Source organism: Nomascus leucogenys, chromosome 13, assembly GCF_006542625.1.
Source record: "Nomascus leucogenys isolate Asia chromosome 13, Asia_NLE_v1, whole genome shotgun sequence".
In the NCBI taxonomy this organism is placed as follows: Eukaryota; Metazoa; Chordata; class Mammalia; order Primates; family Hylobatidae; genus Nomascus; species Nomascus leucogenys.
Genome location: NC_044393.1, coordinates 43,469,882 through 43,541,970, shown reverse-complemented (window position 1 = coordinate 43,541,970; position 72,089 = coordinate 43,469,882). Strand labels below are relative to the sequence as shown.

The window sequence follows — 72,089 nt, the reverse complement described above, 5'->3', positions numbered from 1 at the left end:
CACTGTTATTGTTTTATGCAATCATAGTGCAATGGTCAAAACCAGGAATTTACCATGGATGCAATGCTAGTGACTGAACTCCAGGTTTTATCTGGATTCCCTCAGCTCTTCCGCTATGTCCTTCTCCTGTTCTCAGATGGAAGCCAGGATCCCACATTGCATTCACAGTCATGTCTCTGTAGTGTCCTCCCATCTGTGATGGTTCCTCTGTCTTTCTTAGTCTTTCATGACCTTGGCAATCTTGAAAAGTACTGGTCAGTTATTTTGTAGAAGGTCCCTCAATCTGGGTCTGTTGCACATTTGCTTTGTAACAAGCACCTGAATGCCCCTGACACAGGCTGTCCTCAGACCACGTTTTGGAAGCACTGCTTTCTACCTGGTTTTGGATCAAGCTTTTTCCAGGTTGATCCCCATATGGTTCATAAACATCGAAATTCCAAAATATAATCCATCCCCAGATTTGGGATCTCTTCACCTTTGGAGATAACCAAAAGCATGTGTTCTAAGCCTTGACATGTTTTGAACAATTCCAGTGAACTGTACCATGTACCATGGCTTTCTAAAGTGACTACTTTGCAAAGAGAGACACGCCTTGGAGATGTGACGGAATGATAGCTTTTTAAGGGATGGCAGAGGGACTGGAGAGCTTACTTAATTCTATCTCTCTTCATTTTACACAGAAGAAAACTGAGACCCATTATAGGGATATGATTTGCTCAAGGTCTCAGAACTGGTTGTTGGAAGAACCAGAAATAGAAACCAGGTTTACTCATTTTCAGCCTCGTGTTATCCGCCCCTCATCCACCCCCTGATTGTTGTTTATAAGCAGTCGCTTTATCACACCTAGCAGCAGTGATGAGCTCATACCCCTCCCTGGGCTGGCCCAAGGACACAAGCGGGCAGAGGGCTGAGGGTGGGGCTCCTCATGGAGGTGGGCGGGGGGCATGCTTTGCAGCCTGTGTCATCCCCCAGTGGCGCCGCTGCTCTTAGCCACACCTGCCATACTCAGCTCCGACCTTGCAGAGCTTGCCGCACGGCCCCACATTTTTAGACAGAGCTTTCTCCCAAGTTGCAGGAGCTTTTGTTACCCAGCACAGCAGTGGGGGCTGCTCATGGCGTGCAGAGTGACTCCAACAATGAGGAATGCGACAGGGTAAGTGTGGTAGCCTCCTGACCTGCGAACGAAGAACACGGAGGATGTGGAGGCTGGTTCTACAAAGTGCCTCAGGGTGACTGCTGTTCAGATGAACCAAACCATCAATGCACCCTTTATCTACTCTTCTCCATCACTCTTGCTCCCTGCCACCCCCTCACAGGGGAGCTGCCTATTCTGAGCACAGGAACCGCATCTGAGGGAACCCAAGCTAAGCCAGGAGGTGAGTGCCCGTTGCCTAACCACCTGGCTCTGTCCTGTTCAGCCAATTGTGGCTGTGCAGGAAGGTGGGCCCAGGGGTGCTAGATATTTTTTTTAGGATGGGGTGCGGTGGTCAAGTTTACTGAGGTATGATTTATCGGTAGGACAATTCACTCTTTTTAGTGTGCAGTTCTGTGAGTTTTCAGCAAATAAATACAATAGTTGTGTAGCCACCATCAAAATCAAGATATAGAGCAGTTCTGGCACTCCCACAAAATTCCTTCATGCTCGTTTTAAGCAACACCCTCCCCACCCCAGCTCCTGGCGGCCACTGACCTGCAGTTTAGCCTTTTCCAGTAAGTCATGGAAATGGAATCAGACAGTGGACAGTCTTTGGAGTCTAGCTTCTTTTCCATTGCATGAGGCATTTGAGATTCACTCATGTTGGTCGTACCAGTCATGTGTTCTTTTTATTACTGAGTGGTTCCATGGATGGACCAGTGCTTCTCTTCATTCACCTGTTGAAGAAGATTTGTGTTATTTTGGGGTAATTATGAATAAACCTGCTATAGACATTTAGGTGTGTATTTTTGTGTGAAGATAATTTTTCATTTCTCTAGGGTAGGGGAGGACATACAGTAAGTGCATGTTTAACTTTCTAAGAAGCTTCCAGGCTGCTTATGGATGCAGGTTCCAGTTGTTCTGTGCTTTTGTCAGCACTTGGTATTGTCAGCTTTACTGATTAAGTCATTCCAAGTGGTATCTCATCGTGATTTTAATTTGCATTTCCCTGATGACTAATGATGTTGAGCATCTTTGTTTGGGCATATTAGTTTCTTGTATATCTTTCTTTGGTAAAGTGCCTATTTGAAGTTTTTGGACATTAAAAAAAATGGGTGCTTGCTTTGATTTTTTATTTTTTTCAAGAGATTCTGGAAATTGAGATTTTTACATGAAATCATCTGATTTTTAAAAATAAAAACCAGATGAGTCTCGATGGCTTACACCTGTAATCCCAGCGCTTTGGGAGGCCAAGGCGGGCAGATCGCTTGAGGCCAGGGGTTTGAGCCAAGACTGGCCAACATGGTGAAACCCCATTTCTACTGAAAATACAAAAATCAGCAGGGTGTGGTGGCACAGGCCTGTAATCCCAGCTACTCAGGAGGCTGAGGCAGGAGAATTGCTTGAACCTGGGAGGCAGAGTTTGCAGTGAGCTGAGATCGCACCACTGCACTCCAGCCCGGGCGACAGAGTGAGACTCTGTCTCAAAAAAAAAAGAAAAATCAAAATGAGAACCAATCTAAGAGATTTAGAGAGAGCAGGTGGCTTCTCCAAGATAATGAAGCATTGGGTTTTCAATCCCAATTCTTCTGAATCTGAACCCAGTGTGCCTGCTGCTACCCCACGGAGGTTCACATAAACAAATCCAGAGCAAAATACTGAGCAGAAAGCCCCACTTATGGCCACATTCTGTGAGTTCTGCTTTATGGTCATACTGGTATCCCAGAGATGCCTGAATCCGAAACTTGCTCGCTGAGGGGCTGAGACAATTTTACTCTCATTAGGATTTACCCAGTAACGAGTCAGGTAAAGGTCTCACTCAGAAATAGACTAGGGTCAAATTCGTAGAGACAGAAGGTAGAACGGTGGTTGCCAGGGGCTGAGGGAGGGAGAAACGGGGAGTTGTTTCACTCATAGAGTTTCAGTTTTGCAAAATGAAAGGAGTTGTGGAGATGGATGGTGGTGATGACTGCACAACAATGTGTGTTAATGCCCTGGGCTGCACGGTTAAGAATGGTTCAGATGATGGCTTTTATATGTATTTTATCCCAATTAAAAAACAACAACAAAAAGAAATAGACTACAAAGAAACAAAATGCTGTTTTTCATCATTCTCACACCAATTAATCCCCAGAGCTGTCTTCTGATTTAAGACCACCACTGTGTCTTCATTTCAGGGACAGATGAACCCCGTCTTGATACAGCACCTCTGAATTTTATGCAATCCTCATGAGTGACCAAGGTTTCTTTAGAGCTTTTATGCTCACGAGTTACATTTTGCATTTGGAATCGAGGGTACACACAGTGCTATGCTATAAAGACACTAAATGCGAGTCTGCTATCTTTTGAATGTCAGAGAATCCCACGTAAACATGGTTAAAGAAATAGATGAACCCTTTAGGAAAAGGGTCTCAACAAAGCACTCTGCTCACCTATTCAGTGGGGAGGTGAGTCCAACGGCGGCGACAATGATTTTCATCGATGTGGTTCAAGGCTGTTGTGAGCAGATGCGTCAGATTCACGAGGGACTGCAGCCCCTGGTGGGGCTGGGTTCAAGCATTCTGAGGGCCCCGCCTGAAATCCACGCTCTCATTATCAAGGAAACCACGTGCATCCCTGGTCCTTCTTAAGAATCTGCGTTCAAGGTCGTTATGGATGCTCTGTGATTGTGAAGGCTCTTTCAGGCCCACCCTTCCCACGTGACGGGATGGTTTCACTGGGTCTCGTGTGCTCAAGGTGAGCTGGGTTTCTATAACCAGCAGTGACTGTTATTCACTGGGAAATGTTCAAAGCCTTAGGGCCAAAACCTGTTTCTTTCTCTATAACAAAGGGAAAGTCCCCAAGTCATCTGGGTAGATCATCTTAAAAGAGAGGACTCTTCTATTTTAGTTTTCCAAATAGTGAGGGATAAGTGGTCAAACAGGTAAACTCTCTGTCCCTCAGCAAAACAACAAACAAACAAGTGATAAAGCCCCCCTTGCCAGCATAGGGGGACTCTTGCAATGTTTACGGGTGGGTTTAATCTCCCTGGGCTGGGATAGACCTTCCTTCCGTTGCACTCCTAGAGGCTTCAATGTTATAGGATGGCACTTCTTCATATTTAATTACTTCTGTACAGCTTCCTACATTTTTGCTGTATTCACAAATCATTTACATTTTCATTCAATAGATTTTAAACCAATTTAAAAAATTTACTTAGCCGTAACCAGTGGCTTTCAAAGTTGAACATGTATCAGAATCACCTGGAGGTCTTGTTCAATGACATATGGCTGGATCTCCCGCTCAGGGTGCAGTAGGTCTGGGGAGGGGCTGAGAATTTGCATTTTATCAATTTCTCAGGTGATTCTGATGTTGCTAATTAGAGGGCTACAGTTTGACAAATACTTTTCTAAGCAATAATATCCCAGGAATCACGGATTTTATATGGCTTTTTGAAAAGGTGTGTGTTGGCTGGGGGTGGTGGCTCACGTTTGTAATTCCAGCCTTTGGGAGGCCGAGGTGAATGGATCGCCTGAGGTCAGGAGTTCAAGACCAGCCTGGCCAATGTGACAAACCCCATCTCTACTAAAAATACAAAAATTAGACAGGCATGGTTGTGGGAGCCTGTAATCCCAGCTACTCAGGAGGCTGAGGCAGGAGAATCACTTGAACCTGGGAGGCGGAGGTTGCAGTGAGCCGAGATTGCGCCACTGCACTCCAGCCTGGGAGACAGAGACCCTGTCTCAAAAAAAAAAAAAAAAAAAAAAAAAGTGTGTGTTTGTTAGACTGCAATTAGAAACACGGAGACATTGAGAAGTGGGCAATAATAAAGCCACTTTTCATGAAGTAGTGAGATCCCCTCCCTACAGTGGGTGCCCTTGCGAAGGAGACCTGAGCAGCATGGTGGCGCTGCCTGCTGGCTGTCACCTGCCCCCTGGTGTGGATGTGCCTACTGATAGAGCCAAGGGCTGACATCCTATCTGGCTCTGTCGAAGGCACAACTTGGGGCAATTCTTTACCCCTGTTTGTCCCCCAGTCTTCCCATATAAGCAGGGAGGTGATGACACTGACTGACATCTAAGGGTTCTGTTGCTCCATCCTGGGGCCTTTTTGAAGATGGTTGCCTGATGGAGGCAGCCTCCAGAAGAGAGGCTGGAATCCCCCTCTGCAGGGTGGCGGGTGCACTGTGATGTTTCATGTATCAGCACTTTCTGAACTGCACTTGACAAAAACCCACCTCAAACTGGCTTGAGCAAGAAAGGAAACTTATTAGCTCATGCCACTGAAAAATGTACGTCTGGATTCAGATTTGGCTGGATCCAGGGAATAAAAGGGTGCCATCTACTTGGTTTCGCAGTCGCTTTTGCTTTCACCTGCCTGCTCCATCCTCAGGCAGGTTCCTCCCAGGCAAAGGTAAAACAGTCACCAGTAGCTCCAGGCCTATGTCTTGCCAACTTAGCACCTTTTCTCAAGGGTTTCAGCAAAAGTCTCAGCACTGACTCTCACTGGACTATATTATGCACCCATCACTGAACCCATTACTCACTGGAGCAGATACAGATTCTGTGGATTGGCCCGACTTGGGTCTGGTTCCTGCTCCTGAAGTGGTGAGGCATCACCTACACCTAAGAGTTGAGGAGGCATGGCTCTCCAAAGCATGTTGTCAGGAGCTATTACTAGAGAACAAAAGTATGCTGGGAAGGAAAAAACCCACAGTGGTCCTCCCAGCTTCATCTGCATCAGTGGTGATCACAGTGTGTTCCCTGGTTAGAATGGGAAGCATCAACATGGCACGGGAGCTTTTAGAAATGCGATTCACGGCTGGGGGTGGTGGCTCACGCCTGTAATCCCAACACTTTGGGAGGCCAAGGTGGGAAGATAGCTCGAGGCCAGAAGTTTGAGACCAGCCTGGGCAACGGAACAAGACCCCGTCTCTACAAAAAATTTTAAAAGTAGCTGGTATGGTGGCCTGCATCTCTGGTCCCAGCTACTTGGGAGGCTGAGGCAGGAGGATTGCTTGAGCCCAGGTGTTCGAGGCTGGAGTGAGCCATGATTGTGCCATTACACTCTAGCCTGGGAGACAGAGTGAGACGTTATCTCTAAGAAAAAAAAAGAAAAAGGAACAAGAAAAAGAAATGCAATTCTCAGGCCCAGCTGTGCAGTCACTGATGTAAACCAGAGGCTCTCGACCCTGATTTCAATTTGAATCACCTGGGGTATTTTATGCCATCTAGACTCTATTCCCAACCAATTTTACCAAGGCAGGGAGGGGATGGGAATCCAGTCACTGGTGTTTTAAAAAAATGTTTCTCCAAGTAATTCTCATGGCAGCTAAGGTTGACAGAACCACTAGCTTAAACAAACTCTTGTTCGCTGCTACTTCTCACTTATGAAATGGCAGTAAATAAGACTGTGGACAGTTTTTCTGTTGAGAATGGTGGTGCATTAAAGGAGCTATTACTAGACTTGGGAGGTGGCAACTTGAGCTGAGGATGTGATGGTTTTTAGTTTTTTTAGTCACATTAAAATCAATATAGAACTGATAAACATTTCTTCTGAGTACCAGCTAAAGTTACCTTGTGTGCTATTAAGTATCCCTGGTGTAGGGGCAGGAGCACTGGATTTGAATCCAGAAGACTTGCAGTTGAAAGCCAAGTTCGGTGATAGCTTGGAGAAGCTGTGCAATCTCTCTTTATTTGCATGATGGGAAAGATCTCAGACACCTTTAAACCCCAAACAGAGAAACAGGTGATGGCTTCAGTGGAGATGATGAGTGGGTTGAAGGCAGCCGTTAAAGACAAGCACAAAAACCAAAAATACAAACAGGCAGTGGGATGGTTAGAATAGGATTACAGAATGTCTGTTGCTTTCTTTTCTTTTCTTTTTTTCTGGAGATGGGGTTTCACTCTGTTGCCCAGGCTGGAGTACAGTGGCACAACCTCAGTTCACTGCAACCTCAGCCTCCTGGGTTCAAGCAGTCCTCCTGCCTCAGCCTCCTGAATAGCTGGGAAGTACAGGTGCACACCAATACGCCCAGCTAATTTTTGTATTTTTAGTAAAGATGGGGTTTCGCCATGTTGGCCAGGCTGGTCTCAAACTCCTGATATCAAGTGATCCACCTGCCTCAGCCTCACAAAGTGCTGGGATTACAGGCATGCACCACCATGCCTGACCCACCAGAATATCTGTTGCTTTTGATGGGCTCAGTTTTGTGGAGAATTGCGAAAGTCTTTGTGGAGGAAGGATCTCGGAGGAAAGAGGAAGAAATGACATTGGCGAGCTGGCTAGGACTGAGGGTGCAGGATGGAGAGAGTATGCAGGAGTTGACTGAATCCTGAAAAAAGAGTTTTGGATTTGGCTTAATTCAGGCAGGAAGTCAGCCCCTGAAGCAGACGTGTGACAAACGAAGTGTGAAATGCAGGAGAGGCTCAGGGCAGAGATGACATTGGGAACCCAAGAAAGGGGCTGGGGAGCCCAGATGGCAGGCAGTGGAGCCTTTTCCTGGGTATTCCCACTGGGAAAAAAAAGGAAGGAAATAAGAGACTCAAGCGACTTTGAGGAGAGAGCGACTGTTTTAGTGTGGAGAGGCTGAAGACCAGCATTTCAAGCTTGGGGAGCTGGATGTGTGGGCGGTGGCGGGGTCAATAGAGGGGAACCTGTGGAATGGGATGATCTGGGGGGAAACACCTGTGCGAATGGCAGGGGATAATGTGTAAGAAGGACAGGGTGCTTGTCCCTCAGGGACTCTGGTCTAATGGAGTCTTTCCAGGGCTGAGCGCCAGAAAATAGACCCAGGCTCTGCCCCAGGTTTCCGGCCGACTGCACTTCACCATGTACCCTGTTGGACTCTGACCTCCTGTTCTCACACCGAGGCATTTTAGCCATGGTCAGTGTTTATTTAAGTTACTTCCCCTTGAGTTCACTGGCACAAAACACTGCCCGGTAGGCAAGTACTGCCTGTGCCCCATGGGGTCTGGGACAGTGCCCGCGGGTGTGCGTCCAGGGGCATCAGGAGTGCAATGTCCAGGCTCTCTGCTCTGTGCAGAGGCTCCTGCAGAGCCAGAGCGCAACAAGGGGGAAGGGGAATGTCTGGTTTACATTTTAATTTTAAAGATATTATTCAAATGCGGTACCATTTTTTCAGATCCGAACTCAATTTTGCCCATTTCATATTAAATTAGTCATCTCATAGTTTGCATTCTGTTTCATTGTTTGGAATTTTAAACACAAAAACTCCAAGTGGTCCCATGGATACAGAACTGAAATAACTCAAAGTTTGCATCTTCACCTCTCTAGGCACCCTGCTATCATTGTTTATTTGGAATCCACCATTCATGGTGAATCTGCGGCATCCCAGGGCTTGTCTTGTGATTGCACCTGAAGGAAAGGCAGCTCAGACAACACAGCCATAGAAACCCACTTTTGAAACAGCCTGTTGGGGTGGGGGGAGGGGGGAGGAACAGCATTAGGAGACATACCTAATGCTAAATGACGAGTTAATGGGTGCAGCAAAACAACATGGCACATGGATACATATGTAACAAACCTGCACATTGTGCACATGTACCCTAAAACCTAAAGTATAATAATAAAAAAAAATAAATAAATTAAAAAAAAAAAACAGCCTGAGTCCACCTGAGTCAGGTGCTGGCTGTAGAACTGAGAATTCTCTGAATTAACTTCTGAGTAGGATGCAATGTTTATTAAAGGATCTGTAATAAAAATATGCTATTTTGAAACTTACATTTATTTATATAAAATTATAACTTATCAGTAATCATCATGAATTATTTAGACCTTTGATCAACAAAATATTTTTTTTTAGAGAGGAAGATTTTATTCCTGATCTCTTTAAGAATTGCTGGACCATGATAATAAAAAGCAGAAAAGATTTATCAGGATTAGTATTATTGTTAACTTTTCTACAGACAATACCCCAATGACCTGCCCTTGGTAGATCACTGACTCGCAAGGTGGTTATGAGGATTAAATGAATTAAAACAATTAAAGCACTTGGAAGAGGGCTTGATATTAGCTATTACTGTTTTTTCTACAACACATAAATCCCACTGCTAAAGGAATCCACAGGTATTTGATGAGGGCTGCTCATGAGTCCCAAAAATCCTTACAGTAAGAAGGTGGAAATAGGCCAGGCACAGTGGCTCATGCCTGTAATCCCAGCACTTTGGGAGGCTGAGATGGGTGGATCACTTGAAGTCAGGAATTCAAGACCAGCCTGACCAACATGGTTAAACTCCTTCTCTACTAAAAATACAAAATTAGCCAGGCGTGGTTGTGCATGCCTGTAACCCCAGCTACTCAGGCATGAGCCACCGTGCCTGGAAAGTTTATTTTTATTGTTTGTATGGTATTGTATTGTATGACTATGCCTCCATTTATTTATCCACTCTACAGTTCATGAACATTGGAGTTGTTCCAGATTTGGGCTAATAGGAACACTATGTTAGTTGCCTTTCCTTGGTTACTAACAGGGTTGGGCATCCTTCATATGTCTGTTGGCTATTTGGATTCCCTTTTTTGAAACGCATATCAGGGTTTTGGGGGGCCCATTTTTCTATGTTTTGTTTATTCCTTACTGATTTATAGACATTCTCTATGTAGTTTGACCTCTTTGTCAGTTTTATGTGCCCCTAAAATTTTCTCCCACTCTGTGGCTTGCCTTCTTGCTCTCTTAATGTTGTCTTTTGATTAACAAAATTCTTACATTTAATGTACTCAAATTTATCAGTTTTGTTTAACCCTCTAAAAGCTTTTTTTTTTCTTGGTCTTTTCAACTTGGTTTTCACATATACTCCACCTGGAATTGAATTTTATATATGGTTTGAGGTAGGGGCCTCATTTCATGTTTTCCTTGTGGATACTCAATTGTCCCAGCCATATACATTTTTAAAATAGTTTTTTCTCTATCCTCTTTCAATTTTATCTTTGCCATAAATCAAGTGTCCATATACATCTGGATCTCTTTAAGAACACTTTATCCTATTCCATTAATCTATTATCTGTCCTTGAACAAACACTATGCTGCTTTAATTAATGTAGTGTTATTTTAAGTCTTGATACTGGGCAGAGCAAATCCACTGTCTTCTTTGTTCTTCAGGAATAGCTTAACTACTTTTGGTCCTTTCATCTCCATATACATGCTTTTTGGGATTTCAGTTGGGACTACAGTAAATCTATAGACCAAGTTCATGTAGGATTGGTATTTTTATGACATTGAGCCTTTCACTGCATGAATACGGTGTTGCTTCTCATTAATTTAGGTCATCCTTAATAAAAATTTACAGTTTTCTGCATAGAGGTCTTGAAATGTTTTGTTAGATTTATTCCTAGGTACTTGATATTCCTTTCAACACAAATGTAAATGATATATTTTTCTTTTAAATTAATATTCCAGCTGTTTGTTACTAACACAGAGAAATGTAGTCGATTGTTGTGTAATGAGTAGCCTTGTAAAACTCATAGTTTCTAATATCTTATTCTGTCAGTTTTCTATGTATTCAATCATTATCTTCAAAATAACAATAGTTTTGCTCTTTCCTTTTTAAATCTTTGTGCATTTTAGTATATTTTTCTTGTCTTACTCTATTGGCTGAAATCTCTACTCTAAATGTTGAAGGGAGGTGGTTACTATGGGCATCTTTGTCCTTATCATGATTTCCAGAGGAAAGTATTTAATATTTCATTATTAAGTTAGAGGTTTGCTGAAGATTTACTATAGGTAAACAATATCACATTAATAAGTCCCCTTCTTTTTCTAGTTTGTTAATAGTGTTTATTTTAAATAATAAATGAATGTTACACCTTATACTTGCTTTTTTGCATCTGTGAAACAATCACGTTTTTGCTTTATATTCTCAGTGTGATGAATTACATTGATTGATTTTTTTAACATTAAGCCAGCTTTGTGTCTTTGAGATAAACTAAATTTAGTAATGAAGTATCCTCCTATTTCATATCCCTGGATTCAGATGGCCTTTTTCTGTTGTTTAGAATTTTTGCATCTACAGTCATACATGATATTCATCTGTCATCTCCCTTCTACTATGAATTAAGGTTTCAAGTCTATGTTAGTCTCAAAAATGAGTTGAAGAATATACCTTCTTCCATTTTCTGAAAGACAGTCTAAAAGATTGGAGTTATTTCTCACTTAAATATTTTGTGAAATTTGTACATATGCAACTTCATTACCTAAAAAGGGCCATCTTCCAAATTACATTACAATTTACACAATTACATAAAATTTCAATTTTATGTAATAAGTTATAATCACGTAAAATGACAACCACATAATTAAAAAATTTAAAATTACAAATAGATAAAAATCACGTAAATTACAATTTTATAAAAACTACATAATACATTACAAAATTACATGACAAAACCTTCCTCAAAACAGGCTTTGGAGTCAGACTGTCTCTGTATGGATTTTGGCGCTGAGGACAGGCTGTGCAATCCTGTGCCAATCTCTTTACTCCTCTGACTTCCCAACGTCCTTATCTACCATGTGGGTTTGCTAATGGTCCCTCTACCTCCTTCAGATGTCAGGAGGAGTAAATGAAACAATGATATGTAAATCAATTCGCCCTGAGCTTGGTCTATAAAAGGTGTTTAATATTTGGTAACAACATTCATGATTATATGTTAATAATTTATTCACTCAAGTGTTTATTGAGCATCTATTGTGGGGCCAGGCATGCTGGATACTGGGAAAGCAACGGGAGGCAAAACTGGATGCAGCCTTTCATGCACCCGGAGCAAGGATTCAGCGTTTGTTCCCGCAGAAGCATGACCCACCCCCACTGAAATGAAATGGAGGCCGATGTTTACCAGGCCACCTCTGCGTACCTCTTTTGAGCTCTGCATACTGCTTTTGTGCCAGATGGGCAAGAATAAATGAAAGCAGCCATTTCTGCTAGGGAGCAATCAGAGCTTAATATTGAGCTTTTTGGAAACTGACTAGTAGCAGTCATAGGCAAGGGCCACTTCCTTGAGGAAATGAATGAAGACGTCTTGCTTTTCCTAAGCTAGGTTCCCCGTTTGTATTTCTTGACAAGGGCCAAATGTGTCATACAAAGGACTGTTTTCATTGTCCCTGTTTTTCACAGTTTCCTCCAAGCCCCACCAGCTTCTCTGCTGCTGTAGGGAGTTTACCAGGAAACAGGTGCACAAAAGGAAGAACTTGCTGAGGCCCTGACAAACTGGAAACTGAATCCAGGTGGCCAAGGTCTAATCCTCCCCTACACCAGGTAATTTCTCTCCCTTGCATCTGAGCTTGTGAAGTCAATAGTTCTCAGGTGGCCCATGGCTCCTCCAGTACTTCTGGAAATCTTTGCACCAGTGCCTTTTTTTTTTTTTTTTTTTTTTTTTGCCATACATGGCTTTGATTCTCTGCTACACATTTCTCAGATGGTTTTATGGGACCTCAGGAATAATAGCTATTTCTTGGCCTTGTGTGAGGACTCAGTGAGACATGTTAGGAATGCTGTGATGTCTGGTTGGCAGCGCAGAATAAGGGCTCATTTATTGGACTGGTTGTTGGGTCAGGTGGGGCAGTCTATCTGTAGATATACAGATACATAGATCAATGAACTTATAGATGGAGATACAGCTATAGATAGATGCACATGTACACATACATATAGTATATTCACATACATGTATTAATTCAACATTTTTTCTTTTTTGAGATAGAGTGTGAGTCTGTCACCCAGGCTGGAGTGCAGTGGTGCGATCTCGGCTCACTGCAACCTCTGCCTCCTGGGTTCAAGCGATTCTCATGCCTCAGTCTCCCTAGTAGCTGGAATTACAGATGTGTGCCACTACCATGCCTGGCAAAGTTTTTTTTTTTTTTTTTTTTTTTTTTTTGTATTTTTAGTAGAGACTGTTTCGCCATGTTGGCCAAGCTGGTTTTGAACTCCTGACCTCAGGTGATCTGCCCTCCTTGGCCTCCCAAAGTGCTGGGATTACAGGTGTGAGCCACTGTGTCTGGCCTAATTCAACACTTTAACAAATAATCTAGTGCCTACCATGTGCAATTCACTGTATTCATATCTACATGAGTGGATCAATTATTAGTCCTATCTGTGAAATCCAAAAAAAGAATCTAACATTTGAGTTTATATAAGAAGTGTTGGAAAAACTGTTTTCCCAAATGAGGTAAGTCCCAATGGGACTTTTAGGGTTGGGCTTCACAAGTTACCTGCTAATCATTGATCTCAATGTAGGCTAACCCCGGGCAGTGAGAGATGGCCATTCAAGGGCACCACTGCAGAAGACCTGGCATTCTGCCTCCTTGTGGAGTCAGACTTTGGCCCCCTGCAGTGTTTGCCATTGTGGGGGCATCAGATGCTGATGGGCAGAATGAATGTGGAGGAAGTTGGCTTCACTAGGGCAAGGAATGAATGGCCACCACTGCTTTTGTGCCAAAGGACTAAGCCTCCCTGGGAGAGTGGACAAGAACAGGCTGGAGGAGGGGTGCCCTTCATCATCTTGTGAGCATCTGGGCCAAGTTCAAGGCTGGTGCTCTCGTTCAGATAGATTTAGCTGGTGGTACAGAGATCCGTGAGCTTGCTTTTACAGGACTTTAATGATATATAAAAGCAGCACGAGGTGCTCCTGACTGTGGATTAATTTGGAGATGACTTTCTCTGTTGAAGAGTGGCAAGACTCTCGCAAGTTCTTAAAAATGCACTTGTTTGGTATGAGAATGAAAAGCAGTGGCTGAAGAACCAATCTTCAATGGGCAAGCCTTCTCTGGTAAGTTAAACAAATTCAGGCTGGGATTTAGAGGAATTCGTGCTCGTGTAAGGATTAGGGCATGCCAAAGTAAAAACTCCAGTATGAGAATGTATTACTGGGAGGCGATTTAGAAATACAGGTACTTGCGTTTATTTGACAGTTCTGGAGAAGTTACTGTCTGCTGCAAAGGTCGCCACTACAGATGCAAGAGGAAAGGGCCCTCATGATTTCTGTTTGATTGTGGCCCCCAAGACTAAATGGTGGAATGTAAGGATTACAAAAGCATGGAGGAAGGGAGGGAATTTTTGCAACTCATGAATAAGCTTGTAAATGGAAAAGCCTGTTTTACCCCTGAAAAAGGAATAAAAGACTTGAGTTTACGTGAGAAGTGTTAAAAAAATATTTCCCGTATACCCTTGCCTTCTGGTTAATTCCATTTTAAAATTGTAATTTAAAGCTAAATTAAAAGCAGGCCAATGTTGTGGAGGCATGGAATGGAATACAGGTACCTGGGCCCTACTTCCCAAGATCTGGATTTAGCCGGTCTGAGATAGATCCTAAATTCTGAATTTCTAACAAGCTCCCAGGTATGCTGATGCTGCTGGTCTGCACATCATACCTGGGGAGGCACTGAGTGAGAGGTTGCTAGTTTTCCATTTTTGAAGGTATTGAGCAGAGAATGGTTCTCAAATTTGGCTGCATTAGAGTCAACTGGGGAACTTTAAAAAAGCCCTAGTATTCTGACTGCATCCCAGATCAACAACAGCAGAAAGTCCCGTAAAAGCAAGCTCACGGATCTCTGCACCACCAGCTACATCCATCTGAACAAGAGCACCAGCACTGAACTTGGCCCAGATGCTCACAAGATAATGAAGGCCGTGGGGTTCAGGCATCTGTATTTTTAATAGCTTCCCACATAGTTCAATGTGTAGCTGAGTTGAAGAACTGCTGCTCTAGGAGGAAATTATTTGAGGCAACGGCAACCAAAGGTCTTAGTCGTCATGAGGTGTCAGAATCACTTTGGAGACCACGAATATTTTGTAACGCTTCCTGTCCCATCTTGAAATGAAATTCACAGATTGTATAAACTACTTACATGCATCATTAAAAAAAGTTCTTTCTGTAATATAAAGGAGAAACAAAAGAGAAGTTGAAAAAGGTAACTTTAAAAAAAAAAAAAAAAAAAAAAAAAAAAAAAAAAAAAAAAAAAAAAAAAAAAAAAAAAAAAAAAAAAAAAAAAAAAAAAAAAAAAAAAAAAAAAAAAAAAAAAAAAAAAAAAAAAAAGGTAACTTTTGGTAAACACACACACACGTGCGCACACACACACACACACACACATATTCGATAGGTAAATGCTTGGGCACAAGTTCTCTAAAAGATGTAATAAAGTATCCTGGTGTTTGTCTTGTAAGAATGTGATCCGAACAGCCCCAGAGCCAGGCCAAGCCTGGAGCACAGGACCAGTGACTCAGACACTACCGGCTTGGCGTCATGGTGCCGTGGTTTTCCATACTGGTGAAAAATGCTCAGTAAACTTCTGGGCACAACATTACACGTTGACTGACTCTGGGTTCCTGTATATTCCGCTCATACTAAACCAGGCGATAATGCTCTATGATTACGTGTCAGAGAGTTAGGGTCTAGGGTAGGTAATTAGCAACTGGTTGTTCACCGACATGCATTTCGGGCTGAATTTTGAGCATTTCAGAAATTCTAGCTTCCCTCTTCCTCCCCCAAATGCGAAGATGTCTCCACTATAATTGAGCAGTCACAAACGGCCCCCTCGAATGTCTCAGGGCTCCCCGTTGAACATTCATGTGGAATAAGGAGTGAAGGTGAGCTCACTGAAATGCACTCGATGCCAGTTCCACCTTCCACACCGGAGCAGCGTCCCGCAGACCAGGGCTGGTGGGCGAAACTGGTGGGCAGAATGGAGTGGGCTGGATAAAGGACTCCCACCCCAAATGGCCGCAGGGGCCCATTCAAGGCAGCTGAGAGAGAAGGGCTCCCGGCTTCCAGGCAAGCTTTACCCTCACTGAAAGTTCAGGTTCAGGGCCCAGTCCCCCAGCGTGCAAAGGGACCCTTATAAAGAGGTAAAGGAGCTTCCCTCAAATCCCCTGCACCCGCGCCCCCTCCCTCAAAGATAATCATGGGAAATATTTAGCGATCTCTAGTGCCCTCTAGTGGCAGACATTTGTCATGCCAGGCACCAAAAGACGGTTAATTTAATTTTTATTGTTTAAAAACATCACACAAGCCCACGCAGGTTCATACAGTAACAATCTCAAGCTTTCCTGCATTTCCTTTTATCATCCCGATCTTACTACACCCCTAGAGAACATTTCCATTCCTTTCCTATGCATTTACAAATGATATATATGTATATTATATATTCGTTTCTATATGTTACACAGAGATGTAGACATGTAGAAATATATATTATATGTGCAAATATGAAGTGTATGACTTATACATAAGCATAAAATATATTTTGTATGGCATATATGTGTATATATTTTATATTTACAAATGTAAAAATATTAAAAAACTTTATATAAATATATAAAAATATAATACATTTAATTATATACTTTATACAATGTTTATATAAAGTTTATGCTCATATTGATAATATATTTTTATGTACTATATAAAGTCTGAAAATATATTGTATAAGGTTTATTTTTATTTTTATTTATTTATTTTTGAGACAGGGTCTTGCTCTGTTGCCCAGGCTGGGGTGCAATGGCACAGTTCACTACAGCCCCGAACTCCTGGGCTCAAGGGATCCTCCCACCTGAGCCTCCGAAGTAGCTAGGACTACAGGTGCAAGTTGCCATGCCTGGCTAATTTTTTGTAGAGACAGAATCTCCCTGCGATGCTCAGGCTAGTCTCGAACTACTGGGTTCAAGCAATCCTCCTGTCTTGGCCTCCCAAAGTGCTGGAATTACAGGTGTGAGCCACACACCCAGCCTGAGGTTTTTAAACACAAAGTGGTCTGACTGTTTTACTGCTGCATGCTGTTGTGCAGTGCAGAAATAACCTGATTTGTTTGATTTTTCTCCCCTACAGATGGACATTTAGATGGCTTTCATTTATCTCCCATTACAAGAATACTTTGTACATATATGTGAGTTTTTCTATAAGAAACACTTCCAGCTTTTGATTTAAGTCAGAGACTCAAATCTGAAATGCAAAAACTTGTAAAACTGTGAAGTGTTAGAAATCATGCCGCCAAAGGAGTGAGGTGAAGGGAAATTTTATAAAATTGGGATGGAAGGAAAAGGCTGGACAGGAGTGGGATGGCATGGCTGAGAGGGAGATAGGAGGCTGGATATGGATGAAGGGTGGGAAGTGTGGGATGGCGGCTGAGAGGGAGATAGGAGGCTGGATATGGGTGAGGGGTGGGAAGTGTGGGATGGCATGGCTGAGAGGGAGATAGGAGGCTGGGTATGGGTGAGGGGTGGGAAGTGTGGGATGGTGTGGCTGAGAGGGAGATAGGAGGCTGGATATGGGTGAGGGGTAGGAATTGGGATCATTGTTTTCACCTACAGCTGTATTCAGGGCCTGGGGTTTTGTTTTTATATTTATTTAGAAAATAGATAAAACTTTTATCTGGTTCAAAATTCAATAACAGAAAGGTGTTGGATCTCATCTTCCTCATTCTTCTGTCTTCCAGCCGCACCGTTCTCCCCCGCAAAGCCAACCAAAGTAATCAGCGTCCTCTGTATACTTCCACAGATAGTTCATGCATAAGCAAAAAAAAAAAAAAAAAGTTTCTTTCTCTTTCTCATTTTTCCTTCAAAAACCACCAATAATTGTACCTGACATACATAGCCTGCCCCTTTTTCTCATTAAATAATGGGTGATTATGTCATTATGAAGAAACAGATTTCTTCATTCCCTTTGCCTGGCATTCCATTATGTGGAAGAGCTGTTATTTATTTAACCAGTCCCCACCTGAAGGACATCTTGGTTGGTTCCAATCTTTGCTATGACAACAGTGCCACAATGAGTAGCCTTGTACAACTGTCATTATGTGCATATGTGGGGACACATGTAGGATACAGTCCTGATAGTGGAATTACTGTCTCAGAGGGTTTTTTAAAAAGAACTGCAAGTTGCCGTCTGTGGAAGCCTTGCCAGTTTGTACCCTTGTGTGATCTGCTTCACCTCTACCAGCACTGGAGTCACTGAGTGTTATGTTATTTGCCAACTGGATAAGTGAAAAATGGTATCTCAGGGCACGTTATGGGACATGTTAAAGTATGAGTGCAGCCAAATATCTTTTCAAACACTGATGAGGGGCCATGGAGTTTTAGTGCCTTTCTTTAGAGGAATCTTGGGTGCTGGTCTTACTGACTCGGAGCCTCTTCCTCAGTCTGCATCGCCTTAGCTGACCCCAGTGCACTTTAGGGCATTACGTGGATTTGGGGTTTTCTCATCCTGCTCTCCTTTCTTTGGGAGTGGCCTTCAAGGCTGCCATCTTCCCATTCCCCTTGCTTCCCTCCTATCTCCATCTCAGCCACGCCATCCCACTCCTGTCCACAAGCCGGGTGCATGAGCCATTCCAGAGGGACTTCACCTCGCTTGAATGAACGTGGTAAGGGGCCTGGGTGTTGTGCTCCTCCCTCCATGGGCTCTGGTGCTCTGGCTCCAAGTCTATGACCCGCGATCCTCTCGCGTCCCATGTGCGTGAGGATAGCACCAGCAATTCTCAAACAGCCACTTGAGCTGGACGCCCCCAGACACGCCCTGCACTTTCCCAGCTTTACATCCTGGTCTGTGTTGCCCCCTCCATGTGTGATGCCCTCCTTGAGTCCGGCATGGGTGCATGGCTGCATGCTCCAGCAGGTCAACCCTCGGGCCCATGAACTTCCTCTACACACGCTCTTGTGGCACCAACTGTCTTCCTAGGTGGTGGCCACACCAGGAAACATTTCCCAGCCTCTCATTTCTCTTGAAAATTGTGTCATCAAATAGCAGCACATGTTAAACAGTTAAGAATAAAATTAACATGCGAAATTAACAGAAGAAAGGGAAGAAAGAGAAAATGCAATCTGCCCAAAGCTGTTCTTGACAATTTTTGGAGTGATTTAATATTATTTTAAGTTTCATGAAGAAAGTACCATTTTATTAATATTTGTATCTTGCTATTTCATAGTCACTGAAATTTAATATGTAAAAGTTACCACGGGGACGTTAAGCGGTAAAGAGTTGATGGTCTTCCCATCCACTAAGTGCATGGAACCAGAACAGAACAGGGGCCTGATTCCCACTGCCTGAGGCCAAATTTCCATCCATGCCAAACATGCTTTTCAGCATCTCCACCTTCAACTGCTATTATCTCTCTGCCCTAGCTTCTTCCAGCGCCCCAGGGAAAAAGCTCCATCACATTCTGGAGGGAAATAAAGAAATAGAACTAGAGACCTATTGGATTTCAGCCTTTGGTTGGTGGTTAATAACCTAGACAGCTCAGGCGTTTTCCAGGCTGGAGTGCAGTGGTGCCATCATAGCTTACTGCAGCCTCGAATGCCTGGGCTCAAGCAGTCCTCCTGCCTCAGCCTCCTAAGTTGCCTAGTTAATTTAAAAATATTTTGTAAAGACAGGGGCTTCACTATGTTGCCCAGGCTGGCCCCAAACTCCTAGCCTCAGGAGATCCTCCTGCTTTGGTATCCCAAAGTGTTAGGGTTATAGGCCTGAGCCACTGCACTTGGCCCAAGCATTTACTTAGAGAGGTGGGATGAACAAAGAGTTCCTGGAGGGAAGCTAGCTTTCATCTGTCTTCCTGCTGCCTGGAAGGTGCTGTTTATGAATTCAGGATTCATCTGTCCACATTGATGGTTTTCTTAGCTTGTGAGGTTACTGAAACACAATTATTATAGATAGAAAACTTTCCCCAATGGCCCCTTGAGACAGGTTGAATGATGTCATTTAATCTGTATAACCTTCCTCTGAAGTAGGCATGGTCACTCTCTCTTTTAATGATGAGAAAAACAGGAGAAGAGAAGTCCATAGGAGGATGGAAACTTGGCCCCGGGCACTGGGGCTCAGGACCCTGTTCTGTTCTGGTTCCATGCACTTAGTGGGTGGGAAGACCACTAACTCTTTACCACTTAGTGTCACTGTGGCAGCTTTTACACATTGAATTGCAGTGAATTCATATTCAATAGCAAGATAGAAATATTAATACAATTGCACTTTCTGCATAAAGCTTAAAATAATGTGAAGTCACTCAAAAAATGGTCAAGAACAGCTTTGGGGCAGATCCCTCCCTCCCTCCCTCCCTCCCTCCCTCCCTTCCTTCCTTCCTCCCTTCCTTCCTTCCTTCCTTCCTTGCTTCCTTCCCATGGAAAGATTGTTACAGGGAGGCCTATGGGATCCTGCCTAACTAGTTTTGGAGGCAAATGCTATGTGGGGGCTTGTAGGAGGCAGCGCTGTGCTTGCTGGAGTTAAGTTCTAACCTGAGTTGGGTTTGCATCCAGCGCTGGTTGGTCCAGGGAGGTCTCCAGCTGCTGCTTGGAAACCAACAAAAACAGTAGTGAGTTCCAGAAACGCTAGAGTAAGATGGTGACTTGGTGATAAAAAGTCTTTCTGGAGGAAAGGGAAAGCACTCCCATTTTATTATCTGTGAAATCTGGTGGCCAAAGAAACCACTTCCCATTGACTTGGGTGGGGAAGGCAGATACTTAGATTCATGTTCCCAAAGGAGAACATTATGCAATGGAAGATGTGGCTTCACAGTATATCCCACTGTGTCAGGACTCTGTGCTGCACATAGACTCTGATGTGAATGGCATTATTCCTCCCTGGGGTTGTGCAGTGCTCAGCCTGGGCAGCGGTATACTCTAGCCCTGGATAGGTTGATTTGTTTAAGGAAGGCTGCTTGCTAGCAGGTATACAGAGATAATGCATTTTATATGCAGAGTTAGTGTCTTTTAAAAAGAGAAAGCTGAAAAAGCCTGAAGACATAAAAAACAATCTATTCACTCCTGCACCTCTCCCTTCTGCAGACACAGAACTTCCTTGGCAGCTCTGATCTGGGGGCTTCCTGTAGGTGCAAAGAGCTGGTTCTTCAGACTCCATCCATGGAAGGAGGGAACACCAGTCACGGGAAGGTGGGCTCTGCACGGGGTTCCAGACGCAGCAAGACAGGGCCTGGCATAGGTAGGAAGGGGAAAAGGAGGCCTTAGTCAAAGGGCAGGGCAGCCTCAAAGTTGACCCCAAGGCTGGGACCAGGGGGTACTTCTGCTCCCTTCTGCACCCAGAGTCGGAAGAAACAGTTCATTCCTCTTAACCCTTTCATTGAATCCTCCCTGCAACTTGGCACCCCTGAAACCACATAGAGAAATCACTTCTGTTGTAAACCCTTTCTTGGTGGCCCCCTGTGGCAGAAATGACTTAAAGCCTCATCACTCACGGTAGTTGTGTTCTATAAAGCTGCCACGAGCACTGAACTAGTAGATGCTGAATCGTTGCTCCTAGGAGAAGCATAGAGTTAGATTCCTGCTGGCCTCTGGTCATGTTTTGTCAACTGATCCGTACGTAACCTCATTCTATGTATGTTTCTGTTGACAGATGCCTTGTTTGAGGTATAGTGTAAATCCATTAGCACTGAACTCAGGACCAGCAACGGTGTGACTCAGGCCTGAAGGAAGCTTTTCTAGCACATGGATTTCCTCTGTAAGGCACCTCACAGCCTCTCATGCCTGGGAACTCTAGCCAGCACTGCAGCACGATGCCTGGGGCCACTATAAATGTGAAATCACCAAAGAAACCCCACAAAAATGTGAAAATCATGGCACTAAATAGACCACAAAAAGGTTGCTTGTTTGCAGTATGAGAACTGGAACCAGAAGGTAGGATGTCATCTTGTTCATCCTTAGCACTAGATGACTCAAATTTCTCCCCACTCTGCCAGTGTCTTTGAGTGACCAGGAAATTGCTGGGAATATTGATTTTGGGACAACAAATAAGTTTTATCGAGTAGCTGGTAAAATTTGGAGTCCACAAATAATAAGGGTTGTTTGCATCTTGAGTTAATTGCCATTTAAAAACAATGTCCTTTTCCAGTTCGTTCATTCATCGTGGTCCAGGTCTCAAAAGTGATTCCTCCCAGGGGTCAGGTGGGCAGTGCCAGCGTCTGGTGGTGACTCAGGTGGAACAGAGGTCACTGGCCTTGTCCAAAGGAGGCTGCAGCTCCTCTCCTCCTTCAAGCTTGGCAGGGGTTGGGGCCCCATCATTTTTTCTTGGAAGGGGCCCATGGTGGCATGTGTGTGAGTGTGGCCAGGGATGTCTCTGGAAGAGGGGGTTGCAGACTGAGATCTTTTGTTTATTTGGAGGGTGAATTTGGGGCACTGAAGGGCACTGGGGGGTCTAGGGCTTCCTATGTCTTCCCTTAGTGCTACCTCTGGGACTCCATTTTGTCAGAGTTCCTGATATTTCGTGAGAAAGCTGGAAATCCAGGTTTTTTTTTTCTTTAAATCAGAAATGTCAGGATTTAAAAATATAAGCAGCTAACTATAAATTCAAAAATCCCTAACCATTGTGCAAGCCAAATGAAACAGGCATAATAAACATGAGCTGCTATGTTCCTAGGTGCCTGGTCAGCTGGGATACAGGTGAGGGGCTGACGGCAGGGGCAGGTGACCCCCTTGCCCACTGCCTGTCCATTCCATGTGTTGTTGCTTGGACCCATTAACATTGTCCGCCACATATTTCTGTTTGAAGAAAGTTCTGCTACTGTGGGCAAGTCTTGTCTATATTGAGAGCGGGGTGAGCTGCAGTCGGTTACAAAGTCTGCCTTCAGTGGGATATTATAAGGGTTCACATGAACTGAATTAACAACATTTTTATATCTGAGGCTACACAATCCTAAAGGAAATGTGACTTCTACAGAGAGAATGGAGATGTTCCTAGCACTTTCAAGTATATCGAGCGTTCCTCCAATAAGTGTATTTTTTTCATCTTGTGCATCTTGTGTATGAAAGCTTTCTGTGAGGTTATGTCCATGAAAACAAATGCCTTTTTTTCTTTTCCTAATAAAAGCAGAATAATGAAAGATAAGGATAAGGTTACACCATGGCTACAGTGGTTGTCAACAAGCCTTTTGAGATTGTCTTTTTCTGTTGAAATCGGTTAATGAATTGGAGTTTTCCACTGAGCTCACAGAAGGTAGCTTTTCAGATCTGGGAGCAGATAATCAGAGAGACACTTTTTCCATGCAGCATGTTGAAGGGCATCATTTGGTCTTGTGGCTACACCAACTGAGTCTGGTCCAGGACCAATCTTGCTAATTACCACAGGTGGACCTTTGGCCCAAGGAAGCAAACAAGGCATTGGGGCACTTCTCTGTGGCCGCCTTGGGACCCTTCAGAAGTGATGAGCTGCCAATCTGGAAGCCGCTTGGGTGATAATGATTCTCGAATGGGCTTTTATGTGGACGAGCAACATGACCTAAGGCACCAGGGACACCAGAAAGAACACTTTTCATGCAGCTTGAGATGTGAGTAGAGAGCAAAAGAGATTTCAAAAGATGAGCACCGCCGCTCTCTCGACATTATAAAGTGTCTCCTGAGTGACAACAGTGCATCCTTGTGCATGAATTGCACTTAAGCTTTGTATTTTTGGAAAATAACAATCTGTGTTTTCTGGTTACTATGGACCCAGTGTGGGCCTACAGGTTTTATGTGTGCAGGACCTCATTCATGTAACTCTTTCAGTGATTGGGAGAGGCAGGAGTGGTTCTTGCCCCCATTTTACAGGGGGGGAGACTGAGATCCCTGAGCTAGTGAAGGATCCATCTGGGACTCTTGAGCTCAAGTCTGTGGATACCAAAGCTTGTGCTTGTTGAGGATGAAGAGACGATAGAACTCGCAGTGGCTTGGATGTAGCAGGAACTCATTTCACTTATCTTTTCTTAAGACATGGCTGGTGGGAGTCGTCAGGCTGATAGAGCATCTGACGGGAAGTTCAAAGAATTTTAGCCTGGTTAGTAGTGTGTTTGGAATCACCTCGTAGGGTTTACCTTAAATCATGGAGATTGTTGCAAATTCATTATCTATGTAAAAAAAAAAAAAAAAAAAGCCCCTCAGTGATGCCAGGGGAGGGCCATTGTGGATTACTGCTTGATTAATCATGGCTGAGTAGGGAGAGTTGCTGTCATTTTCCTTTTTCTCTAGTTTCTGTGAAGCTCCTCACCTTCCTATCTCGGCCAGATGTCTTCATCAACCCCATCTCCTCCCAGCTCCTTGGGAAACTTACCACATCTATTTTCTTTTTGCTTTTGAACAGCCTTTTCCTGTCAACTGGACTCTTCTTATTTTCTTTTTCACCAATGTTGCAAAAGTTGAAAGAATTGTAGAGAAAATCACACACTTACCACCCAGATGCCACAACTGGCATTTGCTATATGTGCCGGATCACACATCTGGTCTTCTGTCCATTCTTCTAACCGCCCACCAAGACTTTAAAAAAATACATTTCAAAGCAGGTTGCAGACATTATACACTCGCTTCCTACACACTTCAGCCTGCATACCACTGACCAGATTTCAAGATTCATTTTTGTTTCTTTTTCTGTTAAGTAAAAATTTACAGTGAAATGCATAATTCTCACATGTAGCATTGGGCAAGTTTTCCCCATTAGCTTTTAATACATCTGCTAATCTCTTCTATTAAAAAATCAAGCCAAATCTGCCCTCACCTCAGGCCCATTCAGCTAATGCCCCGAATTGCTCCTCCTCATTTCCAATCAGACTTTTCGACAGCACTGTATCCGTTTCTTCTCTTCAGCCTCTCCCTGCACCCATCTGGCCCCTTCCCTACCCATCCTGCCATCTTCACGGAGGTTGCCAATTCCTTCTGTGTCACCAAATCCAGGGATATTTTCTAGTCATCACTCTCCTTAGCCCTCGGTGGCACCTCAAGCTCCTTTCCTCTGGACACAGTCCCTTGCCTGACTTGCAGGGTGTCACGTTCCCTGGGCTTTCCCCCCATCAGCCCCCTGGCCACTTTCTTTCTCTCATTTGAAGTCTCCTCTACCATTTTCTCCTCTGAAATTAAGTATTGGAATTGCTTAGGGCTCAGCAATTCCATACTTTTTTTCTGACTCCATATTTTCACCAACATGATCTCATCCTCTTCTGTGGTTTCAATTTCTGCCCCCACACACATGACCCTCACATTTGCATGCTGCCTGGCATCTCTCCTGGAGCTCTAGGCCTGTATTCCAGCTCAGTGCCCCTTCTTGGATGGTCCAGAAGCACCTAACATGTTCGTGTCCAAAACCTGACTCAATCTTTCCTCTTCACACTTGTTCTCTGTCTTAGTCCATTTTGTGTTGCTAGAATGGAACATCTGGGACGGGATAATTTATAAAGAAAAAAAGGTTTATTTGGCTCACGATTCTGATGGTTGGAAAGTTCATGATTGGGCCTCTGCATCTGGTGAGGGCCTCAGGCTGCTTCCACTCATGGTGAAAGGGGAACCCCGGCTCGCGGAGATCACTGGTGAGAGAGGAAGCAAGAGAGAGTCGGGAGGTGCCAGGCTTTTTTTAACAAGCAGCTCTTGCTGGAACTAATAGAGTGAGAACTCACTCACTCCCATGGGAGGGCATTATTCTGTTCATGGGAAATCTACCCCATGACCTAAACACCTCCCTCTAGTCCCCACTTCCCAGCATTGACACAATGGAATCAGACTTCGGCAGATTTGGTGGAAACAAACCATGTTCAAACCACAGCATCCTCCTCTAGGATTCCCCCAGCACAGGGAGTGGCGTTACCATTAACCCAGGGGGGATTGCTAGTCCCTCCTCCACTGCCAAATTGTATTGATTTTGCTTCTTACAATTATGTCTTGATGCCGCCTTCTGCTTCTCTCCACTGCCATAGTCAGGGTTCATATCTAGCTGGGCCTCCCACCCTCTTGACACCCTCCCAGCATGCATTCTCCACCCGGTAGCCAGACTTCTGTTCTCAAACCACTAGCCTGGTCCTGGTGCTCCCCTGCCTACACTCCCCAGAGGATTTCCAGTGTCTTCTGTCTCTGCAGGGATTGCAAGGATCTTCTGGGTCAGGCCCGTGCCCACCTCTTCACGCCCCTCTCCCTACCCCCCTACCCCACCACTCTCTGCTCTCCAACCTCACCAGCCCATCATGCCTTGGTTCCTCCCACTGCTGACCTCTGCCTATGCTCTTCCCTCTTCAGGAAGCCCTTGCCCCTCTCCTTGCCTGCCCAGGCCTCCCCATATGCACAACTTGCCCTGCAAATGCCTCCCTCATGTTATGTGTCCCATGACGCCACATGCCTCTCCTTTCAGATACTTAGCATGGCCACACTTTTACATTTCACTGTGAGCATCTTTGGTTAATGTCCTCTTCCTCATGGAAGCTTCATGACTGTATTTTTTTCCTTTGCCTTTGATCTTCAACACCTAGTGAAATGCCTGACACATATTAGACACACAACTGTTTGCTGACTGAATACATGAAATTTCATTCTTTACATTTTCCTAATTTTTTAATGGAAGGCAATTAATGTTAGCCAAGGTACCAAAATTGGAGAATTAGTGTAATAGCTGTGGTTCAGATTTTTAAAAATATTTTGATAAATCTGGGACATCTAGTTCCTTGAGCAGGAAACAAAGGCTCACTCATGTCACCTCAGGTTTTTAAAAAATTTGGACAGTGGTCATATCCTCTGTGGCTTACAGAGCAGGGGCAGGAGACCTGGAGCCTGGAGCCTGAAAATCATGTGGCTATTAAGGGTGAATGCCTCCTGGTCATGCTGTTATTCTTGTTTGCAGAATGGGGCAGTCACATGCCCCTGGGGTCTCCAGGACTTGTGAGAATGGGATAATATTTGTGTGTCTCTGCAAAATGGTAAAATCACATTAATCCACTGCGGAAGGGGCAATCACGTTTAGGATCAGGATTCCACCAAATTTTCCTGTCCTGTCTTGCAAAGGGCAGGAGGCCACCCCTTAGACCATAGTGGAAGGGGCTGCTGTATTGGGTCCTCCTGCTTTGGAGACTTGAGAACTGGGCTGAATCAGTGTCACTCTTATTATTATTCATGTTGCGATGATTGGTGTTTCAGTAGGACTGGCTCTCTGTAAGCTCCGGCCATCCCATCAGGCTTCAGTGGCCTGCAAGAGCTTGGCCATAATGCTCCAGCTGAAGGGTGCTTTGGTCCCTCGTCCCAGGGTGATGGGCAGCTTAGTGGGAATGCACCTCCATCTGAAAGCACAGGGAGCCGGTAACCCAGGGGATGGGCTCTCGAGAAACTGCCAACCCAATACTTCTGGGAATTGGCTTTCTCTTTTCCTTGTTGTGGAAACCTCACCAGCTGCTTCATGGGGGAGGTTAATTAATGCAATTAACAACAAATGCCTTAATTGCAGATGTTTAGAGAGACACTTTACTATTATTATTGTTATTATTGTTTTGTGTGCAACTCTCTGCACACTTGGATATCTCTTTATTAAAGCAAATAAAACCATAATTAGCTGCAGCCCAATTCAAACAGCAGCAGCAGCTTGGAGCAGGAAACCATAATTCAAGAACAAGAGGTGTTCTCAACAAATATTATGTTGTCTGCCTAGTAACTGGTTGTGTGCCAGGGTGCTGTGAGCCACTTCAGGAGAGCTCTTACCTGCTTTCTCTAAAGCCTGGACAGACGACGGGGGAGGCCGGGTTGAAGGAGACAGGCCGTGGGGAGCCAGGGCCATGCTGGCAGCCCCCTCAGAGAACAGGCCCTTGAACAAGCCCACGGGCCAGGGGAGCTTGTATTCCAGGAGGCTTTGATCAGAAGCTGGGAATTACACAGGAGCTGGGAGTTAAGGGAAAAGAAAAGGAAGACAGTTTACTGCTCTTAAATTGTGGTTTTGGAGGATTAGAAGAAAGGAACCAGAGATCAGGTCAGCATTTCAAGGCGAAACAATCGATAAAACACACATTCCGGGCCTTGACCATGGATCAAGGCCTTGACCATGAAGTCTTCAGCTGTGTTTCCTGATTGCACAGACGGCTTATAGTGTGAAGTTGTGTGCATCGATATGCTAATGACGGCCTCTTTAAGTGAAATTAATGCCCGGATTGTGTGCTTAGAGCAGCCCTTCATTATTCCCTGTGATATGAAGATGTGTTGGAGATTCTTCCCGGCCTCTCAGTGACACTCTTCATACAAAATTTATCTCTTTTATGGGTTTGAAGCTCTTTCAGATACATATCAAAGACCTTTCCATGCCTCTACCCTGCATAATATATTCTGCAACAGCTTATAATAAATCATCCTCCTTCCCTGACTGGTTAGCCGTGAGCAAACATGGCTATTGCTGGCACCGAAAGGATGTGAGATCCTCATATTTAATGCTTTGCCTCTTATGTTACTACTGTCTGTCCTTCCATCTTCCCTGGGGAGCCCCATAAAATAGCAAGGGGCTGCAATCACCCCCAGTGCTGTTCTGATTTTAAAGCCATTGTCTGGGTTGATGATATAGAAAATGTAACATGCTGTTCTTTCATGCTGAAAGAATCTTTCCCTCTTGTTTGCCTCATTTCCTGATTTCACAAGTAGACATGGCACAGGTGCCCACTGTATTTCCAAGGGACTTAGGTTGACAAGGACAACCATATTGGTGGTTGCTAATGAGCTGAGCATAGATGGGCTTTGTTGCATCTTGTTGAGGAGAGAAATCAAATAGAACAAAGGGAAAGATTGTCCAAAATGGTGGTCTCTGGGCTAGGAACTGCACCATGGCTGCTGGCTGCTAACACAGGAGGCGGATCCCACTCTAACATGGGTGACTTGGGAGAAAGCCTCCCTCAGAGAGGTTCCCTGTGTGGGCACAGAGGGATCAAGCTTTCCAACGCTTATGGGTCAATGGGGCTCTTGTGTTTGGTGTGAGTGGTGGAGTAGAAGGATAGGTAATTTTTTGTTAAAAAAGAAACAGAATTTGCTTTTGGTGTGGTTATTCCCAAAGGCCAATGTGTGTTAAAGGAAATGCACCCTGTGATGGATATGGCTAGCTGCACCCCCTTTCCTCACCCAAATCTGCTTGCTTTTTCTTCTGTAGAAATTTATAGCTGGAGAGATGGTTGCATAGAATAAATGGGACACTTTCCAGATTCCCTTGCAGCTATGACCACTGAGGTTGACCAAAGATTAAATAAAATTCCCAAAGTCATACAGCTAGAAAAATAACAGAGGTAATATTTGAACCCATATCTGTTTGATTCCAAAACTATGATCTTTATTGTCTCCTTTCATTCTCTTAGAGCATGGAGAATTTCAATCAGTTGGTTTTTAAAATTTCCAGAGAATAAAGAATACACATAACAAAAATGACTTATCTTAAATTTATAGTATTATTATTAACTGCAGATAATCTATTGAATAGGTAACATATATTACCATACATCAACAGATAAAAACATATCATTGGGACAATTACTGAATGGTTTCTCATAAATTATAAAAGTATTTCAATTAGCTTTATTGAGGTAAAATTTACATACAATAGAATCTGTAGACTTTTGGTGGATAGCTTGATTAATTTGGCAAATGTACACGGTCATGTAACCACCCTTACAATCAAGACGTAGGACATTTCCATTACTCCAAAAGCTCTCCAGGCTGCTGTGTATTCAACCCATCCTTGCAACTCCAGCACGTGGTACACACTGACCCGTTTTCTGGGACTATTGTTTTGCCTTTTCTAGAATCTCACATATATGAATTAACTCTTGCTTTCCAATTATTATACTGGTGCAGTTTTTATTAGAAGGCTGTTTTGGAGTAGAAAGTTTGGAGTTTTCCTTTATAGCACTGCAGATTGAAGTCATGTAGACCAAGTGGCTATTGCTTTACAGACTCAGTCAAGTGTTCTTTTCCCTATTGCAGAGGGAATGGGATTTACATTGTAAGCAGCCCTATAAAAATGGCCATGCACTTCCTCAGAGCCACTCTGCCAGTTACCCAAACTGAGCCACCAGAATTTACTGATGACACTTGTGAGTAGGTGAACTCTTTATGCACTTAAAGAGGAATGTTTAATATTTGTGTAGAATATTGGAAATGTCCAAGTCAGAGCAGGTTAATTGGATGCATGCAGTAGTTGGGAGGGGGGCTGAGGATGCTTCCAAGCTCTGAAGGCTCTTCCAGAAGTCCCATGACTTGCTCAAAGTCTGAGGCCCCCTGCTAAGTCAGCAAATGTTTTGTCCAAGTGTAGATCTGAAAAAATGCAGCATTGTCTGTCTGCAGTTCTCACCAGAGCCAGACCTGCAAAGTCAGGCACCTCTGCGGTCAGCTGTGTTGGGTATTATTCTTGGAGTCCTATGGACAGCACCAGAGTCTTGACTACAAAAGCCAGTCGTGGCTGGACTCCCTCAGATGCTTCCCTACATCTGCCTCACATTGACTTATAACCCTTGAGTAGGTAGGGCTAAGAAAACAACTTCTGTTTCAGGATATTTTAGTTTGGATTTCCCCAGAAGCAGACCCTGAGACAAAGATTTGAGTGACCATCTGGATAAACATCCTCAGGGGATGGGGCAGTGCAACAGGGAAGGGAAACCAGTTACACTGGCAACTGGAGGACAGTTCCTTTAGGAAACTCTGGGAGATGGTGGCGAGCTCTCAAAGAAGAGGCCAGGAAGCTGAAGTCCTTGTGCTCCCAATCCCTGTCTGTGGCTGGGTGAGGGCTGCGTCCAGAAGCGTGGGATCGCCAGGACTCCTGGCTCACCCTGCGAGCTTGTGGTCAGTGCATTCGAGAGTACACAGGAAGCAGCCTTTGATGTGCAAGGGTAGCACTGAGGGGCTTGGGCAGGGCACCTGCAGGGACTGCTACGCAGACCATACCAGGTTCCCTTCTTCATGCACTGTCTAAACCATGCCTACCCTCCCTGCACCTGCCATACACACTGTGTTTCTCATCAGTTTGCACTGGGCCATGTCTCTTTAGTATCTTACCATTATTGCCTTTTCTAGAAGACTTCTAGGATCTGCCTAGATAACTCCTCCTCAGCCATCAGATCTCATCTAAGCACCTTTTTCTCAGAAATGCTTGCCCTGGCATCCTGGTGAGCGCAAGTTCCCCTGCCACATGCTGAGGGGGCGTTGGTGGACAGGGCTGCCCAGTGCTCCTCAAGAGGCTTTACAGCAGAAAACCACATTTTCCAGACTCCCATGGGGCTGGGCTTCTGGACGTCATTGGGAAGTTCCTTTGTAGCACAAGTGGAGTGAAGCCTGCCTTCTGATTTTTCCACTTTGTGCTTTCTGCATTCCTGTGCATTTCTGGCAAGCAGACCTGGAGATGTGGGGTTGTTCTGTGGTTCCTTTCCAGCAGTCAAGTTTTGTAGTGTCAAGAGATCAACGGAGGGAAGGTCACTCATTATTTTGCCCTTGTGTGTCTATCTGGTGTGCTGTGGTTTAGACCAATAGTTGAGATGATAATGGTTTCCTTACTGATCTTTGGATCACAGAGAAGGTGGTGTGTTCCCAGAGCCTCTCGATTCTCTGTCTCCCTGATGGTTCCCATGGTTGGTGGTTGTCCTTGAGGAACAGGCCCATGGTATTGCTGAGAGTAACTGGAAGTCTAGCCTAGAGTCTGCTCCTTCTGCTCTTCCAAAGATTTTGTAAGCACTCAGCCCACCAATTAAATACTCTCTGCTACAAAATAAGATGTGATGGCTTATGTCTCCTAAAATTGAACTTCAGTGGATATATCTAATTGCACCAATACTTCTTTTTATTTTGTTTTATTTTTAAAATTAACACATAATAATTGTACACATTTATGGGTACAATATGATGTTTTAATACATGCATACCTTGTGTAATGATTAAATCAGGGTAATTAGCATATCTGTCACTTCATGCATGTATAATTTCTTTGTGGTGAGAACAATTGGAAACCTCTCTTCTAGCTATTTTGAAATATACATTATATTATTGTTAACTATAGTTGCCCTACTGTATATTTTAAATTTTATTTTTATTTTCCACATACTTCTACTTGGAAGCAGTTTTATATTTATTTGTGGGAGTATATAAAATAGGGGTCTTCAATTCAGAAGGTGCCATGACGATGGGCTTATATCAGCTTTAGCTAGTATAATAACTTAGGGCAATGGTTCTCAAACAGGGGTGACCTTGTCCCCCAGGAGACATTTGAGAATGTCTGGAGACTTGGGTCATCAAAACTGAGAAAGGTGCTTTTGGCATTGAGTGGGTAGAGGACGGGGACACTGCTCAGCATCCTATGGTGCACAGGACAGCACCGACAGTAACGAGTTACCCAGCCCAAACTGTCAATGGTGCTGAGGTTAAGAAACTCGGATTTATGGACTTCTTTCTTTTTTTTGAGACAGGATTTCACTCCCATAGCTCAGTCTGGAATGCAGTGGCGCGATCTTGGCTCACTGTGCTTGGGTGATCCTCCCAACTCAGCCTCCCAAGTAGCTGAGACTACAGGTGCACACCATCACACCCAGCTAATTTTCTGTATTTGTAGTAGAGATGAGGTTTAGCCCTGTTGCCCAAGCTGGTCTCAAGCTCCTGTGCTCAAGTGATCTGCCTGCCTTGGACTCTCAAAGTGCTAGGATTGGGCTGGGCGAGGTGGCTCATGCCTGTAATCCCAGCACTTTGGGAGGCCGAGGCAGGTGGATCACCTGAGATCAGGGGTTTAATATCAGCCTGGCTAACTTGGTGAAACCCTGTCTCTACTAAAAATACAAAAAATTAGCCAGGTGTGGTGGCAGGTGCCTGTAAGCCAGCTACTGGGGAGGCTGAGGCAGGAGAATCACTTGAACCCGGGAGGCAGAGGTTGCAGTGGGCCAAGATCACACCATTGCACTCTATCACTTTTGGGCAACAAGAGTGAAACTCCATCTCAAAGAAAAAAAAAAAGTGCTAGGATTACAGGCATGAGCCACCATACCTGGCTGGTTTTCTGAAACTATATCAGATAGTGTACAGAGAGCAGAGAGCTTGGTGAAATGCACAAGCACAACCCAGACTACTCCAGGAATCATCCTGATGCTGCCATCCCATGCCTTTAAGGACTAGATGCCAGAAGCCCTCCTGGGCAGGGGCGTGATTATTGATCCTTACTGTGCAGAGAAGGACGTGGAGGTATGCTTGTCTTGACACAAGCTTGGGTCTGTTCTAGTCCATGCTTTCCTGGACTCCCACACCCTTCCTTGTGCAGGACGTCTGTTTGGAAAAAAATCACTAATAATCTGATTGAATGACTTGTAAGTTCTAGCAAGTAATAGAATGGCATTTGTCTCTTTTATCCAAATTGGTAATGTTTTGAAAGATTTAATGACTTTAGGTAGTCATTTTGTCTAGTCATATTTCTGTGTGGGGAGGTGTTATATATTTATGACACATAGGCTATTTATTTAATTTTTAAATAATTCAACAATATATTATCATCATAGAAAGCATCAGAAAATAAAGAAGTACACAGAGAAAAAAGTGAAAATGCCATTTGAACCCCTCTCCCTCTTCACTTTCAACCCCACCACCCTTCCCAAAGGTACCCGCAATTACATTCTGGTGTATATTCTAGATATTTGGTGTGCATATATTTTCTATGTGTTTACATGCACAAACATGCATGTAGAAAAGGCATGGTCTTGTTTTCAGGATTTGTGTAATCCTTGTGATCGTATGTATTATTTTGCAACTTCCTTTCTCCATCTCCCCTCCCACACTTTCTTTTTCTTTTAGCTTGATGTGTCTTGAAGAACTTTATACCTGGGAATGTCTGGCTTCACCTCATTCTATTGGCTGCTGCGTAGTGTGGCTTGGGACAGATATGCTGCATTCAAGCAACTACAGAGTGGTGATCACAAGCTCTCAACCTGCTGTCAGCCTGCTGGGGTTGAAATTGTGGCTTCACTACTTTGTACATATGTGACCTTGGACACTTTACTTAGCTTCCCTGTTGCGTGTTTTTCTCATTTGTGGCCTGGTTCTTCATCTGTTAAAAAAAATGTGAGCTTGTAGAAGTCATCCAACAGATTAACAAGATGTGCTTATACTGTAGACACCATCTACCACATTTTCCCCAGGTCTTGACATGAGAATGGATGCAGTTTGAATTGCATTGAAACCTTACTTCTTCTTTTCTAAAATTTTCTTTTCCCTAGCAAAACAATTCTAAGCAGATGTAGTTGAAACCCAGGTTTTGAAAATTCTGAGCTTAAGAAATTATATCTTATACAGTTTCCTAGAAATTTTTCCTTCATGACCTGCTGGCTACAGGCAGGATATCAGTTGATTCCAATGATTCTTTATTTCACCTTGGCATGTCTTTTATCAGAAATCATATGGAAACTTTTTAATTTATGGGCTTTTATTGCAATCCTCAATTCACCCTGAGTAGTCTATTATGAAGTGTTCTAGAGGTTCTTATTGTCCCTTATCAGAGAATTGTATCTCGGTGCAATTCATCTGTAGTCATTCTTCACAAAGAAAATCTTTCATATTACCTTTCTTTCATCATATAACGACAACTCTTGAATACATCATTATTCCACAATGAGCTTATAAATTATTATCATTAGGCAATTTTTCATATAATCTGATTTTATAAACTGTTTCTTTCTATTATCATTAGAGGGGAACCAGTAAATGCATCTGTCTGTTTTGATCCACCATGATAACAGTAATAGAAAAACTAAGTAAGGACATCTTACTGAGTCGCAAACATACTGGATTTGTAATGACTTCAGACCAGGATATTCATGTGCAAATGGCCCAGCACCATGGCCCTCTCTTATGAGTCACAGTGCCACCCATAGCGGCATCTTAATTGGTAATGCTGAGCTATCCAGATGTCTTAAACTGAATTTTTTTCCCCACAGAAATGAGTTTTTGTTTTTATTTTTTCTTTTTTGTTTTGATACAGGGTCTTGCTCTGTCACCCAGTCTGGAGTGCAGTGGTGTGATTAAGGCTTACTTGAACTCCTGGGCTCAAGCAATCCTCCCACCTCAGCCTCCAGAATAGCTGGGACTATAAGCGTGGATCATCACCCCTGGCTAATTTTTTGATTTTTTATAGAGACGAGGTTTCACCATGTTGCCCAGGCAAGTCTTGAACTCCAGGGCTCAAATAATCCTCCACCTCAGCCTCCTAACGTGCTGGGATTACAGGCGTGAGCCACTGTGCCTGATTCCAGATTTGCATCTTAAAGGGCTGTTCCATTGAAGTAAGTTTTAAAAATGTAAAATAAAATATTTTTAAATGAAGAAAAAGCCAAAGTAGATTACAAAGTAGAATATGTGATTTGCTATGTGTAATGGTAACCCAAGAAAGACCCTTCACCTGTGACCTACCTACCTCCCTGAAACCTACTTACCTGTTCTTAGAGAATGCATATTTTTTTCATATAGAAGTAGGGAGGTACATTTTTCACATATGGCTTTTAAATCAGCATTGTCCAACAGAGCTTACTGTTCTGATGATGTGCATATTTATCCTCTGTTCTGTTCAGTATGGTAGTGGTGGCTGCATGTAACATTGAGCTTGTGAAATGTGGCTACTGCTACTGAAGAACTGAATTTTAAATTTCATTTAACTTTAACACTTAAATAGTTTCACGTGGCTAGTGGCTATTATCTTGGATAGTGCAGTTTTAGGTTGTCCTTAGTTGTAGTATGTATATTCTGTGTTACTGCTTGTTTCCGATAGTATGGATAATTGAGAATTGACTACCCTTCCCCCCCACAATCCAATTAATCCTTTAGGTGAGTAGGACACGTAACATTCATTAGGAAGACAACAATTTTCTTTTTTGAGATGGGATCTCACTTTGTCTTCCAGGCTGGAGTGCAGTGATGTGATCTCAGCTCATTGCAACCTCTGCCTCCCAGGCTCGAGCAATCCTCCCACCTCAGCCTCCTGAGTATCTGGGACCACAGGTGCACGCCACTGTACCTGGCTAACTTTTTTTTTGTATTTTTTGTAGAGATAGGGTCTCATTATGTTGCCCAGGGTGATCTTGAACTCCTGAGCTAAAGCGATCCACCCGCCTTGGCTTCCCAAAGTGCTGGGATTACAAGTGTGAGCCACGATGCCCAGCCAGGAAGACAACAATATCAACAATAACCAGCCTTCTCAGGGTTCTGGTTGTGTTCTCACACATTGCCTGGGTTAACTAATCAAATTTTCCCACCATTTATGAGGGAGGTAGTACTTTTATGTTCATTTTGCAGTTAGGGAATGAAAGAAGCACAGAGAGGTTAAGTGACTTGCCTAAGGCCACACAGCTAGTGGCTGTCCAGCTGCCCTCTTTCATATCCCATCTATGTGTGGGTTTGGCTTTCGATTCTGCTGCATTTACAAATGTGTCTACTCCTGTACTGCTTCACATAGTTTTATTAATATTTACTAACATTTTATATTAAGTTCTGATAACTGCAGGCAAGTCTCCCTCTGGGTTCTTTTTCAAATTAGTCTTTATCCATTCCAGAGCCTTTGCTTGTTTATATTAGGGCCTCACAACTTTGGTACCATTGGTACTTGGGTCTAGATTATTCTTTGTGGTAGGGTCTGTCCTGTGTGCGCTAGATGATGAATAGCATCTCTGGTCTCTACACCTAGACTTCAGACATTGCTAAATGTCCACTGGGGCCAAAAATCACCCTTTGTTATAAACTATAATTCTGTATGAATTATAGAGTCAGTGTATCAAATTTCAAAAACAATTTGGTTTGAGTGTTGATTGAAACCCTGTCAAATTCATAAATTAGTTTTGGGAAGAATCACTATCATTATAATATTGAGTCTTCTCAAACATGGACCCGTTTCACCTCAACATCTTCTCCATCTCATTTCATGTCTTTTAATAACATTTTATAATTTTCCTCATGAAAGTTGTGTGCATCTTTTGTTAAATTTATTCCTGGGCGTCTTGTAGTGTTTTGCTATGATAAAGAGATTTTTTTCTTTTCTGATTCCAAGAATTGGTCATTACTGGTGTAAAAGAACATTGGTAATTTTTAGTGTGTCTTGCATATGAAAATCTTCTTGAACTCTTTTATTAATTCTAATAGTCTGTCTGCACATCTTCTAGAATTTTTTATGTAGATAATTATATTGTCTGCAAAATAATCACAATGTTGACCCATTGTTTAACATTCTTATACCTTTAACTTCTTTTCCTCATCTCATTGCATTGACTAAGACCTCCAAGAAAATGCTGAATTTTTGCAGGGACAGAGGGACACTCTCATTTTGCAAGCAAAGAAACAAAGACTTGGGCCTGTCCAAGGTCATTCAGTGAATTAGAACACAGTCAAGGCTAGATTCTAAGGTTTACAAACTTCTTTTTCCTTTATTCCTTCTTGCTGCTTTTGTTTTTTTTTGGTTAATTTAGTTAACATAAAAACAATTTGCTGTCAGACCCTTTTCATTTTAAATGTATTAAAGCCGTAAAAGAAAGTTACTTACAGTCTTTTATGACCTGCAGAGTATGATGCATCAGCACACTGATATTGACACAAAACCTCTGTTATTCTTTCATTACAAAAGCATGTCAACTCTTTAATATCTACTAGTCTGCAAGTATGTTTCCCCTTGGGAAATGCCTGCAGTAGTGTCTTTCTGTTAGTGAGAGATATTAAGAGGATCTGAGTCCTACAATAACAATAGCTATGTTTGATGGATCCCTTAAAATGAAGCAGGTACTGTGATAGATACTTTACAAGTATGCCCTCACTATGTCTTTATAACAATACTCTAAGGTGTATATTATTATCTCTGTTTTACAGATGAGGAAACTGAGCTTCAGGGTATTAAGTAATTTGCCGACGGCCTCTTGTTTCTAAGTTTGCTGAGCCTGGACTCAGACCTGGGTTGGACACCAAAGTAACTGGCCTACTTGCTATAGATTTTGGTTGCCGTTAGGTGTACACATGTAAAATTAATATTGGATGAATTCAAATTCAGTTTGATGGGTCTAGGAATTAATTCTTTTCACTGCTTTAGCTTAAGCAAATGAAGTTATCTCCTAGCATTACTTCCACATAAATACATACAAAGTAGTAATATATTTGATTTAGTAAGTGCCTCCAATATGCTGGGCACATCATGCATATTATCTCTTATCTGCCTAACAAATTTGAAAGGAAAGCCTTGTTAGTACCACTTTAGGGATCAAGAGACTGGGGTTCATAGAGATTTAGTAACAGGTAATAAGGAGCACAGCTAGGTTGCACACTGCTTTTTGCACCACGTCAGGCCCACCAGTTGGCTTGTGAGCCCAAAGCTGTGTTTTGGTCACACTAGATTCACAGTTGGAAAAATATAGTCCAGCAGCTGCATTTTAAAGAATCATTTCCATCATTATGCAGTATGTGGAACCCAAGAGAGGCTTCTATAAACATGAGTACATGTTCCCAGACAAAGGAGATAATATCGATGACAAACAGCCATTATCTAGAACATCTGTTAGGCTGTTTCTCCTGGTTTTAAATAATGCATGGCATGCTCTAATTCAGGTGTACTCTGAAAACCCAGCAGCTTCTCCCATGATTTCTGTGATCTCTGGGCATGATGAATGAGAATATCTGTTGATCATGGAGTACACCACTTAATCAAGCACTTTGGCTGCAGATCAAATTTTCTATATTTTTAACTATAATTATAGCTATAACCAACACTACTTATCTTGCTTTACAATTTACATAGTGATTCCACATACAGTGTCTCATAAGCATTTAATCCCCAAAATGGCTTTGCTCGGCAGTCATTAATATTGTCCTCACAATAGTGTTTTTGAGATTGCCCGCATGTGTCAACAAAGAGACATCCAAGAGATATTGTTCTTTGAGAAGAATGGATTTTTACAATATGGTTTAATGTGGTACCGTTTTAGTTTAATTGCATTCAGAAGAGAACATATATTAAGCAGTTAGTTGATATCTCTGGGGGTAAGAGTTTCAGAAAAGCTTCTTCATTCTATTTTACATATGCCTGAATTCCTTTTATTAGTTTTTAAATTTAAATTTTATAAATGCAAATGGTTTCCTTAAATATATATTTTACACAAATACAAAGTCATACAGGGATATTGTTTAAAAAATCGTACAGTCCCATAAGGCTGGTAATAAGAGAGATATTCTACCTTGTCTCCTCCCTCACCCCCACCAGTATTAGAAGGCAACAACTCTGAACTCTTTTTTTTTTTGAGACGGAGTCTCGCTCTGTCGCCCAGGCTGGAGTGTGGTGGTGCAATCTCAGCTCACTGCAAGCTCTGCCTCCGAGGTTCACACCATTCTCCTGCCTCAGCCTCTGCGAGTAGCTGGGACTACAGGCGCCCGCCACCATGCCCGGCTAATTTTTTTTTGTATTTTTGGTAGAGACGGGGTTTCACCGTGGTCTCTATTTCCTGACCTCGTGATCTGCCCTTATAGAGCACCATTTTAGGGATTAGGAGACTGGGGTTCATAGAGATTTAGTAACAGCTAATGAAGAGCAGAGCCAGGTTTGAAATTTATTACTCCATCTTAAATTGAGTGGTTTTACTGTTATTTGTTATTGTTTGGTTTTAGATATTATATATTGACTTCCTGCTGTGGAAGATGAGGATTCAGACCCCTTCTGTACCTTCCTTCCATCCCTCATCATTCCACTGTGGTCACATCATTAGTCAATGTGAGATATGCACATTATTATGACCCTAGGTCAGTACCACTTGCAGCCAAGCGACACCATGTGCTGTGTAGACTTACATTTCTATTCATGTACAACTTCTTCTCCAAAGTTGGTAATAGTCTCTTTTTAAAAAACTTTTGCTTGTTATTAAAAGAAAATCACTCATTCATTTTCAAGCTTTCTGCTGGGATCCTGTTTCTTCTCAAGATGATGCAGGGCAGGGAAGGTTCAAAATTGAGACTTAGCATGAGCGGGTTCTTTGCTTCACCCAGGGAAGAATTCAAGGTCAGTGGTGAGAGAAATCAACTTTTAACAAGCAGTGCCTGGCCCATAGGCAGTGTGCCTGGCATCAGCAGTGTACGCTGGCAACTGTATTTATACCCACTTTGAATCACATGCTAATTAAGAGGTGGGTTATTGAGAAGTTTCTGGAAAAGAGGAGGGAAGTTTCAGGAACCATTTAAGTTAACTTCCAGGCTGTTGCCATGGCCTGTTGCCATGGCGTTTACAAGCTGTCGTGGCACTAGTGGAAGTGTCTTCGTGGTAATGAGCAGTTAGGCCAACTGGAGGTTGATTTCATTGCTGTCTGCTGGTTTTGGGTGGCTTCTTCCCTGCATCCTGTTGTGACTAGATCCTGCTTCCATCAGCGGGGTTGTGACTCAAAAATAAGTCCTGACAGTCTCCTGCCTCAAGGACATTCAACTATTTTGGGAGCAGTTTCATCATCTTGATGACACCCCTCCTGGATATCCCCATCCTCTCGTCCCAAGATTGCAGGCCTCTCTCCCGACCTGCTCGGCCACCCTGGAAGCTCCCTGAACCATCATCTGGTTCTTTCTGCTTTTCTTTTGGGATGAATCTCACCTCAAAAGAATGTTTTCTGGATCCCACATCTTTCTTTCTTGATTTACTGCCTCCACCCCTGCAATTTCCTTGCCTCTTTTCAATTTCTGCTCCTTTAAATTATTTTAGAAGGGTTTGAGGAAGAAACAGTGATCAATACTTGCATTTGATCTTCCAGGTTTAACCTGAAGTTCCCTATATTTTATGACCAGAAAAAAAAATAAAGATTTTTTTCCATTTGGGTAGAGAAACCTATATTTTCAAATTCCACTACTTGAATTATTCTGTGCCTTGTCTTCATTGTATGGGTGCATCATTCACCAGGAACTTGTAAAATCCACATGGGGAAGCACCTCTCAAGTTGCTTTCTGCAAAAGGGTACCCAAAAGAGACACAAAAGTTTGGCCTCAAAAGTTTGAAGATGTCTTTATTTTATCCTTGCACTTGTCGACAGCTTGCTGAATACAGAATTTCAGGTTGGAAACACTTTTTTCTAGCTTTGGTGGTGGTGTTGAGAAGTCCAACAACAAAGGACTCTTAATCCTTCGTATACACAATTTTATTTTCTTTATGGAAATGTTTAGAGCCTTCTCTTTGTTTCTAATACTCTAAAATTCCCAAATAATAAGACTTGGTATAAATCTATTTTCACCTATTTTGAAGAATATTTGACAGGGGATTGCAACCTGGAGACTCATGTCTTTCAGTTCTGGTAAACCTTATTTAGTTAATTTATTTACTTTAAAAAATAATATTCTCCTTTCTGTGTTTACATTCTTGAACTTTCATTGCTGGTTATGGACCCTCCTGGACTGATCTTCTAATTTTAAAGGTATGTTAAAATTTAAATTCTGTCTCTCTTATTTTTTTAGAAGAGCTTTTGTTAACTATACTTCCTAAACTTCTTCTGAGTTTTTTTCTACTATCATATTTTTAATTATTTTAAGAGACAGAGGCTTGCTATGCTACTCAGGATGGAGTGCAGTGGCTATTCACAGGTATGATCATATAGGGCACTGCAGCCTTGAACTCTTGGCCTCAGGTGGTCCTCCTGCCTCAGTCTCCTCAGTAGCTGGGACTACAGGCATGCACCACCATGCCCAGCATATTTTTAAATTCTTAAGAGCTCATTTTTTGTTCTCTGATTGTTCCCTTTCTACATAATATTGTTTTAGATTCATCGATACAATAGCTTCTTTTAATTTCTCTGAAAATATTAATGATACTTTTTTGGTATAATTTTTGTCTTTCTACATCGGCTCTGTTTCCTCTCATTTGCTTTTATCTGTTTTTTTCTTAGGGGGGATCTACTTCATGCTAGAGCTTTTCCTATATGTCTGGGCATCCTTAGCTGTCTGCTCAAATTTAAAAGTGGAGCACTGAAAAGTAGATTGGAAATTTTGGGCATATAGTTAAGGCTTATCACTTATGGGTTCCACTGTGTGGTAATCTTTTCAGGTCATCATAGGAGAACTCTTGATGTCAGGATCTAGGTCCTTTCTCTTGTGTTGGTCAAATTTCCCAGAGAATAATCTTCTCATTTCCTTTTGGGCAGTATATTTATTGGCCAGTGAGTCTTGGGGTAAATAGGTTTGAGGGTTCCAATATTCAGTATGGAAATTCCATAAAATGAACTATTTGTAGTATGGACACCTGTTCTCCCATGTGCCTGGTATCCTCCAGGCCAGAAACGTTCTACTTTATTTCCAAGAGAGTCAAGCTCAGTCATCTAACACAGTGAGGGAGATGCAGCTCTCTGGAACTGTATCTTCCTCCATAGGTTTGCATCCAGTTCCCCTATTTCAATTCAGGCCCAGCTGGGCTCCCATTCTCTGGAGTAGGTACCTCCAGAATTGTAGACTTCATGGGTTCTGAGGTTTTGCTTCTGGGCACTCCCATGACTGGGTTAGAGTTATCTTTCTCAGGTGTGCATAAGTCAGGAAGTCTATTATTTGTTGCAACTCCTTCATCAGCTCTCTACCACCTCCCTAAATTTTGTTGCTGCAATCTACTCTCCCATTCTCCTTGTCTCTTTTTAATCCTTCCTGCCCCACCCCACCTCACTTTAAATCATTTTAGAAGGGTTTGAGGAAGGAGCACTGATAGGTGCTTTTGTTTAATCTTCCAGGATTAACTGGAAGTTCCCTATGTTTTATGACCAGAAAAAAGAAAAAAACATATATATTTTGCATTTGGGTAGAGCAAACTATTGTTAAAATTCTACTACTTTAATCGTTGTGTGACTTGTCTTCATTGTATAGGTGCACCATTCACTAAGTATTGGTGAAATCCAAGTGGGGAGTGAGTTTTAGTTTGATGTAATAGGAAACAAAACAGCTCAGCTTCTTTCTTTCTTTCTTTCTTTCTTTCTTTCTTTCTTTCTTTCTTTCTTTCTTTCTTTCTTCTTCTTTCTTTCTCTTTCTCCTTCCTTCCCTCCTTCCTTCCTTCCTTCCTTCCTTCCTTCCTTCCTTCCTTCCTCTCTCTCTTTTTCTTTTCTTTTCTTTATGTCTTTTTTTTTTTTTTTTTAAGAAACAGGCTTTTTCTTTGTTGCCCAGGCTTGTCTTTCACTCCTGGGCTCAAGTGATCCTCTTGCTGTTACCAAAACACCAGTTTGTTCTAGGTGCTGGTGCTTGCTGCACAGAAAGCCAATTACTGAGACAATGAGTATTGCCAAGGAAGAAGGATTTAATTGGGTGCTGCAGCCAAGGAAGTCTCAGTCTCAGATCTGTCTCACTGACCAACTACAATTGGGCATTTATATCATAGGGTAGGAATGTAACTAAGTGTAGGAAAACAGGAATTATGGAGGGGTAAGGAAGAGGAGTTGGTCTACAGGAAGCAGGTGGTCAGTTAGGCAATCATGATGGGTGAGGGGTCTGGTGTCTCATTGTCTAGATGCAGTGATCTGGTGAGCTTCAGTTCCTTGATACCATCTTCGAGGTCTGACAGTTGGTTTTCTGAGGAAGGAACTCAGATAAGACAAATGCATTTCAAGCTTTAAGACCAAGAAAGTATATTTCTATGTTTATCCAAAAAAAAAAAAACAACTCAGTGAACATCAATTCTATGGGACAATTGGGCCAGTTTCCCCACCTGAGCCTCCTGAGTAGCTGGGACTACAGGTGTGAGCCACCATGTCTAGCTTTGCTCAGTATTTTTCAAATGATTTCCGTAATTCATTAGTAGGCTGTGAAATCAGTTCATTGGATTATGGGCAGTTTAGATTTTTTAACTAATGAAATTGAACAGACTAGAACAAAATAGAGTAAAATAGAAAATACGAGGGTTGTTATATATGGTAAGTGTAAGAATTATTTTATAAAATTGTTTTATATCGATATTAAAAGCATATGTGTATTACATTGTGATATACATCTCATTTCTTATTCAGAGTATGTCCAACAACATTTGAAGGTCATGCTTTTGCTAAAAGTTATTGAACTTAGCTAGAGAATTTTTGATGTTTGCCTTTCCAACCAGTTGAATCAAATTCAATTTAGTGGTTGTAGGACATGTCCTAATCTGAGGGCTTTTGGAAAATTTTCTCAGTGGGTTGATGAAGAAGGTAAATGGTTCTTGGTCACTAGGCATTTTTGTCTGTCCACATAAACCTTTCACTTTTCTATCCTAGCTCAATCCTACACTATGCTATCCTAGGAAGACTACCACTTGCATGTAGCTGTTGAGAATTCAATCTCATATCACTTGTCTCATGAGTTTTGATTGTAAATTAGGCCATACCTCAGCGAGTTTCAAACTAGAGCCCACCTAAGGACAAGAATGATTTTCAGTGGAATTGTTACCTTCAAGTTTAAATGAATCTCAGGATGGTAGTACATCATCATGTTGGAGGGGTGTTTCGTTGATTGAAATCTTGAGATGATACAGCCTAGTGTAGGAGAAAACTGTATTTGTAATTTTGATTTTTTTAATCACAGAAAATGTTATTTTCTAAAAATGTCTGCAGCAATATTTTCCATTTCACTTGCTCTTTCAGGACTGTGCCACTCCCCCATCAAGAAATAGCATCCACTCAGGTGGGCCTTTGCAATGGCCTCAGTGAATTATGCATAGTGAGAATGGTGCTATGCAGCTTCCAAGGCTGGGAAGTAAAAGGTTATACAACTTTTGCCTGACTCTGTCTCAGGATCCTTGTCCTTAGAACCCAGTAACCATGTTGTAAAGAAGCCTAGGTCCCATAGAGAGGAGCCAAGGGGCACAGCCTTCGACCAAGCTGGGATCTCAGCTAACAAGCATGTTAGTGAGTCGATCCTCCAGTGGTCCACTGAATTACCCCAGCTGATACTGTATGCAGCAGAGATGAGCCATCCCCACAAAACCCTGTCCCAAATGCAGATTTGTGAGAAAAAACATGCTGCCTTAAGCCATTATTTTTTGGAGTTATTTTTAATGCAACAGTGGAGCAGGATAGGGTAGAGTAGGACAACACTTAAGGAGGACAGAGCAGTGACAGGCTATTGTAGATGACATGTCACCTACAATGTCCACTATCATGGTCCCCTGTTTACTAATAGAATCTCTACTATAATGCATCCACCTGGAAAACTATGTTTTCCAATCTCCCTTGAGAAGAAAGTAGGCCAATGTGACATGAGGAGGAGTTACTGGGTAGAACTTCTGGGAAAGATCACTAAAGGGATTATTCAACTGGGAGTTACCTTTTTGCTCTTGCCCCTTTCTCCTTTTTCTGTTCATGGACTTGGATATAGTGGCTGGCTTCAGAAGCCATCTTGTGACCATGAGATGACTTGAAAATGGAGGCTGTAGTCTACAGATGGCAGGAAAAAAAGAGCAGTAACCTGGGATTGATGATACAGGGGAGCCTTCCAACCAGCCATGGAATATCTCCAAACTTTATTGTGAGTGATAACAAACAGCTCATCTCTTTGGACCACTATTATTTTGTGTCTCTGACTAGAAGTCCAATGTCAACCTAACTGATACAGCAGGGTACTAACTGAAATTATCAGAAAGGTGGTCACTCTAAGAGTTCTACTGAATGTTAAGTAATACTAACTACCTGAGATTTAATATCTCCAAATATTTAAGATCACCTATTAGGCTATGCATCACTCTTTACTTTTGTTATCTCATCTAATCATGAAACAGACTTAGAGAGTTATTAACAAGGAGCTATTCTTAGCTCCCATTTTATATAAAAGGCAACTGAGAACCAAAGACTTGTGGAGAATTGACTCAAAATCACAAAGCTAAGTGACAGAGTTGACTCTAATTCCATTGCTCCAAGTCGGAAGTTGTAGCTGTTTTGTGGAAGATGGCATAGAATAGCATTTAAAAAGGAAGGATTGGGGGCCACAGATAATTGAGGTTAGGTCTGTCACATGATAGTGCTTTGATCAGAGGCAAGTAACAAAAGTTCTTTGTCTCTTCATTGGTAAAGGGAAGGCTAACACTATCTGCCTTACAGGGATGCCATGAGAATCAAATGGAATAATGCCTCTGTGGGAGATTGTGTTTTCTAAAAATGGCCACAACAATATTTTCAATCCCCATGGTTGCCTTACAATGTGATTTTGATACTCTTCTCATCAAGAGATGAGCTCTGTGTTCCACCATCTTAAATCTGAACTCATGTGTATGGTGGAAATGGCACTATGTGACATCTACGGCTAGGTCATAAAAGGTGATGCAGTTCTTACCTGGTCCTCTTGTCCTGTTCTTGAAACCAGCCACCATATTGTGAGGAAGCCCAAACAGCTCATGGAGAGGCCCACACAGAAAGAAACTGAGAGGCCAGGCACGGTGGCTTATGCCTGTAATCCCAACACTTTGGGAGGCTGAGGTGGGTGGATCATAAGGTCAGGAGTTCGAGACCAGCCTGGCCAACATGGCAAAACCCTATCTCTACTAAAAATATAAAAATGTGGTGAGCACCTGTAATCTTAGCTACTCAGGAGGCTGAGGCAGGAGAATCACTTGAACTCAGGAGGCGGAGGTTGCAGTGAGCTGAGATTGTGCCATTGCACTCCAACCTGGTCGACAAGAGCAAGACTCCGTCTCAAAAAAAAAAAAAAAAAAAAAGAAAGAAAGAAACTGAGAATCCTGGCCTCCCACCCTGCTTGAGCTCTCAGCCAGCACCAACTCACCAGCCACAGATCTGAAGAATCCTGTAAATGAACTCCTAGTCTCCATTTGAGGTTCCCCAGTTGACACCAGATGAAGCAAAGATGATGTTCCCCACTGGTCCAGGCTGACATGCCAGATTCATAAACTAAATAAATGATATTTTTAAAAAGCCACCAAATTTTGAGTAGTTTATTTATGCAACAGTAGATATATGGGAACAGATGTGCAGCATAGCATCTGCTGTTTAGTAGTACTTGATGAAAGCTCACAGTGATTATTATCACTAATATTATTCTTATTGTTTAAACTGCATTCTTTCCTCCTGACCGCTGATGAAGATATTTGGAAACTGGACCGAAAAGGTCAGGAGACAGAAATCTTTTTGGAGATTTCTCTACAGAGCCTTAATGAAAAATGTAGGATTCTGACTCATGACTACAGTTTAGTGCCCATGGAATTATAAAAACAGAAAGGATTCCATGTCCCTGTCTTATCAATTCCTCATCTTTAGATTGGCAAACATCCAAACTACTCAAACGTGGTATTTTCTCCTGCTATCAGAGCTTTTAGAGGGGAGGGGCTGCAACTAGGGGCAGGGAAGCCCCTAAAAATCTCCCGTGACTCCATGGGGAAGCTGAAGGAAGTTTGAACTGAATTGTTGGTCCAGTAAGGTACCCTGGACCAATGCAGGGGAACACTGAACACCACCGAGATGATGATCAAGGTGGCATGGACTGCATCATGGGGATTCTGAGGACAGAGATAATCAGATCTCAGGGTTCTATTCACCGTCTCTCCTGTGAATGAAGCAACCTCTGGCTGGGGCTCCTTTCACAATAAACATCGATAAGCTCGTAGACAGCTATTTTGTCTTTCTTTTTCTGGGCTGGTTATGCAAACTCTACTTTCTTCATTGCTCTTTGCCAAATCTCCTCTACTGTTTTTTCCACACACACTGGAAAGTGAGAAGACTAAATCTAGACACAATTAGAGTTCAACCAAGCCTGCTTAAAACAAAAGGGCTGATCCCTGACCCCCACATTTCATACATGGGCAAGTGCTCCTAAGGGCATCATCCTCACATGCTACCTTTATAACTTTTATTGAGCTTAGGGTTCACTATAACTTCCAGATTTTTTCTATCCCCTGATATCTGTGCCCTTTTTTTCTTCCTCCCAATTGTTACTGCTTGGCATAGTGTAGCCAATCCCAATTAATACACTTGGCTGACAGGGCCCTCTGTGATTCTTACTGCTTTTCTGGCTTAATCTTACCATTCTCCCGCTTGTTCATTATATTCTTGATATATTGGCTTTCATTCAGTTTTTTAGTCCAGCTAGCTCTTTTCTTTTTCTTTTTATTGTTCAGAGTGCCTGGCATTCAGTAATCTGTAGCAAATGCAGTCAGTGCCCCATTCATATCCCCTCAGCATTCACTATCAATGGCTTCCTCCTCAAGCATATATGCACGTCTCCACCTGGGGCTTCCTGGGGCTTGGGAAGCAAGCTCTACTGTGGGTAGGGAGGGCTGGAGGTGGGGATTGGGTGGAGTGGGGCTGGGGGAGAAGGAAAGGGTTGATCCATTGGAAGCAGCTCTCAACCATGGTGGATAGGAATTTGTGGATCAACAATCCACCTTCATGTTCTACACCATCTCCCCAAATTCCCAAGCTAGAAGGACTGTGCCTCCATTGCTCATAGCACTAACTTGCTCACTGGCACTCTTCCCTGCCTTATTTCCTCACTCCTCTACCCATGTTTATTTGAAGTCATCTCCCAAATAACTACATACACTCCAATCCTTTTCTCAGATCGAAGACATAGAGGTTTATTGTATGTTTGTGGTTATTATTAACAGCAGAATGGCTATGGTAAAACAAAATGTCTCAACCAGGCACCTCACAAGGTGCAACCAGCTTCAGTTCATAGAGGGTGTTTTGCACTTGAAATATCTGGTTATACTCCGATAGGGTTCACATTCATTCATTCAGCCATTCAGCAAATATTGATTGAGTGCTTACTCTTAGCCAGAGGTAGGGATTTCAGCATCAGAAGTGGCTGCGAGTGGTTGCAAATCCGAGTTAGAGTTACTGCTGGGAAAAGAGGAAGGTAGCCCTAATTCCGGGGAAATAGAAAGGCAGCCCCAATCCCTTCCCACTCCACTCTCTGACTCCATTTCCCTTTCCCTCCCCTCAGCATTCTGGCTGCTCCTTAAACTGAACTCAGTCAGCTCCCCTCTGAAGTTTTCCACCTTCTTCATAAGATCTTTAGACCTCAACCCCCTTTCTTTAATAGCTGCTCCTCCAATCCCTTAGCCTGAACTGGTTCCTCAGGGTGAATCAGCCTATCTCCTCTATCCCCTCTTCTAAGCATTAAGTTTCACCTCCCTCTGCTTTGGCATCACCTATTACCTAGATATGTCCTAGACTATGGCACGGCACATGCCTACTTGGAAATGTGTCTCTCTTTCTAATTTGTAATAGACATACATGGCGTCTGTTGTTGCCATATCCATATCCCACTGCTCTTACCACTTCAGGGGCACACTGGCCCGATTTCCAGCTGGCTGCACCTGCATTTGTTGATCTGAGCTTGACTTCCCACCTGTGCAGCGATCACCCACAGGGATGGCAGGCTTGATAATGGGCCCTTTGAAGGCTGCTTCCTTTCCCTATCCCACCTCCCTATTCCTCTACCGATGTTTTCTTCACCTTCCAAATAAACCACCTGTGGCTGAATCCTTAATTTAGGATCTGCTTCTGGGTTAGCCCAAACAAAGATTTAGTTTTAAATTTATAGTTAATTTTAATCAAAATATATGGATTTCTATTTCTTGTTCCATCAAGTACAGACACTATATCTTAATTCTTTTTTATTTTATTTTACTTTAAGTTCTGGGATACATGTGCAGAACATGCAGGTTTGTTACATAGGTATACATGTGGCATGGTGGTTTGCTGCACCTACAAACCCATCATCTAGGTTTTAAGCCCTACATGGATTAGGTATTTGTCCTAATGCTCTCCCTTCCTTGCCCCCACCCCCCAACAGGCCCCAGTGTGTGTTGTTCCCCTCCCCGTGTCCATGTGTTCTCATTGTTCAACTCCTACTTATGAGTGAGAACATGTGCTATTTGTTTTTTTGTTCTTGTGTTAGTTTGCTGAGGATGACAGCTTCCAGCTTCATCCACGTCACTGCAGAGGACATGATCTCATCCTTTTTATGACTGTATAGTATTCCATGGTGTATATGTACCACATTTTCTTTATCCAGTCTATCATTGATGGTCATTTGGGTTGGTTCCATGTCTTTGCTATTGTAAATAGCACTGCAATAAACATACGTGTGCATGTGTCTTTAGTAGAATGGTTTATATTTCTTTGGGTATATACCCAGTAATGCGATTGCTGGGTCAAATGGTATTTCTGGTTCTAGATCCTTGAGGAATCGCCACACTGTCTTCCACAATGGTTGAACTATTCAGAACTTGTTATCGGTCTATTCAGGGATTTGACTTCCACCTGGTTTAGTCTTGGGAGGGTGTATGTTTCCAGGAATTTATCCATTTCTTTTAGATGTTCTAGTTTATTTGCGTAGAGGTGTTTATAGTATTCTCTGATGGTAGTTTGTATTTCTGATTATTTTCAGTCTAAGATCAGATATTTCCCCTCCTTTCTCTTCCACCTTTTCTCTACTTTTCTATATGTATTTTTAGTTGTCTTCACTTTTACAGTGTTTACATTGCTAACATTTACATTCTGTAATAACATTTGAATAATCTTGGGATACTTTTTCCCTATAAGTTGTTTCTAAAAGTTGAAAACCAATAAACTAAGTATACATTATTATGCCTTTATGTCTATCGAGAATTGCAGGGCCAAGTGGTTTTGCCTTTCCTTCTTCATGAGTTCCATGCCAAGAATCCTACATCACTCAAAGGAGGATGTTTCTAGCACCAAGGGCAAATAGAGTCCCCTTTTTACCCACCATTGATTTCTCACAATCATGTCACAGTGTAGTCTGTTTTGCAGTGTGAGCTTGATTCTCTTGTGCAGTTTTGTTTCCCTAGTACTCTTCCTTTTATCCCAGGTTTTGCTTTCTGGAGTTTCAGTTACCTGCAGTCAACTGTTTTTATATTTTGAGAAAGAAAGAGAACACACTTACCTAATTTTTATTACAATATATAGTTATACTTTTTCTATTTTATTATTAGTTTTTGTTGTTAATCTCTTACTGTCCCTAATTTATAAATTAAGCTTTATTATAGGTATGTGTAGAAGAAACAGTATACATAGGGTTTAGTACCATCTGTGGATTCAGGTATCCACTGGGGTTCTTGGAACATATTCATTGAGAATGAGGGAAAACTACTATATATTTTTTTCTTGCAGAGATATGTCACCATGTCACAGCTACTTTTAAACTTCTTACTGATTCTATCAGTTGGTTTCTTCCCAGTCTTTCATGAATATATTCTTTGTGGAGCCTACTTATTTTCTGTTCTGATTTGGAGTTTTGCTTTATAGACCTACTTTATAACTCTCACCCTTGAATTTCTTTTAGTTGCACTTTAGGGCTCATTCTACTGTTTTTTTTGTATATGACTCTTTCAGTCTATTAATTTTTATTCTTCTTTTGTGGTGGCACAGCCTTAAGTAATTTCTGTGAAAAAGATATTAGGAGATTTACTTTTTGAGTCCTTGAATTATTAAAAATGTGCTTATTTTATCTTAGATTTAATAATAGTTTGGTTGGGTATAAAATTCTTGCATACATTAATTTGAGTATAAAATTATTGTAAATTAACTTTCTGATAGAAACTTGAATACTTTTCTGCATTGGCTAATAACACCCAGTATTGTTGATGTTAGTATGAGCCTCAACCCTTTGTATATGATCTAAGTTTTCTGTCTTTAAGCATTTTATATTTTCATTATGTCCTTGGGATTCTGATATTTCATAAGTATGTACACAGTTCTGAATCCTTTTTCACTCATTTTGCTGGCATGCTGTGGGCCATTTAAAGATGGAGATTCAGATTAAATTCTCTGGCAGCCTTTCTTCTCTCATTGCATGTCTTTGATAATCCCCTCTCCACTACCCCCATGCCCCCGCATTTCATCTGAATCTGCTAATGCTCAGATCATTTTCCTGAATTGATTCTCTATGCATTGTACCTTCTCTATTATGATTTTGTCCATTGTATATTTGCTCTGGATTCCAGGAAATTACCTTGACATTATTTCTCAACATTTCCATCTGATTTTCAAAACCAGAAAACATATTTATTTTATTTTATTATTATTATACTTTAAGTTTTAGGGTACATGTGCACAACGTGCAGGTTTTTTATCTATGTATACATGTGCCATGTTGGTGTGCTGCACCCATTAACTCGTCATTTAGCATTAGGTATATCTCCTAATGCTATCCCTCCCCCCTCCCCCAACCCCACAACAGTCCCCGGTGTGTGATGTTCCCCTTCCTGTGTCCATGTGTTCTCATTGTTCAATTCCCACCTATGAGTGAGAACATGCGGTGTTTGGTTTTTTGTCTTTGCGATAGTTTGCTGAGAATGATGGTTTCCAGTTTCATCCATGTCCCTACAAAGCACATGAACTCATCATTTTTTATGGCTGCATAGTATTCCATGGTATATACGTGCCACATTTTCTTAATCCAGTCTATCATTGTTGGACATTTAGGTTGGTTCCAAGTCTTTGCTATTGTGAATAGTGATGCTATAAACATATGTGTGCATGTGTCTTTATAGCAGCATGATTTATAATCCTTTGGGTATACACCCAGTAATGGGATGGCTGGGTCAAATGGTATTTCTAGTTCTAGATCCCTGAGGAATCACCACACTAACTTCCACAATGGTTGAACTAGTTTACAGTCCCACCAACAGTGTAAAAGTGTTCCTATTTCTCCACATCCTCTCCAGCACCTGTTGTTTCCTGATTTTTTAATGATTGCCTTTCTAACTGGTGTGAGATGGTATCTCATTGTGGTTTTGATTTGCATTTCTCTGATGGCCGTGATGATGAGCATTTTTTCATGTGTTTTTTGGCTGCATAAATGTCTTCTTTTGAGAAGTGTCTGTTCATATCCTTCGCCCACTTTTTGATGGGGTTGTTTGTTTTTTTCTTGTAAATTTGTTTGAGTTCATTGTAGATTCTGAATATTAGCCCTTTGTCAGATGAGTAGGTTGCAAAAATTTTCTCCCATTCTGTAGGTTGCCTGTTCACTCTGATGGTAGTTTGTTTTGCTGTGCAGAAGCTCTTTAGTTTAATTAGATCCCATTTGTCAATTTTGGCTTTTGTTGCCATTGCTTTTGGTGCAGAAAACATATTTTTAATTTCCAAGAGCTCTTTCTTATTTTTTGTTCATTTTTTTAGAGCATTTCATTCTTGTTTTGTAGATGTGATATAATCTCAAATCCTTCTGAGGTCATTAATTAGGGTTTTTTTTTTTTTCTTAATTTCTTCTTTGGTTGCCTGAATGGTGTTTGTTTCCTCTGGTGTTGTGTAGTTCTGTTTGTTTGGTGCTTCTGCTTTGTGTAGTAGTTAGTATTCTCCATATTCCTGGCGAATATGGTATTCATTTTTAAGAAGGAAGACATGGATCCATTTTTCTAGGTAACTGGTGTGCACTTTTGCTGCTATTAGCTGTGTGGCTTGGGTGAGGCGCCTGAATGAGGGCAGGGCTAACTGACTGATAGGCTTCACATTAGAGAGAAGAGGCAGGCAAGGAGGTTTTGGGCCTGGGGACCCCTAAAGGCCAGAATGAGGAGGGCATGGCCATGGGTGCTTTTACACACTCTAGGAGTCCTGGATCTTAACTCCTAGAAAGCATGTTCAATTTAGAAAAGAAAGCTTTGTTGTCACTGTTGTCTTTCTCTTCCCCAGGAGCCAGAGGTACAAGTTGGGTGGGCGGCCTGCCCTCTTTGTGCTCAGAGTTGGAGGAAAAGTAAGGCAGGGCGTAAGAAATGAATGGTGCAGTGGGTTGGGAGTACGTTTTTAATTCCTCTCCTCTTTTGCAGTCCCTTTTCCTCAATTGCTTAGCCCTGGTCTGCTGGCTGAGGAGCCTGTGTCCTGCTGGCAGGATGGCCATTTCCCTGCTGTCCCCTCCTGTGCCTTCTGAGCCACCGTTTCCCTCACACAGGCTTGTTCATCAACACACTCAAGCCACTCAGTCCCAGCATTATTTTTTAGAAACCTCTCATCTTTTGCTTGTTGGTTTCCTTACTGTTATCCTTCGCTCTTAAGAGATTTTTATTCCTTGATTCCTCCATGTTCAAGGTGTCTTAGGAGAAGAGGAAGACAAATAGTATGCCCTGTCTCTATCTACAATTTGTCCCTTTTTTAAGATTTCTACTTTGGGTTAATTTTCCTGGTATTAGAACAAGTCCTGCTTTTGGCCAAGCCCAGGTATGGGAAATAATTTGGTGTTCCTTTCAACTGATGTTTCAATATTTGTTCATTTGAGGAGAGGTATCTGGGAGGGGTGCTGGACAGCAATGGCTGGTGGTGGCTTGACAGGTCCTTGGCCGTCCCAGGTGACTGCCCAGTCTCTAACTCACAGGCCCCGGCCCACAAAACAAAAGCCAGTTCTTAGCCAGCACCATCTGCTCTAGGTAGAAGTTCATGGACCACCTGTAGTTACCTAAGCTTGACTCCTGGGAACTCTGATTCCCTACCCCTAGAAGCTTATTTTTAAAAATCTGCTTTGGCCACACTAGATGAGACATGCTCCAGTGAATGCAGTTTTCTTCATGTGACTCTATTTCCAGTGGCGTTTGGGCATCCCTCGTGGAGAGCTCTCCCATTCACGGGCACGTCTGTGCAGGTGGGTTTCCAGGAGAGCCCAGCTGGGAGCACAATTCGGGAGCATTTCAGAGCCCTCCTTCTGTGCCCAGCAGAGCCACTCTAAGATCCACTGGCGCTGGGACTGCGCCCACTCTTGGCTGCCTTTCCAGGCCATTCAGCAGCCCATTGTTTGCCACAGCCACACTCGAGTCTCTCGGGCTGTGCCCATTTCCAGCAACTCTGAGCGGGGTCACCAATTAAAGGAGGAAACAAAACGTTTCCTGAGCCGGCGGCCTCCGGCTGGCTCTGCTTCCTGTTGCTGTGTGAGTGCGGGGTTCTCGCGTTGCCCACGGCTCCCACCGTTCTCCGTGTGTGTCCCTCTCCACGTCTTCATTATTCCTCATTAGCTTTGGTTTCCTCTCTCCCCCTCCCCTTTTTACACGTCTGTTATTTCCAACCCTTTAGCCACACAAAATGAGGGGTGCCCTTTTCCTGTCGCCTCGGGAGTCACTCCTCCCTCTGCCGTCACCTGCGGATGCCAGGCCATGGCACTCGGCCACTTCTCGGCCACAATGGGAGCTCTCAGAGCCGGGCGGCGCGGCCTGGGCCTGGTGCCAACATGCCACAGCGAGGCAGCTCGGCCTGCAGAGGGGCGTGAGCCTGGCAATCAGACCCTCGCAGAGCCGCCACCGACTTGCTGTGGGGTCTGGGGCAAGTCACTTGACCTCTGCTTAGCTCCTCGTCCCGGAGAGGAAGTGAGGATGGCTTCCCTGGGACGCTGGAGGAATCACCAATGCAGGCAGGATGCCTCCTGGCCCAGGCCTAGAGACCCACTGCCAGCCTCTTGGATGGGTGATTTTGTGCATGTTCTCAGAGACACACACGCACACAAATACACATGCACATGTGTAGACACACATGCAACCATACATATATTCATGCATTCAAATATGTACTCATAGACAAAAACATAAATACATATGCACACAGACATACATACATTTACACACAAGCACACATGAACAACCAATGTAGACACACACCAACACGTGCACACTCAGGCACAAAAATATTTCCACACCCACACAAACACATTTATATACAGACATACACACTTTTTGTACACTTATACACACAGTCACAGACTTATTCTTACACAAAATATGCACATATACATACACACATTTACACACAGACATACACACTGACATAAAAATGCATGTTTACCACATCAAGGATACATATAAGTGTGTGTATATGAGTGAGTTTCCCAATGAAAGAAATACAAACCAAATAAAATTTCAACTTCTCTTTATGAAAACAAAACAAACAGCTTGAAATCCCAGGATTTCGCCTGTTCTTTTCTTGTCATACAGCAGTCAAAAGTCCTTGGCCTGTGTGTGCTAGTCACTGCGCCAGGCACAGTAAGGCATATGACAAACAGCTGATGTGGCCTCAGGCCTTGAGGGACTTATGGGCTATTCGGGGAACACAAGCCAATGACTCAGGGCACTGACGTGCTACCACACTCGGATAGAGAGCTTATGGGAGGGTCCAGCTGTGGCACAAAAGATGGGATGTTGCATCCTGCCGGAGGAGGAGGATCAAGGAGGGCTGCATGGAGGCAGGGGCTCTTGATTTGGATGGCCCCGCCAGATCAGGGCAGACCACTCATTTAGCTGGGCTTGGTGTCAGAGTCACAGACAATAACTCTGACCCCAGACATGCATGTGGAATGTGTGGGAAAGAGCAAAGAATCCCATCAATTCATTCTTCTTTGAAGAGGTGGCTTCAAGTGCCTGCCATGACCACAGTGGGTTGGGGGATTCTCAGCTACATCTGGGCCACCGCAGGCATCAAAGCTGGAGAAGCAGAGCTGACCGCCACTCGAGTACCTTCACACCTAGCCTTGCTCGACACTCTCAGTGAACTCCTTGCACGTTTTTCTTCTGTAGCTGTGTATCTGTGGTGATAGACTGTATTTTTCAAAGGCAGTTGCATCAGTATTTTTGATCCACATCCTCTTCCAGAACCTTGCCTCATTCGCAACAAGAGGTAGTGTCTTTTTCCCTCCCCTTGCACTTTGTTGCAAGGGTATGGCTTTGTTGACTACCTTGGTGAATAGAATGTGTGACCTTGTGGCTATGCCATGGAAGGTAGTAGGGTTTCCTCATGGCTCTCACTTTGGGTCAAGTGCCTTGGGAGCCTGGCACACATGGGAAGTCCAACTGCCCTGAAGCTGCTGTGCTGGAGAGACCATGTGGAGAGACCACACAAGGACAGAGAGAGATGCTGGGGTCAGGGAGGACCCCCTGCTGGTCCAGTCCCACCTGTTTGCATCTCCCCAGAGCCGGCACCAGCCATGAGTGAGGGGCTTTCTCCATTCCAAACTTTGGGCTGCCCAGCTGATGCCTAGTAGAGCAGAGATGCACTCTTCCTACAGAGCCTTATGCAAATGGCATCTTCAGGAACCAAACAAACTTGCTGTGGGCTTAAGCAACCAGGTTTTGTGGAGTTTTGGTACCCAGCGACAGACAATTGGAGCGTCAGTTCAAGCAAATGTTTGGTCACGTTTGCCCTCAAGGGCTGGGACAAACCTTGCAAAATCTTGGTTACTCTTGGAGGTCTTATTCAAAAGGCAAAGTCTTCACATGTGGACTTTTTAAAAATTGCACTCCTCCTGGAATACTGGAGAGGAAAAACCCAAAGGATCCAAGGTGCCTCTTTACAAGCAGGTGGCTTTATCTAAACACATGATCATACAAACCACCTGCTGTCCTGCCTTTTCATGAACTTGGCTTCTTTTCTACCAGGTGTAGGGAACACAACCATTCAGCATAAACAACACTTATGTTGGGCTTAGAAAGTCTAATGAAATGAAAATGACAATCCTGGCATATTTGGGATTAGTCTTTGAATCCGTATGGTTCATTCTGCAAGGCAGGCTGACCTCCCACACTAGCAAAGGGACAGCCCCTCACAGCCAGGGATCTCTAGAATAGAGAGCCGCCTGTTCCATCTGCTTCATGATGCATGAAGTAACTTGAATGTGCCTGCTAGTCAAGTCATGGAAAGTTAAGAGACAGAGAGAGGACATCTTGACTTAAAAATACATGTTTAAATGCATTTCCAATCCACCATGGGTAAGCATTTTCATAAAATACAATAACAGGCTGGGTGTGGTGGCTTACTCCTGTAATCCTAGTGCCTTGGAGGCCAAGGAGGGAGGATCACTTGAGCCCAGGAGTTTGAGACTGCAGTGAGCTATGATGGCACCCCTGCACTTCAGCCTGGGCTACAGAGTGACTCTGTCTCTAAAACAATAAAAATAGAAATGCAATGGCAATGAATTACTAAGAAAATAAAATAAAAATATACACTAAAGTTCAAGCCTAAAATTATTATTAGACTTAACAGACCTAAAGTTACTCTGTTTAATTGGTATCAAAGTCTCTAAGTGGTTGCCCTCCAAATCTCCACTGATCTCACTGCAGATCAGCACAAATCCTCAGTGCACCAGCTCAGGTGCCCAGGACAGCTCACTGACTAGCACAGGTCTAGAGAGCAAACAGAAGCTATTTTCAGGAAGGCAGAGTTGGAATGGGAAAGGTGCAAAGGAAAAAGCCATAAAATATGTGGGACCCAGGTGTAAGAAGTAAGAGAAGTGGGCTATCTTCAGCAGGGGAATCGCCAAGACAGAGAATGTTAGGGTTCCATACAGACTGACTTTGTTCACTCTTTGTTTTTTAGCCTGAGGTTGATCTTAAGATCAGATTAAGAAAATGTGGCACATATAAAACATGGAATACTATGCAGCCATAAAAAATGATGAGTTACTGTCCTTTGTAGGGACATGGATGAAGCTAGAAACCATCATTCTCAGCAAACTATCCCAAGGACAAAAAACCAAACACTGCGTGTTCTCACTCATAGATGGGAATTGAACAATGAGAACACATGGACACAGGAAGGGGAACATCACACACCGGGACTGTTGTGGGGTGGGGGGAAGGGGGAAGGGATAGCATTAGGAGATATACCTAATGTTAAATGACGAGTTAATGGGTGCAGCACACCAACATGGCACATGTATACATATGTAACAAACTTGCACGTTGTGCACTTGTACCCTAAAACTTAAAGTATAATAAAAAAAAAAGAAAAAGAAAAAACACTGAACAGGAAAACACACACACACACACACACACACACACACACACACACACACACAGAGTCTCCACTGGAGAGAGGGTGGACAGGGCATGAGGATTTATAACTTCTGGCATTCTGGCAGAGACTGGTATTAGGGCTCCTTTAACTAAAAGCAAATTCTATTTCCAGTCCTTCAGAGACACCAAGTAGGCTCCAAAGAGCCTGGCGAAGCACACAGTCCTCACCCCACGGTATTCTTCTTGGATTTTTGAACCTTGGAGTTGCAGGAATTCTGAGGATGCTTCAGCATGTGTGTGTGTGTGTGTGTGTGTGTGTGTGTGTGTGTGTACGTGCCAGCCCAGTATCTAGCAATCAACTTCCATGGTGGCATGACACTTGTAGCATGACTGACAGATATGTCCTTTCCTTCTTGGATAGTGTCTGTTCTAACACATGCCATTTGGGATCCCTTGGAATCTTCATGTACAGAACTGGTTGCTACCTCATTGAGTCGGTGGGGACAGAATAGCTCCTGGTTGACAGCATGGGTTGTGCAGAAGGACGGACCCTACAGGTAAATCACAGCAAATCTCGGCCATGTTTGCAAGTATGTTACTTAAAAAATTCCAATTCTAATGCATTTAAGAGTTTTCATGATTCATGTCATTTTCACCCCTCTTTCATTCTGCTGTGCTTTCTTGGGTGGAAGGGAAAAGCATAGCCTTACAATTCACAGGCATCACCCACTCGTCTCTTGCCATTATTGCATCTCATGGCCCTCAAATCTTACTGATGTTTTGTTACCACTTATAGCAATTTGAGGTTATTATAGAGTTTCAAATCCCAACATTTTTGGGGGGAGCCTTTATAAAAATCTCATATGATATTTATGCCAGTTTAATAAAATATGATGATACCCAGCAATTTCACTTTCATCATTTAGACCAAATGAATATTTGTACACATGCAGGAGGCAGTATGTGAAAGGAAATACATTATGGCAATTTCTAGAAAAATACGAATTTAGAAATGCCTTAAATGGCCATCAAAACGGGGATGGACAGATAAACTCAGATTCATTCATACAATGGGATGCTCAAGAGACATATCCGTAAGTGGGAACATGGAAGGGTCTCAAGATGCACTGTTGACTGAGGAAAGCGATTTCCAGATAATACACACAGCACAATAGCATTGCTGAAGGAAACAGAACCTTATAAACTATAAAGCGTGACCACAGGTTTTCTAAGGGAACATACCTCATAGAAAATAATTTGTAGTGCAACATCCAAAATGATGACAGTATCTCCTGTAGTAGGAGAGGAGGAAACCAAGAGCGGTGGTGCTCAAAGGGGATTTTTAGTCTTACTTGTAATTCTTGGAGTTTTTTTTTTTTTTTTTAATGAGGAAACATTACTCATGTCTTATTTATGTAGTAATAAAATCATGTCAGAAATCTGGGTACACTGATGAGCATGACTATCACCCCAGCAACGTCTATCTGAGTAAAGGCCAAATAAAAATGAGAGAAAGAGACAAGAGCACTCACAGAGCAGTGCTCAAGGCCGGGTCCCATGACTCCAACTGCCAGAGCCTGTAGCTCCGGCTCCACCCGCAACCCACCCGGGCTGCGGCAGCCCTCAGAGGTTTCCTGGGCTTGCTGCCAGCTGTGGGGTTAGGAAGTTAAGAGAATGAACCCTGGAGCCAAGCCACCTGGCTTCCCATTTTTCCGATCTTTCCAAGCGATGCGATCCCTGGGGAAGTCATGCACCCCTCAGTGCTTCAGCTCCCTTGAGTGTCAAGTGGGTACAAGAATATGGGGGTGTTGTGGGAGTTAAATTAAATCATATGACCAAACCTTTAGAATGGTACCTAGGATAGCGACATCTCCACGTAAATATTATCTGCTATTATCAATCTTCAAAAGCTTTTTACTCTTCCCTAGAAGTTTCTTTAGGGACTCAGATGTTTAATTTCCACTAAGATCAAGCCAGCTCCAAAGCCTCCTCCTTTATTTCAGATCCTTGATAAGTAGCATCACGGGAAAGTTTAAAAGAAAGTCAGGTCCAACATTTCCTTGTATGAATGGAGAAACTGAGGCCCAGAGATGCAAGTCTCATTGCTGATCCTCCCAGGAAGTTAGCAGAAAAGCAAGCCCGGACCTCCTCCCTCCTGACCCCTCTGGCCAGCTCTGTGACCATTGGCACTACACACTCCTCTGACAGAGGAAAGAGCAGGAGCTGAGCTGGGCGCCCTGGCTCATGCATGGAATCCCAGCACTTTGAGAGGCTGAGGCAGGAGGATTGCTTGAGCTCCAGAGTTCAAGACCAGCCTGGGCAACATGGTGAAACTCCATCTCTACAAAAAATATAAAAAATTAGCTGGGCATGGAGGTGTGTGCCTGTAATCCCAAGCTACCTGAGAGGCTGAGGTGGGAAGATCACCTGGGACAGTAGTGGGATGTGATCACGCAACTGCATTCCAGTCTGGGCGATGGAGTGAGACCTTGTCTAAAAAAAAAAAAAAAAAAAAAAAAGGAAGCTGGAATTGGCTTGTGGAACAACAGAATTGTAATTTTTCTCAAAAGACTGACTTATCCCACTTTGGAAAATGGGCAAAATACTCCTGCAGCTCTGGTAACATTCTATGGGGTCCTCAGTTATGACTGTGACAATGGTACAGACAGGCTCGACACTGCTGGTGCCACAGAGCAGGGACTGTGGGAGCCTGAAGATGAGCTTTCATGGCTCCAGGACAGGACAGAGAGGAGGCACCTCTGCAGGAGGCTCGGAGATTGAGATGTGCTCATTGCAGGCAGGCAGCTGCCCTTCCCATGGATGAGAGCAGCCCCTCTCTTCTGCAATATTGACCAGCAAATAAAAAAAAATCCATCTTAATACTTTTTCAGTGGAAAATGAAGCAGTTTATTTAATATTATTTGGATAACAAGCCTCCACATGAACAGGATTCGAATGTCAGTTGTCTTAGGGGAAAAAAGATTTATTGGTTGGTAAATATTGAGAAAGAAAAGCTGATAAAGAACAGTTTCAGCTGCGGCTTCTGCCCGGAGCAGGAGAACAGGCCTGTGTTGTATTTTGGGGCCCTGGGAAGGCAAAAAATTGTGAATGTCTTTCTTTGTTGGTGGGTGTAAAAGTGGAGCCTGCTACAAATAATTTCTTATTTCTTGTCGCATAGATTTTAAATTATGTAGCTTCCCTACCTTGTTAAGTATTAAAGCGGTCTTGTTTAAGGAAGAGACACTTAAATAATGAAGCTTATGTATCTTGTTTTCAGACATCAATATCTGGCTGTGAGTGGCACAAAGAAATAAAGGAATGTGGATTCAGACCTCACTGGGATGCTTGGCAATTCTAATTCTACCCCAGACTGCAAATGGACACACAACTGTTTTGACTTTTGTTGAAGAGGAGAAGGATGGGTAAGCATGTGACGTTGGGAAATTGTATTTTCTTCTTCGAGTTCTTCTGTTTCCGAATATTTAATCCTACTGTTCTCTTCTTTAGTGAAGGTCTCTTTAGTCAATAATCTCTTTGCTGAAATTGCTTCGGGCAGCACAGAAGCTGGATTCAGAAGCACGCAGGTCTGGGGATGCAGGCTTCGGCCAGCCTGATGCAAGGAAAGACTGCCATCTCGTGGTCAGCTCAATCCTGGCACCTTGGTGAGGGTCCAGGCTGCAGAAAACCAGGCTTGGGGAGGAAATGGTGCTGCAAACTGGATTTCTGCTGGACAGTGTGGATGCCCTTAGAAAATACCCAGAAAAGAGCTGAGTGCCCCCCAAGGTAGGCTTCAGTGACTCCTCTGCAGGTGTGTTGTCATCCCCTGAGCCAAACACATGCTTCACACACACGCTGCAGGCTGCGTGAAAATGAGGTAGAAATGTGGGGAAAATATAACCCCATGGAGAGAGCAAAGAGCTGAACACGTAAATGCCTCCAGCGTGCCTGGCAGAGAGAACACTCAGGCTGAGAAAAGGGACAGCTACTTGTACCAAAGGTAGGGAAGTAGCCTCTGGGATCTCAATCAGCAGGGCATCTGGTCAACCCCTCAGACAAAGTCAGGTCTGAGCAGGAAAGATCCATGGATCTGATTTATTAATATTTTTATAATTAAATAGAATCTGATTGTAAAACTGTTACATGTATTTAAGAAAAAAAGAAAAAACAAACAATATAGAAATGTACAAAGAAGAAAATAAAAGACTGGAAGCGTCCTCACCTTAGGGACCTATTATTAACGCTTAGGTGGCCAGTCTTCCAGACATCTTGCTATGAATATATTCAAATGGAAATTAAAAATGTACTTTTACATAAGTGCAGTCAGACCTTGTACTCCTCTATCCCATAACCTGCTTTTTCATTCAACAGTATGACAGAAGCGTCTTTCCAGGTCAATAAATAAATTTGGTCTCATTGTTTTTTATCAATTACATAAAGCTAATGGTATGTAATACTGATTTCATACCTGCTATATGCCAGGCACATACATGATCTTGCATAATCTCATAACAACTCTACCGAACAGGAGTTTGTATTATGCCCATTAAGCAGATGAAGAGGCTGTGGCACAAGAAAATTGATCAGCACTGCCAGGGTATCTGACCTCAGAGCCTAGGATCTTGACCAGTAGGCTAGAAATGAACCATAATTTACTTACCAGTTTTCCAGTGATGGACATTAAGCTATTTCCTACTTTTCTGGTATAAAAAATAAGATTGCAGTGAAACTTTAGGGCATATACATCTTTGCACCTTAGTGAGTTCTCTCTAAGTTAACCTGAAACTGGTGGGGTGTGGCGTTTGTGGGTCAAAGTGTATGCTCAATTTATGCTTTACTATGTGCCCGACTTCCCTCCAGGCAGCATGTGCCGGCTCACACTCCCAACAGCCACACAGGAGAATTTCCAGTGCCCCACGACCTTGTTAATACTAGGCTTCCTCATCAGTTTTTTCTCTCCTTTATTTTTCTTCAGAAAAAAAAAACCAGCCTTTGAAAAAATTGTAGGAACAAGTGCAATGTGTGCTTGTAAGTGCTTCACCCAATGTAGATCCACCTGGTGTTAACGTTTTGCCACATCTGCTCTCTATTAGTTTTTATCAAACTTTGGAGTTATCTATAGGCATCATAACACTTGATGCCTAAATACTTTGGTGTGTGTCTCTTAAGAACAAAGACACACCCTTACCTAAGCATAATATAATCGGTACACTTGGGAACTGCTAAAATACATTGCTAAAATACAGTTTTCTAATACAAAATCCACATCAAGTCATTGAATAAAGACACTTCTTGACTTAAAACGAGATTATCCCATAAACCCATCATAAGTTGAAAAAATGTAAGTAAAAATGCATTTAATACACTAAATCTGCTGAATATTATAACAGCTTTGCCTACATTAAGTGTGCTCAGAACACTTACATTAGCCTACAGTTGGAAAACATTATCCAACACAAAGCCTATTTTATAATAAAGTGTTAGATATCACATGTGATGTATGGAATACTGTACTGAAAGTGAAGAACAGAATGGTCGCATGGGTTCTCACAATACGGTTTCCACTGAATGCCTATCACTTTTGCACCATTGTAAAATTGAAGAATTGTAAGTTGAACAGTTGTAACTTGGGGACTGTCTGTACTTAACAGAATTTGTCTCGATCCAGAATGGAATCAAGGGTCACATATTGAGTTTCGCAGTCATGTCTCTTGAATCCAGAACAGATCTCCAGTCTTTTTGTGGTCTCTCACGACACTGGCATTTTGAAGAGTTTTATAGAGTGTACTTAGACCTGGATTTATCTGATTGGGCCTCAGGATTAGATTTAGCATAAATATTGTTGGCAGGCATATTATATAGATGCTGTTGCTTCCTTCTCAAGGAGTCATATCAGGAGGAACAACAAGATGCCAATTTGTCCACAATTTGTGACATTAACTTTGATCACTCAGTTAAGTGAGTGTCTGCTATATTTCTCCATTGGAAATGTACCCTGATCTTTTGTGATTATTAAGTGACCTACTGGGTGATACTTTGAGATGGAATATCTTGCTTCCCAACAATCTCTTACCCACTGATTTTAGAATCTATTGATCATCCTTGTCTGGATCAATTGCTGCTTTGCTGGCTATAAAATGCTGTTTCATTTCCCATTCTTTCTACTTTTAAAAAAAGTTATCACTCTTCTATAAAGAAAAGCTTCTTATTCTATCCCTCAACTTTTTTAGTATCAGATTGTATCATGGCTTCTTTCTCTATCCAGTGTATTTCTGTAACTATCTATTTTGACAGCCAGATCATCCCAAATTTGGCAAGTGGCAGCCCCTTCAAGCGGGACCTGTGTCCTCTGAGCCCCTCTCTGCTCTCTGGCACGAGATGCTCCAGACTCATCTTGCACTTTCCTTGCCTCAGGTCTGGCATCAGCCATTTCTCCGAGAGCCCTCCCATCTTTGTTTATATACTTATTAATATTTAATCTCTCATTATTATTAGTTTTAAAATTTATATAAAATAAAGTTGACATTTTTTGTGTAGTTGTAGGAATTTCAATATAGATATAGGTTTGTGAAGCCACCACTGTAATTGAGATACAGAACAACTCCAAATCATCAAGTTACACACCTTAAATATATACAGTTTTTAACTGTCAGCTATACCTCAGTAAAACTGGGGAGAAAAGATACAGTTTCATGCCCAGAAACTACTTTGTGCTTCCTGTTTGTGGTCAAACAGGTCCTTCATCCCTGACAGCTGCTGATCTTATCTCTGTCTTTATAGTTTTACCTCTTCTAGAATGTTACAAGAATGAGATCGCACAATATGCAGCCTTTTGAATCTGGCTTCTACCTTCATTTAGCATAATGCCTTTGAGATTCAGCTGTTGCATGCGTCAATAGTTCGTTCCTTTTTATTGCTGAGTGGTAGGTATTCCATCATGTGGGTGAACCACAGTTTGCTTATCCATTTGCCCATTAAGACAAATGGGTTGTGTCCAGTTTTTGTTGATTATGAATACAGCTGCATAAACATTTATGTATAGGGTTTTCTTGTGTGAACGTCAGTTTTCATTTCTCTTGGGTAGGTGCCTCAGAGTGGGATTGCTGAGTCACACAGTAAGTGTATGTTTCACTTTTTAAAAGCTGTCAAGCCTCTTCCAGAGCAGCCAAGCCAGTCTGTGTTTCCACCAGCAATTTCTGAGAGTTCCAGTTGCTCTGCGTCCTTGCCAGTGCTTGGTATTGCCAGTTTTTTTTTTTAAACCCATTCTAAATTATGTTTAGTGCCTTCCATTTTTTTTTATCTTTGTAAATGTTATAGGTGAATTTTAAAAGTCAATCTCAATATATATTGGCTGTTAATAACACTATTAATTAGTATTACTGTTAATAATACTAATAAGTAACTATCAATCTCATAGATGAAAAAGATGATTTATGATCTTTAAAATTTTGCATTTTTATTATTAGGAAAGGCTCAATTTTAAACAGAGAGAGAAGTGGATAGAGAATTGTGTTCTCACCTGAAGGTGTCTTTCGTCTTGGGCTGCCGCTATCTATTTCTGGGATCACTGGTGGCCCTTGTACTCCTATCCTCAGCTCTTTCTGGAGGCTTTTTCATTTCATTGAGGACATGGATGGGAAAGAATGTCCAGCCCATTCTCTCTCCCTCTTTTGATTAAAAAGAGGGGAGGCAGAAGTGGAAAGGGCAAAACCAATTATAGGTTGTAGCCTACACTATCCAAAGCAATGTATACATTCAATGAAATCCCTATCAAAATACCAATGACATTCTTTATAGAAGCAGAAAAAATAATCCTAAAATATATGTGGAACCACAAAAAACCAAAATAGCCAAAGTTGTCCTGAGCAAAAAACAATCCTGGAGGAATCACATTACCTGACTTGAAATTCTACTACAGGGCTATACTAACCAAAACAGCATGGTACTGGTATAAAAACAGACATATAGACTAATGGAACAGAATAGAGAACCCAGAAATAAATCCTGACATGGTCAGTGAACTCATTTTTGACAAAGGTGCCAAGAACATACACTGGGTAAAGAACGGTCTCTTCAATAAATGGTGCTGGGAAAACTGGCTATCCATGTGCAGAAGGATGAGACTAGACCCCTGTCACTTTATACCCTCAAAAATCAAACCAAAATGGATTAAAGACAAATGTAAAACCTCAATCTACGAAACTACTAAAAACAAAAACAAAAACAAAAACAAAACAAAACAAAAAAACATTGGGAAGTTCCCCAGGACATTGGTCTGGGCAAAAATTTCCTGAGTAATACTCTAAAAGTACAGGCAACTAAAGCAAAAATGGAAAAATGGGGTTATATCAAGTTAAAAAGTTTCTGGCCTAGCGTGGTGGCTCACGCTTGTAATTCCAGCACTTTGGGAGGCCAAGGCAGGTGGATCACCTGAGGTCAGGAGTTCGAGACCAGCCTGATCAACATGGCGAAACTCCATCTCTACTAAAAATACAAAAATAAGCTGGGTGTGGTGGTGCATGCCTATAATCTCAGCTACTCAGGAGGCTGAGGCAGGAAAATCATTTGAACCTGGGGAGACAGAGGTTGCAGTGAGCCAAGATTGCTCCACTGCACTCCAGCCTGGGCAATAGAGTGAGATTCTGTCTAAAAAAAAAATGTTTCTGCACAGCAAAGGAAACAGTCAATAAAGTGAAGAGACAACCCACAGAATGGGAGAAAATATTTGCAAAATATCCATCTGACAAGGGATTAATAACCAGAATATATAAGGAGTTCAAACAACTCAAAAGGAAAAAATCTAGTGATTCAATTAAAAACGGGCAAAAGATCTGAATAGATGTTTCTCAAAAGAAATGGCAAACAGGTATATGAAAAGGTGCTCAGCATCATTGATCATCAGAGAAATGCAAATCAAAACTACAATGAGATAGCCTCTCACCCCAGTTAAAATGGCTTATATCCAAATGACAGGCAGTAACGAATGCTGGCAAAGATGTGGAGAAAAGGGAACCCTTGTACACTGTTGGTGGGAATGTAAATTAGTACAGCCACAGCCACTAAGGAGAACAGTTTGGAGGTTCCTCAAAAAATTGAAAATAGAACTACCATATGATCCAGCAATCCCACTGCTAGGTATATACCTGAAAGAAAGGAAATCAGTCTATTGAGGAGATATCTGCACTCCCATGTTTATTGCAGCACTATTCACAACAGCCAAGATTTGGAAACAACCCAAGTGTCCATAAACAGATGAATGGATAAAGAAAATGTGGTACATACACACAAGAGAATACTATGCAGCCATACAAATATGAGATTCTATCATTTGCAACAACATGGATTGAACTGGAGGTGGTTGCATTAAGTGAAACAAGCCAGGCACGGAAAGACAAACTTCACATGTTCTCACTTATTTGTAGGAGCTGAAAATTAAATCAATTGAACTCATGGAGATAGAGAGTAGAAGGATGGTTGCCAGAGGCTGGGAAGAGTAGTGATGGTGGGGGTAGGGTAGTGGGGAGGGGAAGTGGGGATGGTTAATGGGTACCAGAATATAATTGAATGAATGATGTTCTGTCAATTGAATAATTGATAGAATGAATAAGATCTCATATTTGGTAGCACAACAGGGTAACTAGTCAATAATAATTTGATTATACATTTAAAAATAACTAAAAGATTATAACTGGAATGTTTATAACATGAAGAAAGGATAAATGCTTGAGGTGATAGGTACCCCATTTACCCTGATGTGATTATTACGCATTGTATACCTATGTAAAAATATCTCATGTACCCCATAAATACATACACCTACTATGTATGTACCCATAAAAATTTATAGAGTGTGGTTATCAGAGCATGGAGTCATGTTCCTACATAGCGCTTAAAACTTCCACTAGGAATTATCTGCTCAATTCAGCTTGTTCCAGCTCTAGAAAAACAAGAGCATCAGCTAGGCTCTAGGTACCATGCTGCACTCCCGAGACATAAACAAGACCCTAACCTTGTTTTCGAGAAGCTCATTCTAGTGGAGACAGGGTGGGAAGGAGACACAGACAAAACCAGCCATGGGGGTTAATGTGTCTTAACGAGATGACCCATATGTCTGACCCAGGAAGAAAAGGAGGTGGCTTTCAGAGGCCGGAGCTGAGCTCTGATTAACTGTGGCTGCCGGAAACTGCCTCTTCCTTTCCAGCACCGGCCTTCCCAACCTGAAAAACTGGTTCAGTCTCACATGTGGATCCTGAAGACATTTAAAGAAGATATTTTACAGCCGTCCAGGGAACTCTGATGAGATCTGAAATGTTCTGTTGGTTCTGCAGCTATAAAATAACCTGCCTAGCACAGAAACATACACCGACCACGCTTGAAAGAATGAATCTGGCTTTTGAAAGTGCTCAAATAGAAATCTGTTTACTGAGCAAAGCCGTCATCCTGGCTGACTTACAGAAAATTGATAGCACCATTGTCCAAGATTCATGCTGCCTCCTGGCACATCAGAGACAGCCCCGGGGGACTTGATATCTGAAGTCATTTTCTTGGAGTTAAGGGACACTGTCCATGGGAACCACAAACTGCCCTGGTCCGAACATTTGGTCAATGCAGCATACATACAAAGCCTGATTCATCTAGGAAAGCCACCTTCTCATCCTTTGGCAATGTGTCAGCATTTATGTAGGGGGGACTCTTTCCTCCCAGATTTGTACCTAATATAGAGCTTTAGTGGTGGTTCATAGTGAGTGCTTTCAACAGTCAGGAGATAAAACCATACCTTTTAACAGGCATAATTTTATATAAAAATTGTTAAGTGGGTTCCTTCGCAGAAAGGCAAAAAGAGAACTCTAAGAAATCATGGTGGTGGCAACTGCAGGAAATAGCTACTTCCCCTAGGGTTGAGGGAATAGAAGGAAGAACAGAAAATTATTAAAATATAGAAGCTCAGAGGAGGGGCCCCATGGAGCTGGGACTCAGATATCTGAGTGAGGCCACATTGAAACTGGGTCTGTGTATACTGTAAAAACTGCAAACTGGATGGAGTCGCTGCTACAGGAAAGAACTTCCAGTGCCTGGGTTATCATTGAGGAAGTGATGCAGAAATAAGAGGAAGTATTCAGGAATAGGAGCTAATCAGAAACAGGAAGTGCCCAGGAACAGGAAGTATTCAGGAGCAGGAAGTACTCAGGAACAGGAAGAAGACGGCCACTTTCCCTTCCCCAACCTCACAGTCTCCCTTTACTACCCACACTTGGTGGATCTCAAGGAGCAGCTGGCTGGGCAGAATGGTGGATACAGAGTTCTAGCCCTGGCATTACAAAGCTGGGTAGAAAAGGATAAGTTTGGAGCTTAGAGATAATAGCTCAATAACTGGCAAATTGTTCAATAGATATTTTTGAGTGACTGGATAATTTTACATGCAATTAAAGTCCAAGCTTTGACTTTCATTCAAAAATTTATTAACATTCCTAGGATTGCTTTCTCATCGGGGAATTCTCATTTGTGCCAGACTCTCTCTCTCTCCTTCCTTCTTTCCTTCCTTCCTTCCTTCCTTCCTTCCTTCTTTGCTTACTTCCTTCTTTTCTTTTCTTCCTTCCTTTTCCCCCTCCTTTCTTCCCTTTTCCCTCCCTCCCTCTTTCTCTCCCTCCTTCCTTCCTTCCTTCTTTGCTTACTTCCTTCTTTTTTTCTTTCCTTTTCCCCCTCGTTTCTTCCCTTTTCCCTCCCTCCCTCTTTCTCTCCCTCCTTCCCTTCCTTCCCTCCCTTCTCTTCCTTTCCCTTCCCTTCTCCCTTCCTTCTTTCCTTCCTTCCTTCCTTCCTTCCTTCCTTCCTTCCTTCCTTCCTTCCCTCCTTCCTTCCTTCCCTCCTTCCTTCTTTCCTTTCTCTTTCTTATTTTTTCCTTTCTTCCTTCCTCCTTCCCTCCCTATCCCCATGTCTTGTTTCTTTTCCTTCTTTGTTTCTTTCTGAAATTTGGCTTCAATGAATCTTCTGAGACAATTTAGCATCCTCAACTGTTTTCACTGCCTCCGTCTCTATGTTCTGACCTTCCCCATGCCTGTTCTGGGGTATTGCAGGTTTCTGTGACAGTGACAGAATGTGACTGATAGCACCTCTTGGCCCATGGAATCCCAGACCAGGACTCAGAGCCTCACACTTCTTATCCTTGGATAAAGCATATGACTTCCTTGAGGCTCACTTTTCATGAAATGGGAATGAGAATATGGTCTTCACCCGTCTTACATAGATGTTATTAAGATAGAAATGAGACATAAGGCTGGGGGTGGTGGCTGACACCTGTAATCCCAGCACTTTGAGAGGCCAAGGTGGGGTGATAGCTGGAGGCCATGAGTTCAAAACCAGCCTGAGCAACAAAGCAAGACCCCGTCTCTACAAAAATTTAAAAACTTAGCTGGGTGTGGTGGCATGCACCTGTAGTCTCAGCTACTTAGGAAGCTGAGGTGGGAGGATCTCTTGAGCCTGGGAATTTGAGGTTGCAATGGGCTGCGATCACACCACTGCATTTGCCGAGGTGACAGAGTGAGACTCTGTCTCTAAATTAAAAAAAAAACAACAAAAAACAAATGAGATACAAGATGGATAAGTGAATTAAAAACTTTTCTAGGTGAAGTTTGCTGATTGAACATATGTGTCTGCATTTTTCTCCTCCTGAAGTCCCACTGGAATAGTAACAAGCAATGGATTGTTTGGAAAAAGGCAAAACCCACTACAATGGAAAAAATGGGAGAAGAAATGACAACAACATGGTTTGGGAGTCAGAATATAGATAGATGAGTGGTAACTGATGAAAGAAAACAAAGCTCAGAAGGCCGAAGTGGGGAAAATTATAAAACAGCAGATGTGTGCTGCAAATTCCACAAACCTTGGGAACTAGAGGCAGCAGGTACCTCTGAAATTGGGGGTAAGGCAGAAAGACTCAAATAAGGAGGATTTGTTTAGTAAGCACTCAGATCTCTATGTCTTCACCCTACTGTGGGCAGCCAGGTCACTGCCCAGCCCTCTCAGCAAAGACTGGCTGGAGAGGGTAAGGCATGGTCTCCGGGCTGTGCACTGCAGCAGTGCGATGAGGGGCAGCTGGATGCTGATAAGCCTCAGCCCGCTTTCCTGACCTGGCTCCCAGGATGCTGCAGTCAGTCTTCACCTTCCAGTCAGGAGACCTGGAGAGTGTTCTCTCAGGAGTCTGTCCAGCCAAAGAAGAAAGAGTTAAAGGTACTGAAATCAGCAGCTTCCCAGAAACATGGCCCATCTGGAGTCTCCTACAGTGGGGCTGCAGATGCCGAGTGTGGTTCTTGCACTCTGATCTTCCAATTAGCATTTAGTTCCTTACTCTGAAATGCTAGCAGAAAACTAAGAGTTACTCATGGGATTCATTTCCTATGACTACTATAACGAATTACCATCATCTTGGGGCTTGAAACAACACACATTTATTTTCTTGCGGGTCTGGAGGCTAGAAGTCTGAAATCAATTTTACTGGGTCAAGGCAAGGTATTGGCCAGGCTGGTTCCTGCTAGAGACTCCAAGGAATATGTTCCTTTGCCTTTTCCAGCTTCTGGAGTTGCTTAGATTTCTTGGCTTATGGCCCCTTCACTCCAATTTTTGC

General features: G+C 42.6%; 1 long non-coding RNA gene across 2 annotated transcripts; it reads left to right on the top strand.

Moving 5' to 3' along the window:
• The first annotated feature begins 13,618 nt into the window (after positions 1 to 13,618).
• On the top strand, positions 13,619 to 63,078 carry LOC105740757. 2 transcript variants are annotated; one of them, XR_004033051.1, is made up of 4 exons: positions 13,645 to 13,891; positions 16,946 to 17,003; positions 58,896 to 59,031; positions 61,752 to 63,078. It is a non-coding gene; the product is annotated as an uncharacterized LOC105740757 (long non-coding RNA). The 2 variants fall into 2 exon arrangements; XR_004033052.1 differs by lacking the exon at positions 16,946 to 17,003 and having other exon boundaries at positions 13,619 to 13,891.
• The last annotated feature ends 9,011 nt before the right edge of the window (positions 63,079 to 72,089 follow it).